Raw genomic sequence first — 55,000 nt, 5'->3', positions numbered from 1 at the left:
GCGTGAGTGGAATAACTGATTTATCAAAAACGCCTCAAGGTACAGAAAACTAGACTAAATTAAAAATCGAAACGCGCCAAAAAATCACGCAAACGCTTATCGTATTTGAAGAGCATGGTATAATGGCTCATAACCCATGATGGTTAAGCCAATGAAAACCCTCGAATTGCTTTATCCAATGATTTAGTTTTTAATAAATATTCGATAACTTATTGATATTAGTATATACCACACAAGTGAATAGTGCTTTTCGCGCGCTCTGGTTGGTTAACTCGGAGGTGGTTAGGAAGTACTGTTCACGTCCGAGCAGCCGGCGCGAGAGATTTTAAAATTTCCGACCGCTTGCCACACATAAAATAACGTTTTGGTCCGCTAATTATTCAGCTTGTGTGGTATATACTAAAACAATTATTCACCTCAGTGTCGGTGAAAGTAAATATCCACCTATTCACCTCCACTTCGATTTATAATTGTTAACTATTGTTTGAAATGTCTCCTCTACAATTATGGCTAGCTCCGCGAGAGGGCAATATCAACCAAATCCTGTGTTGTGATCGGCCACCCGAACCGGCAAAATGGGGCTCTTTTGTTTGCTCGGGATTGCCCTCAATTTCTGCTAGAATTTGTTGTCCTGTATACCATATGATAAACCCTTATCGACCAAATCTGTTCGGTCTAGATGGCTGGATATTGATCATGGTAGTTTTTTTCTTGTTTATGGACCTCCACTGCGTGTCGGTCCGTAAGCACGCAACAAATGTTCTTGGGTAATATCCCGCAGCAATCTTTCAATCACGCTTGGTCGATAAACCGCGCATATATTATTTTTTATTTTCGTGATCTTAAATTCCTTGACGATCTCTTGCTACTGTGTTGGCTATGCAAGCTTTGCTGATGATCTTCACCGAAACTGTAGATGGAGACTTAGAGACTGTCTACTAAGGTAACTACATGCTTTACTATCAACTTAGTGGATTAAGAAATAAGGGAGAATTACGAAACAATTTCCATATCGATGAAACGATTGGGACACTAAAATGTGCACAGATGAGTAATTATGTCAGAGAAACTTGAAAGACAAATCAGAAGCTAGTATGGCAGCCTTTAATCTGCCGTAAAACACTGAACCCAGCTAACCAATCAGTGTACAACTTAGACGTATACTGCCTCAAAGCGCGTGTGTCCAACTTTCCTCGGGGGACGGGGAGAAAATAGAGTAAAGAAGCAAAGAGTGAAGGGAATTCAGTTAGCATCCGCGTGGATTCGTGCCCTTACATCTACTCTAAAGTTAACATGAGTTAACATGAGTAATTTCAAAACACGCCTGCAGAATAGAGGTTACCCAGCTAGAATTGTAGAAAAACACCTTTCAGAGATTAAATTCTCTGATAGAAAAATGTCACTAGCACAGAAAGACAAAACCGCACAAAAGAAAATACTGCCCTTTGTTAAGCAATACCACCCGGCGTTGCCTAACCTAAAAGACACATCGATCCCCGTACACTACTGGGGAAATGGCACCTTATAGATAATCACCCGCTACTGAGAGAAATCTTTAAGGAGCCCCCCATCATCTCGTATCGCAAGGGAAAGTCCCTAAAAGACATCCTAGTTAAAGCTAAACTATGAAGGCTTCATAACTTATTCATCCGCGAACGGCAGGAGTCGTGCAGGCTTGTCAACACTTTTATCGCGCAGGCAAGAAATTGAGCAGAAATTGAGCAGCTCAAGACACGACACCGAATATATGAACATCACTTGAGGAAACTTGTCGAAATGATCTTAAAATGAAAAGAATTAATTTTCACTGCGCGAAAAGCCAAATATTCGGCCCCGAATTCGCTCGAATACGGATCGGCGCACGCCGCGTATGCCGCAATGTTCTGACGTATTCGATTACGGCTGACTCGAAATACAGCTGGAATATTCTGGAGGAATCCGGCCTGTTTTTCCGTATTCAAATTTAATACTCGTGAATGACTCGAAGTGTTCGATAAATCATACGGGCCACGTTTTGGTAGATTAATGTTGCATTAGATGTTCTTCGAAGATATAGCGATCATTTATGACTCGAACATTTTCGAATACTCTCAGTTGTTCGAGAGTTTGCGACTGGAACACGCGATGCACGACGCCACTTCTGACGTGAACGTCTTCGAATACTGATGAATACGTCAAGTATGCTCTAATTTTCGAGAATCGCACGCTATGAATACGAAAGTTATGTCACATTTTTCACAGCTAAAGATGTATTGCGTCGTCAAGAACGGGTTTTATGCAGGTAATATACGCTACCGCGTAGTTTATTCAGACAACACGCTAGTGTACCGAAGCGTCCGACTGGAACACGAGACTCATGCGAAGTATGAAGCGTGTTCATGTTTGAATACTGAGGCATACGTGAGGTTTTAAGGTATTATAAACGACACACTTAAAGTGTTCTGTGGTGTTCGACTGGGACACGAGACTCACGCGAAGTATGAAACGTGTTCATGTTTGAATACTGAGGCATACGTGAGGTTTTAAGGCATTCTCCACGACACACTTCAAGTGTTCTGTGGTGTTCGACTGGAACACGAGACTCATGCGAAGTATGAAACGTGTTCATGTTCGAATACTGAGGCATACGTGAGGTTTTAAGGTATTCTAAACGACACACTTCAATTCCTGTCTCCTGTTCGACTGGAACACGAGACTCATGTAAAGTATGAAACGTATTCGTGATTGAATACTGACGCCAACGTGAAGTACTGAGGACCCATACCAAAGCTTGTATATCCCCCAAACTGTGTTCAAACTGCCGAGTGTAACACACTTTTAAATTCCTTTGGATTCCTAACAAAACCCGCCCAAAAGAAAGAAAATTACAAGGACAATATGCATGTTATCCCAACAAAAAGTAAACAACTGCCGTTATGACATCTTCATTTCATTTCAAATAATACTTTATTAATACTGAAATAATAAAACTTATGTTACTTGTTCGTGTATGTTTATTTTCATCAAACTATGGAAGAATTTACATTGCCAAGACCCTATGTTATGAAAAAGTATAAGGAACCATCTGAGAAGCAAAACCTAAAAAAATACTATAACATTTTGTATGCATTTACTTTATATCTAGATGCTGCTTTGTTATGAAAAAGCATAACCATCTGAGAAGCAAAGTCTTTAAAAAACACTATAACATTTTTTTTTGCAAACTTTATAACTAGATGCTGATGTGTTATGAAAAGGCATAATGAAGCATTTGAGAAGCAAAGTCTAAAAAACCACTTCTATAACATTTTGCATGCAACTTTCTAACTAGATGCTGCTATATTACGAAAAAACAGAAGTTCGGAACCATCTGAGAAGCAGTCTAAAAAAACACTTACATTTTGTATGCAAACTTTAGAACTAGATGCTGCTATGTTACGAAAGAGAATTAGGGATGAATTAATGAATTGCTGCTTTGCATATTTAGAGCGGTTTTCAGTTGAGTGTCGAAAGTAATTAGACAATTACTTTGGTTTTGGTTTTGGTTTTACTACAGTTCGAGATTAGCTGAGAAGTCTAATTGGTAAGTAATTGGTTTAGGTTTTGGTTTTGGTTTTATGACACTCAATTGAAAACCACTCTAACATCATTATTATTTGGTTCAACAATTGGAACCCTCTTAACATTACCATATACCTTTAGAGGTGTCTCACACAAAAGGGATGTAGTGCATCCGATTTAATCTGTAGACATTGTATGTAAACCCCATATCAAATTAAAACTTATAGAGCTGGCTATCAAACTATACCAAGGACTTTCAAATAAAATGAATTGCCAAATTTTTCTAGACATTTTAGTGCTGGCGTCCAAATCATTATTATTATTATTATCACATTTTGAAAGCTACATGTACAAGTCAAAGTGAACTTTGTTTCTTGTTAATTTAATTTGTTTCTCAGTTTCTGGACACAAAACACAAAAACAAAATTGCCCGTGTGTTGCCATATTCAATCGCAGTAAAAAGTTACAGAACATTTCCAAAACAGGATTAAAGATTGGTGGAGTGATCATTCAAAAATCACTCTAAGAGAAAAAATATTTCAAAATAAAAATTAACAGACATGGATGATAAACTAGCTACTGTCCAAAATTTGAGGCAGACTCACTTTGACTTAGCTTTCAAAAGTGATTTGGATGCTCGCATAGAGAAACCCTGAAAAAATTGATAATTCATTTTATTTCCAAATTCTTGGTATACATGTACGTGTAGATTGATAGCCAGCTTTATTGGCTTTAATTAGACATGCTAAATGGCGTGGGTGCAAGACACTCTGAAAGATATAGGGTAACCTCAAGACAAAGAGCTGAAAATTCAAACCAAGACCTGAGATCAACACTAAGTGTTGACAGGATTGATGACCAAAAAGTTTTACAGTCACATTTGGAAAGCTACACTGTAAGAACCTGGGTTTCTAGTGCATGCAAAAACATACTTAAGATGCCTTTGAGAGAAGAGAGAGTTTTCAGCTCTTAACCTGAAATGAGTGGCTAATAGTCACTCTGAACAAACAGAATGAACTGATTAGATAACTTCATGTAGACATGCAAACAAATTCCTCCTTAGGCTAATAACCTAAATGAGTAATAAAACTCAATTTTCAATATTTACCTTTGGAAGGAATATGGTTAGTACAGTGGAACCTCGATTTAACGAGCCTCTATATAACGAGGTCCTCAGTATAACGAATGATTTTCATGGCTCCAGTAATAGTAGACTATACGGAAAAGAACCTTGATACAAAACCCTGTTATAGTGAACATACTTTACCAATTCCTTGGCACTTCATTATATCAAAGTTTCACTGTAGTTTGACATTACTATAGCAAATTGTCTTGAAATTTGTAGTGGTCATCAATGAAACAGGGTTTACATGTACCTTAATATAATGTATATATAAAATAACAGATGACGAACTGATCAAATGTAGATTTGACTTGACATTTTATTACTATTTAGTTTCGTACTACACAACTTGTGTGCATTACTCATCAGATAAAATTGCCAAATGGGAATTTACATCATTACACTGATTTGAAATACACAAGCAACCATTGGAAATGTGATAGCTACAATAAGCGAATGCTTTTACAAAACAAAGGAAAGTTGGAAATTAGGAATAAACTCTGTTATTATTGAAATACAAGAGAAGATTTAAAATTTAACATTTAACATTTAACATTTTTCAGGAGGAATTTGTTTGCATGTCTACATGAAGTTATCTAATCAGTTCATTCTGTTTGTTCAGAGAGGCTAACTCAGGTTTACAAATAATAAAGTACTTCTCCCAGAGGCGTAGGTTACATCGATTTGAAGCGGGGTTACATGGGGCAGCCTCCAAGTGACTTTGACAATAAATCAAAGTTCAAAGTCACTTGAAAGATTTTAAAGCAAGCTGCCCCATATAACCCAATTCAAATCAATGTAACCTATGCCTCTGGGAGAAGTACCTTTGTAAACCTGAGTTAGCCTCTCTGAATAAATGGAATGAACTGATAACTTCATGTAGACATGCAAACAAATTCTTCCAGAAAAATGCTAAATTTTAACTTTTAAAGCTTCTGTTGTTACACAATAGTAACAGTGTTTATCTATAATTTCCAATTTTCCTTTTTTTTGTAAAAGTGTTCAGTTATTGTAGCTATCATATTTCCAACGGTTGCATGTGTATTTCAAATCAGTGTAATGATGTAAATTTGCATTTGGCAATTTTATCTCATGAGTGCTGCACACAAGTTGTGTACTACGAAACTAAATAGTAATAAAATGTCAAGTCAGATCTACAGTTGCTCAGTTTGTCATCTGTTATAATCACGCTCTAGTTTACTACTGAGCACTCTGAAAACAGATATGCAAATCACCTTGTTTATATATAAAATATACAGAGACTGACTAGTGAAATGCCAAAATTTACCTGCCAATATAATTTTTCAAAAGCTCTTACAAAAATAAATCTTAAAAAGTCTCCATGGCCCCCTAAATAGTCATTAACACATACATGTATCTTGTAAGCCAGGGTTCTTCCTCACAGGTTTTCTTTTTTTTCTTCAAATAAGGAGGCCAGGGATTATACATACATGTAAGGCATTACCAATTTTACTTCATCCTATGATTAAAATACAATACGCAAAAAAGGTTAGTTAAGTTTATGTGTAAATCCACACTGGGAAACCTCAAATCAAGCTTGCAGTACTAAGGAAAATATCGTAATAAATCAATCAGTAAATTTTACACAGTAGTTTGATTTAATGGTTTAATTCACCATCATTCCCATTGCTGTCCCTCTTGAAATCAAGGTTACATTTACTTCCAATGTATAACTTCTGCTTGATAAAGAAACATTTACAACCAGAGGCAATTCCATACATCTTAAGCAAACATTACAACTGAACTTTACCCTGAAAACTTAAGCTTAACTTACTCGTACGTACAAGACAACCCGGGAAGACAACAATGGCTTACGTTTTACCTGTTGTTGTTGACTCGTACCTCCGTATGTATCGATGTTTTCATCAGCTGTATGCCACCAAAAACTGCTTGAAATCGTGCACAGAGAAGAAGTGAAGATAAACTGAATTTTGTCCGCCAAAGTAGAGTTTTTAAACAGTGAAAAAGGACCAAGAGATCGGTGTAAGCTTCAACATTTCACACCTTTCAAAAAGGACGCCAAAAAAATGGCGCCGGAACCGAGAGAACCTGGTATCTAATGTGGAAAACCGCTGATCCGTGCTTGTTGAAGGTCGGACACTCAGAATGCTGATGTAGGTCGTTTCTCTCATTTCGTTACAAGTCGTTTCGAAACACATTCAAGGTCAATTTCGTTTCAAAAGTAACCTCGAGGAAAAAATCTGATTAAAGTGTTTTCCGTAATACATTTTGTGATTTCTTGTTCAAGCGTAATGCAATGTTGATATGATGGCAGGGAGTCGACTGAGGAAGCTATTGGGCCGTTATTTAGGAGTTTCGTTGCCCTGCGGGCTCCGGAGTTAAACTCATCCCACAGAGAAAAGATATTCGTCTGAAGGTCTCGGGACTTTCTCCACTGAATACACCAAAACTTCTCCGAAACGAACTTGATTCCTCTTACTAACCAAACTTTGCGCAGCTTTACGTGTCTCTAGTCAGTTTAACTTTGCGGAACTTTACGTATCCCGTAGTGTCCAATTTGTGGCTTCGTGCTGTGTTAACCATTTCAGACGAGACGGGTCACACAAAGAGAAATCGCTTTGTAGTGATTATCCCGAAAGCGTCGGTCAAAACCGAATGAGTGGAATTCGAAGTTACAACAAAGCGTGTCAATTTCTTGACTCAAGCAAAACACATGCGCTGCGCCGACAACATGAACCAAAAACGTACAATAGTTCTGGTCAACGAACGAATACACGGTCGTGCTCCTGCGTATGCCCATATTCGATAAGAATTTTCCAGGTCCACGTCACGGTTGTACACGCCATGAATACTCTAGAATTCTATAGCTTTGGCGTCAAGATCACGTATTCCAGGATAAACGTATACACGCGCAGATCGCATATACTTTGAATTCATAGTCTAAATTTTGCTTTCAGGAGAATGCTATGCACCCGAACTGTTACCTTCTTTTATAAAGTTCTTTTTACAAAGGATTCGCCATCATACTCTAGGATTACGACAGATGTGTGGTATACTTTAACGAAAATCCTCGAACGATTATGAACGGAGCGTATTCCACCATATTCGACACGAATATTCCAGGTGTACGTCACGTGTTGTGTGCGGCTTGAATACTCTAGGATTCTATTGCGTCACAATCACATTTTCGAGTCTAGAATACTCTAGAATATTTTGGCTTTCACGCAGTGTTTGTTACAATGAATGTCTGCAGAGAAGCCTCTGATTTTGTCTCAGGTAACATCGTATAAAATTGAGAGTTTTCATCCATGTAGACTAAACAGGGGGCACAGATAAATGTAGGATCATTGTCTTCTTTGGTGCTCTACATACAAAGCTTATTTTGTATGTCGTTAGTAACCAAATCCAAGCAGTTCCGTGTTACGGCGCAACAGCCTTGTCGCGTTACATGTTTTTAAGCCAAACTTGGTTTCTTGTCCTTTTTCGGCTTTTCTCCATCCATTTCCTTACACATCCCCATACCACTTTATGACGTTACGTTTTGTATTCCCTCCCCCATCCTAACATGCGCCCGCCTTCTTCCATCTTGACTATGACGCCACTTAGCCGCCATCTTGACTATTCAATTCGTTAGCCGCCTTCTTGAATTTGTCTCAGGATGAAAAAACCGCCATCTTGATATTCAATTCGTCCCAGGGTGACAAAGCCGCCATCTTAAATGCTTATTGCACCCTAGGGTAAATACCGTCTTACTAACCGAGTTCGAGGTCTGTACCGTAAGTTACGAAACGAGTTTTTTCCCCTTCGATTTATGGCCCAAGCGCGAAGCGCGCGGGTCATAAATCGTAGGAGGAAAAACGAGAATCCGTAACTTACGGTTTGGACCAAGAAGATGTGGTTAGTAAGATATTTATTATATCTTTACTGTGTGCCTAACGGGTTCGGAAACGATTTCTATTCACGCGGACTCCGAAAGGCTTCAAATTTCTGACGCACTTTGAAAGCAAAGCGAGTCAGTTTGAAACGGTTTTTTAAGTCGTTAGCACGCTTTATTACATAATTTAGAGCGTAAGAAAGTTTCAAACTTTCACTTGTTATAAAAGTCAAGAACACTTAGCGATAAATCACAAAATAGTTTGGCAACAGAACAAACTTTAAATTTTCGCGGGCCGTACAGGAGAGAACGGCCCGCTAAATTGACCAATCACAGCGCGCGTACTAACTGAGAGATATAATAACGCGCTATACTACTTGTATTTAAAATATCCCACCTACTGAAGGGCTAGACTTGCCCTAGATTGCAATCCCACCCCCATTCCCGAACTAAAGATCTAAATGTGGCCCTGTTGCCACACCCTATTGAGGTTTTAAATAACTAGTCAAGAAGAGTTTTGTTGCTGGCTGACTAGGAAGTTTTGAAAACCCTTCTGAGAAATAAAACTGTTGATAGCTTTTGCAAGGAGTGTGGAACAGTTAAAACCATCCCAGCAAAAACAGTTGACTCCTGATAACTCGAACCCTCGCAAATTCTAACCTCCTGCCAACTCGAACCTCGGGCTAACTTTAACCAAAATCGATTTTCCCTGGATTTCTGACATACATCTGCTGTAATTTCACCCTCGGTAACTCGAACCCTTAATAACTGGAACCTCCCGCTTACTCGGAGCCATTTTAGTTTCCTTTCAGGTCATTTTCTATATAATTTTACCCTAGATACCTCGAACCCTATTTGTCAATACGTGACAACTCAAAACAAACAGTGCTGTTGTCCAAAACATTGAAACTATTTCTCGAAAATGTAAGGCTGATTTGGTACAAGCATGAACTTTATTTTAACCCTTTCATGGGCTAGGATTTTGTTTCTCGAGACAGATGTAAGCATATTTGTTTCTCCGTATCAAATGCCTGGTCGTGCGTGAAAAGTTTTTTTCCACCGTGGTCGTGTGCATAATTTTTTTTGGTACAAGTATGCTTGAAGGCGTTTTTTGAAAATCAAACCCCCCTCAAAAATCAAATAGTCCACCTCTAAACACCGATGTTTTCCTTATTTCTGGTCATTTGCACTCAACTCCTGGTAACTCGAATCTTTTTCAATTTCCCTTGAATATTCGAGTTATCGTGAGCCGACTGTAGTTTAGTTTGAAAAGGGCTAATTTCTTGTTTACGCCTTAGAAATTTCGTTCCCTAAGCATTTTGGGTTTACGAGCTTATTCCACTTTCACGAGGGCTGATAGTACAGTCAACTATTCCATAAAATTGCAGCATTTGCATTAATTTGAGAACTGTGAATCAGCGAACTTCCAAAAGACAAAGTTTGCTGTTAACCTTCAATTTGATCTCTATATGTTTATCTTTATCAGTTTTCAGTGTTATGGCAAGGAATGGATACAAGAGGATCTCCACCAAAGAAGATAAAGAAATAGTCAGCTTTGTGTCTCTTCTATTCTTTCAATGGATGAATAGTATCTTCAAGATAGGCAGTAAACGACCATTGGATGAGAATGATTTTTTACCGCTTTCAAAAGAGAATTCCGCCTCTTTTCTGACCGATCAGCTTCAAGCAAACTGGAACAAAGAAAGAGCAAATCAAACCAGGCCTAAACTTTGGAAAAGCGTCATAAAGCTGATCTCGGTAAAGGATGCCATGATTATTGGATTTACGAATGCTTTGTATTCAATTTCTCTCCTTCTTCAACCATTGTTATTGGGATATCTTATTTCCATACTGATGTCAGCAGAGCCAAAGAAAAATAATCTTCTGTACGGTTGTATACTTGCTTTGTGTATAAATTCCTTCATCGGAGCTCTTGGTATGCACCATAGTGCCTACAGATGTGAGCTGTTGGGTATCCAAATTAGCTGCGCCTTGAAAGGTCTAGTTTACCATAAGGTAAGTACGAATAGTCTAGATCAAAGGCTCCGTTGTCACTTGTTTAGTACGAAGAAATCCACTGCCAATCCAAACAAGTGCAATGCAAACGTAACGCAGTCTAACGCTAGATCAAGTAGCTACAATCCTGGTCACAAATGTTGGGACAGTTTATGGCAGATGACTTCCCAGGCAGCCTCTATTAAGACCAAGACCGCGTAGGCCCGCCTACCCCCCTCCTGCCTATCAATGTTCCTAACAATCTTGAAAACAAAAAAACAGACCTTGATAATACCTTCAGAATAGCCACGTTTCAAGAATTGTTTGCCTCCTAGAACAATCTTCTCCAACTAAAGTGACGATAACATAGATATTCACGTCTAATAATAAGGATTTTCGAACAATCACGTTCGCTTCCAACACAGCTGTCTAACCACTTTCTATTGTCCCTTTTTCCTTTTTAACACCATCCGATCTACTCTTCAGAATAGCTTTATTTTCTTTCAGCATTGCTCGGGGGGAGGGAGGTCTTTTATACTTACTTCTATTCATCTTTTCCTAAAACGTCAAGGACGTAGTTGAAATCGTGGGTTTTTGCGCGCAAAAGGGAAGGTGTCCCAACAACTTATGGCCAGGATTGTAGGATACATTTTTACTTCCGTTGATTTTACGAACATAATTCGATCTGCTTCAATCTGGGCCGATTCGGCCATTATTGAAAATAAATTTTTGCAATCTATGCCTGTTTGCTTACTCTCGGAAAGTTTGCTCATTGTGATCCCTAAATTTTTTTTGTAATAGTTCCATTAAGTTTTTTTTGGACTTCAATAGTTACAACCCTTTATCAAAAGGGTTTCCTAAAACAGATTGTCACAGAGTTTCGAATTACCAGTCGTTTACGCGGCTCGGTGGTAAGACAACTTAAGCCTAAAACTGTTGTTTGTTGCTTTATTTCATGGAATGACATAATACTGATATCAGAAGAATCGAAAACCAGTCAGTGAAAATAAGTTCCGGGTAATTCGCGAATTGCTTCAACGTTTAGACTATGCTCTCATGCTAGCCTGTACACTGGCTACTCTCATGCTAAAAATAAACGGCACGCAATGCATGCAGAAGCGAGGACGTTTAATTAACTAATTAACGATGTTAAGTTCCAAACCCATGAAATCAAACAAGACAACAACAACTTTTGATGGAAGAAAAGGGGCAGGGGATGAAGTGCTCGAGTTGTCAATAGGAATCTTACAGGATGACACGGGTCAGGTGGTTGGCAACGAGAGGACCGAAGCAATAAGAACATTATTTAAGAAATAGAAAACATGTACCGTGTTTCTATCGAGTTATGAAACATGAGTGGAAGTTTGGGAGAACGAGAAATGCTGTGGGAACACGAGCCACAGGCGAGTGTCTCCACAGCTTTTTCGAGTTCTCCCAAACTTTCACGAGTGTTTCTATTAAACAATTAGCTTATGAGCTCGAGATATCTATCGCGTGATAGCTGACGAGGGCGCAGCCCGAGTCAACTATCGCGCGATAGAAATCGAGAGCGAATAATCTAATTGTTTTAGTATAAAACACACATCTTAACTTCACAAATTTGATGCGGCGAAAGATGAAAACGTATTTTCTTTATTTGTGCTGCTTCTCTTCGCAACATGCGACAGCGATTGTGCCAATTCAATCCTTGTTTCGTGATTTACCTAAGACTTAGCATTTCTTGTTTTGCAGACGCTACATCTCAGCAAAGGTGCATTGTTAAAGTTTACAACAGGCCACGTGATCGACCTTATATCAAACGATGTTCAGCGTATAGAGGAAGACACAGTCCTGTTTCTAATTTTTTCGATTTCTTCGTGCTTTGTCCTGGTGGTGATAGCAGTGTTACTCGTGTATTTGATTGGCTGGCAATCTCTTATAGGAGTCTTTTTCCTGTGTTTTCTTGTGCCGTATTTCGCTGGGTTGTCCAATATTAGTGCTGCACTGCGCTTGCGCACAGCAGCGGTGACCGACCGACGCATCTCCTTGATGAACCAGGTGGTTTCTGGGATTCGTGCCATCAAAACGCGCGCGTGGGAGGACGAATATCGAAAAAAAGTCAAGCACACGCGAAGGTAGGTGGAAAACAAATGTGGTGATTAACATTGACTCAGAGCGTCTGGGTGGGGTTTAATTGATAGCTGAGAATAGGGTCAGCCAGCTAAGAAATGATACGTTTTAACTGATAGCCGAGATTATATTAGAGATCTACATAAACTAGCGATAGGGAGAGGATGGACCGAAATTGTAAAATTTAACCTATAACTGAGATTACAGCACCCCAGACCCATCCACATCCTCGACTCACTGAACCCATCTGCAAGTAATTTCATTCACTGTAATTGTAAGTTCAGTCACAAATTCATTGTCTTCTATTGACAACCCTCGAGTTTGGCCAGTTTACATCATCGTTTATTTTTTCGCTTAAAGAACGCGGTCACGCGTGTTGTCTTTAGAGAGATTAGTGTTCTTAGTTTTTGACTCAAAAATATTGGGACTGTTACTCTTCGTAATGTCTATCAAAACGGTTGTACTGTCCACCCTTACTACAACGCCTCGTTTACCATTCGCACATGTAACTTTCAACTAGAACGCTCCTGGGCTAATTAATAACACCTGCCACTTTTAGTGTTGTTAAGTGATATGTCCTTATAGCTTTTTTTTGGTTTGTTTTCAGAAATGAAACAAACGTCATCCGTAAAAAAAGTGCCATTCTGTCAGGTTTTCTTGCCTTGTGGGACAGTTCAGTATCAGCAGCGACCCTGTTGTCTGTAATTACTCTTGTGCTAACTGGTCAACCCATCACACCTGTTAATGTCTTTATGCTGATTGGTTTAATGGATATCGCAAAAGTAGCAGCATGCCAGTACCTTTCCACTGCTCTACTACAAACATACGACGCGTATGCATCGCTGGGACGAATAGAAAATTTCCTTGTTTTAGAAAATATCCCCGCCATCTCACGTGGTCGAAGTAGAGATGACACCAGTAACACAGAAAACAATTTAATCAAAGCTTCGAACGGTCTCTCAGATCCGGAGAAGAAAATGGAAGCACTATTCAATTCTCACCAAGTAAAAGTGCAGGACAAACACAGTGCTTTATGCGTGTCGAGACTAACGCACAAACAAATCGAACGAGAAGATGAATTCATTTTGCAGGATATTGAATTTTCCACAGCGTCGCAAAGTCTAACAGTCATCACCGGACCAGTGGGTAGTGGAAAATCTACTCTTCTCTCAGCCATCGCTGGAGAGATCTCTGACGTTAGCGGGACAATAACTTTCCTAGGAACTTTAGTTTATGTTCCTCAGACAGCTTGGATCTTCTCAGGAACCATAAGAGAAAACATTTTGTTTGGTCAACCATACGATGCACCAAAGTACAACAGAGTAATCGAAGCATGCGCCCTCACAGAAGACATCCAGCGGTTTCCTGACTATGACCAAACAGTTGTTGGAGAACGCGGTGAAGTTCTCAGTGGAGGTCAGAAGGCGAGAATTAGTTTAGCACGCGCAGGTTATGCTGATGCAGACCTTTACTTGTTAGACGATCCTCTAAGTGCTGTGGACTTAAAAGTTGGCCAACATATCTTTAAAGCATGTGTCAACGACCTACTGGGCGATAAAACGCGAGTGTTAACATCACATCAAGAACATTACATGAAAGAGGCTGATCAAGTGATTATGTTGTACAAAGGCCGCGTGTTGGAAAAGGGAAGTTTCACTGAACTACAAGAAAAAGGTGTTCTAACCACAACTGTTGACCCGCTCTATCAGGCAGTTGGGAAAAATAGCAAACTTACTAAAAGCTTTTCTCGGGAGATTGAACAGAAAAAAGGTGGTGTTGATGGCCATGAAACAGTGGTCCCAAAGACCAACGACGATAGGGGTCTGGAAATATCACAAGAAGATCGTTCCATCGGAGTGATTTCATCAAAGCTTTACTGGAACTACTTCAGAAGCGGAGTACATTGGTCAACAATCTGTGCAGTAATTTGCTTGTTCATCATAGCGCAAGGTAAGTTTGTTCTGTAATTGGTCATACATGACTTATAACTGTACGCAATTTTCTTTTGTATTTCTCATAACATTATATTTGCTGATCAATGGCTACTTTCCGATCATACTATTTTTTTCGCCTCTTTCTTTTCTCAGCAATGATAGTTGCTCCTGACGTCTGGCTCTCAATACTTACAAAGAAACTTCCAGATGAGCAGAAAGACAACACAAACCTCACTATCTATGCTTGTCTCGTCGGTGCGTCTCTTATCTTTGCCGTCATTCGATCTTATGGATTCCTTCTGGTTTCGCTCAGATGTTCTGAGCGCCTTCATGACAAAATGGTTGTAGCTATTTTACAAGCACCAGTTCTATTCTTCGATTCAAATCCCGTGGGAAGAATACTGAATCGATTTTCTAAAGATATGGGCTGCGTTGACGAGTTGTTACCCAAGACTTTTCTAGTATCTATCCAGTGTGTCTTGTTGGTGTTTGCATCAATAATTGTACCAACTGTGACAAATCCTTGGCTTCTGTTTCTTGTTGTTCCACTGATTGTGTTACTCGTGTGTATATCCAAGTATTACTTGAAGACGTCAAGAGAGCTGAAAAGGTTAGAGTCAATATGCCGCAGTCCAGTTTTCTCTCACTTTTCCGAGACCCTGAATGGACTGGACACGATTCGAACAAGAGGCAGACAAAGGGATTTCGTGGATCAGTTTTACAGGTGCATTGGTTTAGTCTTGACAATCTTTATCTCTTAAATAAGTGTCGCAGTATTAAGAATGGAATAGTGCGCTACTAAGCAAAAATAGAATCCCAATCCCAGACGGCAGTAAAGCTGAATCACGTATCCTTCATCTCCCTAAATCAATGTTGGAACATGTGACGTTTATCACAACTAAAAGGGAAAAAAATGACTGATTTTCAACATCGTAGGTGGGTGGGGTGAGGGAACAGCTTTTTTGTTGGTGTAACATTTTCCTCGGTGATTGCAGCTTCATTATCAGCAATCTAACTACAAAGTGTGCAATTTCTCCAAGTCTGCCGGAAAGACACCTTCATCAGTCCATCATACCTGATCAAAACCTGATCACCTTGTCTACATTTCAATTTCAGGATAGGACATGTTGCAAGCACATTTAAAATAGTTACATGCGCATTTACATAGAGTATTGCTTAGAGGATGTACCAAAACTTTGATGAGTATCGCTTTAAAGCTTTTTGCCCGATCTGATTTAAGAGAAACGTTTTCAAGTAATATATCAAACACGATACCACATATCCAAACACTAAAAAGAGAGTTGAAAATACGACGCGTAGCGGAGTATTTTTAAAGAACTTCGAGTTGTTTGGAAATGTGATCAAACAATGCCTTGACCAGTTGAGTGTATATCTTCTCAACCGAAACTAGAACTAAGGAGAAAATGGAGAAATAAAATCGTAATTTCTATGCTAATTAAGATCAGATATGCAAACACCGTCACGGTCATGATTTCCTTTGCTTAAAATTGATGAATTATTAATGAGTTCTAGAGGTTGGTACACTAGTTCATTTACTTAGTGCGGTTTTATTCCGTTAGATACCAAGATGTTCACAATCAGGCGTATATTATGGTGATGGCCAGTGGGCGATGGCTTGGTGTACGCATGAACTTTCTCGTATCCATTTTAATTGGTGCAGTGTCTTTAGGGGCTGTTTTGGTGTCACAAGATGCCGGTAGGTGCATTTATCTGCGACGTGTGCTTTCCGCCAATGTCTATAAATGTTTGGAATGTAGTTTAATTTTGTATAAAATGTTCTTAAATCTTTAAAGAAGATGAAGATACGCCGTTTAGGAAATCAGGACGAAGTGTGGCTTGGTGCGAAGGCTGCTTTTATAAAAGACCGGAAAAGTGATGGTCATGTCATTGGTTCAAAGTCATATTGGCAACATAGACGTCAAATTTAAAACGGGGACTGGGAATGAGCCCCACGTTTAACTAAACGAAATAAGATTCGGCACATGTAAAATGCGACGTTTAAACCGGACCTTTCTTACAGGTGACATAGAAAAGAAAGAGGGAGAACAAATCGAATGATAATTTCGCAAAATAGTCTATTTAGCAGAAAATGTATCATGCAGTAGGGCATTCAATGCCCCAATACAGCAAACTAGCCGCGTCATACAACTCCTCGCTGAAATATCTCATTTCTTTTTTTCCTTTTATTTTAATCAGCTTGGGCCGGACTTGCGCTTGTTTATGTCATCAATGCCTCGACGTTTACTCAATACGCTGTCAGAAAAACCTCGGATGTCGAGAATTTCATGACCTCAGTTGAACGAGTGATGACGTACACCAAACTTGAATCTGAGCCTGGATACAAAGTCCATAGACTTCCCCCGGAACAGTGGCCACACAAAGGAAATATCACATATCAAGATGTGTCATTGACGTACTATCCGGGTGGACCTCAAGTATTGAAGAAAATCAATCTTAATATCAAAGGAGGAACAAAGATTGGTGTTGCAGGCCGCACAGGTGCAGGGAAGTCATCTTTTATGGCAGCTTTGCTGCGCATGCCAGATGCTGCTGGAGACATATTGGTCGATGATATTCCTATCAAACAGATCAATCTCCAAGAGGCTCGACGATGTATATCTGTTCTCGGCCAAAGCCCCGTTCTGTTTAGTGGATCGCTGCGAAAAAATCTTGATCTCTTGGAGCAGTTACAAGACGTAGATGTGTGGCAAGTCTTAGAGGATGTGCAACTGAAAGAGTTTGTGGAAAGTCTAAACGGAAAGCTAGATCACGAGCTGTTAGAAAATGGAGCAAATGTCAGTGTAGGAGAGCGGCAGTTAATTTGTTTGGCTCGTGTGCTGTTACAGCAAAACAAGATCGTCATCTTGGACGAGCCTACTGCACACGTCGATCCAGAAACGGAACAAACAATCTGGAACGTAGTGCGTGAGAAACTAAAGGACTCCACAGTTATCACTATAGCTCATCGTTTAAGCACCATCAAAGACTGTGACATGATTTTAGTTTTGAAAGATGGGAAAGTTGACGAATTTGACAAATTTGATACTTTAATGAATAAGAAAGGAGGTTCTTTGAGTGAAATGTCTCGAGTTGAAGATATCTAGATAGGCAAGTGCCTTCTTTGTTGACGAAACAGCCTAATTTACAGACCCCTTTCAATATGATTGGATTTTGTGGACTGATTTCTTCTTGCTCATCGAAAATAAACAGTAGCATGGATCATTTAAAATTAGAATTAAGAAACTGAGCCTTAAATGCAAACCAGAATAATCTCATCGAGGAATATTGTACAAAGGGGCGAACACACTCTTGACTATTGTGTTTGTATAACCTTCTCTATGATTGGTGCGTGATATATTAGGGACTTCAGGGAAGAGAGGATGACATAGGTCATACTCTATTGCTTCATGTCGTATCTACTCACTTTTCTTTGTTTTTTATAGTCACTTATCTTTTACACGTTTAGAATTATGATTTGAAGAGTTCTTGAATGTAGGAGCAGGAATATTCTTAAACGCAGTCTGAACGTTTTTTTATAGTCCACCTTACAAAAATATAACTTGTTTATTATGAAGTGGCCATTAAGTTGTCTGATCAACCCGGGTGTAAGGTGTACATGAACTTATGGTCTTTAAATTTTTATAGCCGTTATTTAAGTCGTCGCCAAACGTTTCTCTTAAAGAACAAAACAAATTTAGGTTTGTTGTATCTAAGTGAATATACCGTGATTTTTACGTTGGGACCAAATGGGGGTGCCTTATAGCTTAGGCTATTTTACAGTTGTCTGCTTAGTGACCTGGCCTTTGAATGGCAGCGAGGCTGGAGTTGACCTTGTTTTGATAAAGACCTCACTGTTTTTGTTGTGTAAATAAAGTTGTTCTAATGCTAACTAGGTGTATTTACATGACAAAAGTAGAGAGGTCTCTATCAAAGCAAGGTCACCTCCAGCCTCGCTGCCATTCAAAGGCCAGGTGGCCAAGCAGACAACTGTGAAATGGTCTATTATCAGGTCTGCTTCGGTTAAATGTATGATACTGTTTAGTTAACTTTTTAAAATATTATGAAGATAAGTTCAAGAACGATTTTTTTGCTGTTCTAACAGCTTGATTATAGCATAGTTTATACATCCATGGTTATAAAAGACGCACTCTGATTGGTTGACGATTTGTTTGCAACTCAGGGTTACAGCATCACCAGCATTTACTAATGTTGCGTCTTGATTTATGTCACATATCAAACATAGGAGATAGTCTGTTATCAGTTTTCGATACACCGCCATACATGCACCGGTATATATTCGAGACTTCGAGGGAAATCTGATGAAACACTCTTTCTTTCACTTTTTTTTTTCATCCAGTACAGAACCCAACGAGTAAACGGACAGATAAGAACTACCTATTAACCGAGAGTGAGGTCTCTACGGGAAAATCTCAAACCGAGACCTTGTCGTATTACCAATACGGCAAGGTCGAGGTTTGAGATTTTCCCGTAGAGATCGAACGTTAAAGTTAATAAGCTCTTTATTATATGGCTTTTTGCTTTGCCTTTGAAGGCCCGTAATCGGCCGGTGGGCATTACGGGAGAATGATGCTCTAGAGTTGGCCAATCAGACCGCGCGTTATTTCAGCTACAAACATAAGCCATATATTAAGATGGTAAATTCTATGGTTAATCTGAAAATCATATATCCAGAGCCCTCTCACTACCTTTTTTTTTCATTGATGAATCTTTGTTTAAAAATGGTACCTAAAAGTGCAAGTGTAAACCTTTACATTTAACTAGAGCTGATAGCACTTGAACAAACTTTTTGGGAAACATAACTTTGGATAATAAAAGGCGTGCAAAAGTTTTTAACTATATGTAGTCACGTAGTATCGAGTAATAAATTGTTGCCGATATTTTACAATGTGTTCCTCTCTTCAGTGAATAAGAGAGGTTTTCTGTGGCTTTTTTTTCAGTTTTAAATATTTGATCTTTGCCGTGCATCTACTTGAACTCGCCTAGTAGAAGCAAAGTTATACCCAATCATAGACCCAATCGAACGTTAATTGACAACAAAGGATGTACACGGACCGATGGATGGACGTAATATTTGAGTTATGGGTGTGAGGGTTGTCCAATACTCACCACTTGTTCAAGTGGTGAAGGTTAAGATTCAAGTGGTTCAAGTAGTACCACTCGTACGAGTCGTAAAATAAGGCTTACCAGTTGCACGACTTGTACGACTCGTACGGATACTACGAGTTGACAAAGTCCCTTGCTTAATGAGATGGAGTTTCACCAACTAGACGACTTGTACCACTCGTACGGATACTACGAGTTGACAAAGTTCCTTCCTTAATGAGATGGAGTTTCACCAGTTAGACGACTTGTACCACTCGTACGGATACTACGAGTTGACAAAGTCCCTTGCTTAATGAGATGGAGTTTCACCAGTTAGACGACTTGTACCACTCGTACGGATACTACGAGTTGACAAAGTCCCTTGCTTAATGAGATGGAGTTTCACCAGTTAGACGACTTGTACCACTCGTACGGATACTACGAGTTGACAAAGTCCCTTGCTTAATGAGATGGAGTTTCACCAGTTAGACGACTTGTAGCAGTCGTACGGATACTACGAGTTGACAAAGTTCCTTCCTTAATGAGACGGAGTTTCACCAGTTAGACGACTTGTACCACTCGTACGGATACTACGAGTTGACAAAGTTCCTTCCTTAATGAGACGGAGTTTCACCAGTTAGACGACTTGTACCACTCGTACGGATACTACGAGTTGACAAAGTTCCTTCCTTAATGAGATGGAGTTTCACCAACTAGACGACTTGTACCACTCGTACGGATACTACGAGTTGACAAAGTTCCTTCCTTAATGAGATGGAGTTTCACCAACTAGACGACTTGTACCACTCGTACGGATACTACGAGTTGACAAAGTTCCTTCCTTAATGAGATGGAGTTTCACCAGTTAGACGACTTGTACCACTCGTACGGATACTACGAGTTGACAAAGTTCCTTCCTTAATGAGACGGAGTTTCACCAGTTAGACGACTTGTACCACTCGTACGGATACTACGAGTTGACAAAGTCCCTTGCTTAATGAGATGGAGTTTCACCAGTTAGACGACTTGTACCACTCGTACGGATACTACGAGTTGACAAAGTCCCTTGCTTAATGAGATGGAGTTTCACCAGTTAGACGACTTGTACCACTCGTACGGATACTACGAGTTGACAAAGTCCCTTCCTTAATGAGATGGAGTTTCAACAGTTAGACGACTTGTACCACTCGTACGGATACTACGAGTTGACAAAGTTCCTTCCTTAATGAGATGGAGTTTCACCAGTTAGACGACTTGTACCACTCGTACGGATACTACGAGTTGACAAAGTCCCTTGCTTAATGAGATGGAGTTTCACCAGTTAGACGACTTGTACCACTCGTACGGATACTACGAGTTGACAAAGTCCCTTGCTTAATGAGATGGAGTTTCACCAGTTAGACGACTTGTACCACTCGTACGGATACTACGAGTTGACAAAGTCCCTTGCTTAATGAGATGGAGTTTCACCAGTTAGACGACTTGTACCACTCGTACGGATACTACGAGTTGACAAAGTCCCTTGCTTAATGAGATGGAGTTTCACCAGTTAGACGACTTGTACCACTCGTACGGATACTACGAGTTGACAAAGTCCCTTGCTTAATGAGATGGAGTTTCACCAGTTAGACGACTTGTACCACTCGTACGGATACTACGAGTTGACAAAGTCCCTTGCTTAATGAGATGGAGTTTCACCAGTTAGACGACTTGTACCACTCGTACGGATACTACGAGTTGACAAAGTCCCTTCCTTAATGAGATGGAGTTTCACCAGTTAGACGACTTGTACCACTCGTACGGATACTACGAGTTGACAAAGTTCCTTCCTTAATGAGATGGAGTTTCACCAGTTAGACGACTTGTACTACTCGTACGGATACTACGAGTTGACAAAGTTCCTTCCTTAATGAGACGGAGTTTCACCAGTTAGACGACTTGTAGCAGTCGTACGGATACTACGAGTTGACAAAGTTCCTTCCTTAATGAGACGGAGTTTCACCAGTTAGACGACTTGTAGCAGTCGTACGGATACTACGAGTTGACAAAGTTCCTTCCTTAATGAGATGGAGTTTCACCAGTTAGACGACTTGTAGCAGTCGTACGGATACTACGAGTTGACAAAGTTCCTTCCTTAATGAGATGGAGTTTCACCAGTTAGACGACTTGTACCACTCGTACGGATACTACGAGTTGACAAAGTTCCTTCCTTAATGAGACGGAGTTTCACCAGTTAGACGACTTGTAGCAGTCGTACGGATACTACGACTTGACAAAGTTCCTTCCTTAATGAGATGGAGTTTCACCAGTTAGACGACTTGTACTACTCGTACGGATACTACGAGTTGACAAAGTTCCTTCCTTAATGAGACGGAGTTTCACCAGTTAGACGACTTGTACTACTCGTACGGATACTACGAGTTGACAAAGTTCCTTCCTTAATGAGACGGAGTTTCACCAGTTAGACGACTTGTACTACTCGTACGGATACTACGAGTTGACAAAGTTCCTTCCTTAATGAGACGGAGTTTCACCAGTTAGACGACTTGTACTACTCGTACGGATACTACGAGTTGACAAAGTTCCTTCCTTAATGAGATGGAGTTTCACCAGTTAGACGACTTGTAGCAGTCGTACGGATACTACGAGTTGACAAAGTTCCTTCCTTAATGAGATGGAGTTTCACCAGTTAGACGACTTGTACCACTCGTACGGATACTACGAGTTGACAAAGTTCCTTCCTTAATGAGACGGAGTTTCACCAGCTAGACGACTTGTACCACTCGTACGGATACTACGAGTTGACAAAGTTCCTTCCTTAATGAGATGGAGTTTCACCAGTTAGACGAGTTGTAGCAGTCGTACGGATACTACGAGTTGACAAAGTTCCTTCCTTAATGAGACGGAGTTTCACCAGTTAGACGACTTGTAGCAGTCGTACGGATACTACGAGTTGACAAAGTTCCTTCCTTAATGAGATGGAGTTTCACCAGTTAGACGACTTGTAGCAGTCGTACGGATACTACGAGTTGACAAAGTTCCTTCCTTAATGAGACGGAGTTTCACCAGTTAGACGACTTGTAGCAGTCGTACGGATACTACGAGTTGACAAAGTTCCTTCCTTAATGAGATGGAGTTTCACCAGCTAGACGACTTGTAGCAGTCGTACGGATACTACGAGTTGACAAAGTTCCTTCCTTAATGAGATGGAGTTTCACCAACTAGACGACTTGTACCACTCGTACGGATACTACGAGTTGACAAAGTTCCTTCCTTAATGAGATGGAGTTTCACCAGCTAGACGACTTGTAGCAGTCGTACGGATACTACGAGTTGACAAAGTTCCTTCCTTAATGAGATGGAGTTTCACCAGTTAGACGACTTGTAGCAGTCGTACGGATACTACGAGTTGACAAAGTTCCTTCCTTAATGAGATGGAGTATCACCAGTTAGACGACTTGTAGCAGTCGTACGGATACTACGAGTTGACAAAGTTCCTTCCTTAATGAGAGGGAGTTTCACCAGTTAGACGACTTGTACCACTCGTACGGATACTACGAGTTGACAAAGTTCCTTCCTTAATGAGACGGAGTTTCACCAGTTAGACGACTTGTACCACTCGTACGGATACTACGAGTTGACAAAGTTCCTTCCTTAATGAGACGGAGTTTCACCAGTTAGACGACTTGTAGCAGTCGTACGGATACTACGAGTTGACAAAGTTCCTTCCTTAATGAGAGGGAGTTTCACCAGTTAGACGACTTGTACCACTCGTACGGATACTACGAGTTGACAAAGTTCCTTCCTTAATGAGACGGAGTTTCACCAACTAGACGACTTGTACCACTCGTACGGATACTAGGAGTTGACAAAGTTCCTTCCTTAATGAGATGGAGTTTCACCAACTAGACGACTTGTAGCAGTCGTACGGATACTAGGAGTTGACAAAGTTCCTTCCTTAATGAGACGGAGTTTCACCAGTTAGACGACTTGTAGCAGTCGTACGGATACTAGGAGTTGACAAAGTTCCTTCCTTAATGAGAGGGAGTTTCACCAGTTAGACGACTTGTACCACTCGTACGGATACTACGAGTTGACAAAGTTCCTTCCTTAATGAGACGGAGTTTCACCAACTAGACGACTTGTACCACTCGTACGGATACTAGGAGTTGACAAAGTTCCTTCCTTAATGAGAGGGAGTTTCACCAGTTAGACGACTTGTACCACTCGTACGGATACTACGAGTTGACAAAGTTCCTTCCTTAATGAGATGGAGTTTCACCAACTAGACGACTTGTACCACTCGTACGGATACTAGGAGTTGACAAAGTTCCTTCCTTAATGAGATGGAGTTTCACCAACTAGACGACTTGTAGCACTCGTACGGATACTACGAGTTGACAAAGTTCCTTCCTTAATGAGACGGAGTTTCACCAGCTAGACGACTTGTAGCAGTCGTACGGATACTACGAGTTGACAAAGTTCCTTCCTTAATGAGACGGAGTTTCACCAGCTAGACGACTTGTACCACTCGTACGGATACTACGAGTTGACAAAGTTCCTTCCTTAATGAGATGGAGTTTCACCAACTAGACGACTTGTACCACTCGTACGGATACTACGAGTTGACAAAGTTCCTTCCTTAATGACATGGAGTTTCATCAGTTAGACGACTTGTAGCACTCGTACGGATACTACGAGTTGACAAAGTTCCTTCCTTAATGAGATGGAGTTTCACCAACTAGACGACTTGTACCACTCGTACGGATACTACGAGTTGACAAAGTTCCTTCCTTAATGACATGGAGTTTCATCAGTTAGACGACTTGTAGCACTCGTACGGATACTACGAGTTGACAAAGTTCCTTCCTTAATGAGATGGAGTTTCACCAACTAGACGACTTGTACCACTCGTACGGATACTACGAGTTGACAAAGTCCCTTCCTTAATGAGATGGAGTTTCACCAACTAGACGACTTGTACCACTCGTACGGATACTACGAGTTGACAAAGTTCCTTCCTTAATGAGACGGAGTTTCACCAGCTAGACGACTTGTACCACTCCTACGGATACTACGAGTTGACAAAGTTCCTTCCTTAATGAGATGGAGTTTCACCAGTTAGACGACTTGTACCACTCGTACGGATACTACGAGTTGACAAAGTTCCTTCCTTAATGAGATGGAGTTTCACCAACTAGACGACTTGTACCACTCGTACGGATACTACGAGTTGACAAAGTTCCTTCCTTAATGAGACGGAGTTTCACCAGCTAGACGACTTGTACCACTCCTACGGATACTACGAGTTGACAAAGTTCCTTCCTTAATGAGATGGAGTTTCACCAGTTAGACGACTTGTACCACTCGTACGGATACTACGAGTTGACAAAGTTCCTTCCTTAATGACATGGAGTTTCATCAGTTAGAAGACTTGTAGCAGTCGTACGGATACTACGAGTTGACAAAGTTCCTTCCTTAATGAGATGGAGTTTCACCAGCTAGACGACTTGTAGCAGTCGTACGTATACTACGAGTTGACAAAGTTCCTTCCTTAATGAGATGGAGTTTCACCAACTAGACGACTTGTACCACTCGTACGGATACTACGAGTTGACAAAGTTCCTTCCTTAATGAGACGGAGTTTCACCAGCTAGACGACTTGTAGCAGTCGTACGGATACTACGAGTTGACAAAGTTCCTTCCTTAATGAGATGGAGTTTCACCAGTTAGACGACTTGTACCACTCGTACGGATACTACGAGTTGACAAAGTTCCTTCCTTAATGAGATGGAGTTTCACCAGTTAGACGACTTGTACCACTCGTACGGATACTACGAGTTGACAAAGTTCCTTCCTTAATGAGACGGAGTTTCACCAGCTAGACGACTTGTACCACTCGTACGGATACTACGAGTTGACAAAGTTCCTTCCTTAATGAGACGGAGTTTCACCAGTTAGACGACTTGTACCACTCGTACGGATACTACGAGTTGACAAAGTTCCTTCCTTAATGAGATGGAGTTTCACCAACTAGACGACTTGTAGCAGTCGTACGGATACTACGAGTTGACAAAGTTCCTTCCTTAATGAGATGGAGTTTCACCAGTTAGACGACTTGTACCACTCGTACGGATACTACGAGTTGACAAAGTTCCTTCCTTAATGACATGGAGTTTCACCAACTAGACGACTTGTAGCAGTCGTACGGATACTACGAGTTGACAAAGTTCCTTCCTTAATGAGATGGAGTTTCACCAGTTAGACGACTTGTACCACTCGTACGGATACTACGAGTTGACAAAGTTCCTTCCTTAATGACATGGAGTTTCACCAACTAGACGACTTGTAGCAGTCGTACGGATACTACGAGTTGACAAAGTTCCTTCCTTAATGAGATGGAGTTTCACCAGTTAGACGACTTGTACCACTCGTACGGATACTACGAGTTGACAAAGTTCCTTCCTTAATGACATGGAGTTTCACCAACTAGACGACTTGTACCACTCGTACGGATACTACGAGTTGACAAAGTTCCTTCCTTAATGAGATGGAGTTTCACCAGTTAGACGACTTGTACCACTCGTACGGATACTACGAGTTGACAAAGTTCCTTCCTTAATGACATGGAGTTTCACCAACTAGACGACTTGTAGCAGTCGTACGGATACTACGAGTTGACAAAGTTCCTTCCTTAATGAGATGGAGTTTCACCAACTAGACGACTTGAACCACTCGTACGGATACTACGAGTTGACAAAGTTCCTTCCTTAATGAGATGGAGTTTCACCAACTAGACGACTTGTACCACTCGTACGGATACTACGAGTTGACAAAGTTCCTTCCTTAATGAGACGGAGTTTCACCAGTTAGACGACTTGTACCACTCGTACGGATACTACGAGTTGACAAAGTTCCTTCCTTAATGACATGGAGTTTCATCAGTTAGACGACTTGTAGCACTCGTACGGATACTACGAGTTGACAAAGTTCCTTCCTTAATGAGATGGAGTTTCACCAACTAGACGACTTGTACCACTCGTACGGATACTACGAGTTGACAAAGTTCCTTCCTTAATGACATGGAGTTTCATCAGTTAGACGACTTGTAGCACTCGTACGGATACTACGAGTTGACAAAGTTCCTTCCTTAATGAGATGGAGTTTCACCAACTAGACGACTTGTACCACTCGTACGGATACTACGAGTTGACAAAGTCCCTTCCTTAATGAGATGGAGTTTCACCAACTAGACGACTTGTACCACTCGTACGGATACTACGAGTTGACAAAGTTCCTTCCTTAATGAGACGGAGTTTCACCAGCTAGACGACTTGTACCACTCCTACGGATACTACGAGTTGACAAAGTTCCTTCCTTAATGAGATGGAGTTTCACCAGTTAGACGACTTGTACCACTCGTACGGATACTACGAGTTGACAAAGTTCCTTCCTTAATGAGATGGAGTTTCACCAACTAGACGACTTGTACCACTCGTACGGATACTACGAGTTGACAAAGTTCCTTCCTTAATGAGACGGAGTTTCACCAGCTAGACGACTTGTACCACTCCTACGGATACTACGAGTTGACAAAGTTCCTTCCTTAATGAGATGGAGTTTCACCAGTTAGACGACTTGTACCACTCGTACGGATACTACGAGTTGACAAAGTTCCTTCCTTAATGACATGGAGTTTCATCAGTTAGAAGACTTGTAGCAGTCGTACGGATACTACGAGTTGACAAAGTTCCTTCCTTAATGAGATGGAGTTTCACCAGCTAGACGACTTGTAGCAGTCGTACGTATACTACGAGTTGACAAAGTTCCTTCCTTAATGAGATGGAGTTTCACCAACTAGACGACTTGTACCACTCGTACGGATACTACGAGTTGACAAAGTTCCTTCCTTAATGAGACGGAGTTTCACCAGCTAGACGACTTGTAGCAGTCGTACGGATACTACGAGTTGACAAAGTTCCTTCCTTAATGAGATGGAGTTTCACCAGTTAGACGACTTGTACCACTCGTACGGATACTACGAGTTGACAAAGTTCCTTCCTTAATGAGATGGAGTTTCACCAGTTAGACGACTTGTACCACTCGTACGGATACTAGGAGTTGACAAAGTTCCTTCCTTAATGAGACGGAGTTTCACCAGCTAGACGACTTGTACCACTCGTACGGATACTACGAGTTGACAAAGTTCCTTCCTTAATGAGACGGAGTTTCACCAGTTAGACGACTTGTACCACTCGTACGGATACTACGAGTTGACAAAGTTCCTTCCTTAATGAGATGGAGTTTCACCAACTAGACGACTTGTAGCAGTCGTACGGATACTACGAGTTGACAAAGTTCCTTCCTTAATGAGATGGAGTTTCACCAGTTAGACGACTTGTACCACTCGTACGGATACTACGAGTTGACAAAGTTCCTTCCTTAATGACATGGAGTTTCACCAACTAGACGACTTGTACCACTCGTACGGATACTACGAGTTGACAAAGTTCCTTCCTTAATGAGATGGAGTTTCACCAGTTAGACGACTTGTACCACTCGTACGGATACTACGAGTTGACAAAGTTCCTTCCTTAATGACATGGAGTTTCACCAACTAGACGACTTGTAGCAGTCGTACGGATACTACGAGTTGACAAAGTTCCTTCCTTAATGAGATGGAGTTTCACCAGTTAGACGACTTGTACCACTCGTACGGATACTACGAGTTGACAAAGTTCCTTCCTTAATGACATGGAGTTTCACCAACTAGACGACTTGTACCACTCGTACGGATACTACGAGTTGACAAAGTTCCTTCCTTAATGAGATGGAGTTTCACCAGTTAGACGACTTGTACCACTCGTACGGATACTACGAGTTGACAAAGTTCCTTCCTTAATGACATGGAGTTTCACCAACTAGACGACTTGTAGCAGTCGTACGGATACTACGAGTTGACAAAGTTCCTTCCTTAATGAGATGGAGTTTCACCAACTAGACGACTTGAACCACTCGTACGGATACTACGAGTTGACAAAGTTCCTTCCTTAATGAGATGGAGTTTCACCAGTTAGACGACTTGTACCACTCGTACGGATACTACGAGTTGACAAAGTCCCTTGCTTAATGAGATGGAGTTTCACCAGTTAGACGACTTGTACCACTCGTACGGATACTACGAGTTGACAAAGTTCCTTCCTTAATGAGATGGAGTTTCACCAGTTAGACGACTTGTACCACTCGTACGGATACTACGAGTTGACAAAGTCCCTTGCTTAATGAGATGGAGTTTCACCAGTTAGACGACTTGTACCACTCGTACGGATACTACGAGTTGACAAAGTCCCTTGCTTAATGAGATGGAGTTTCACCAGTTAGACGACTTGTACCACTCGTACGGATACTACGAGTTGACAAAGTCCCTTGCTTAATGAGATGGAGTTTCACCAGTTAGACGACTTGTACCACTCGTACGGATACTACGAGTTGACAAAGTCCCTTGCTTAATGAGATGGAGTTTCACCAGTTAGACGACTTGTACCACTCGTACGGATACTACGAGTTGACAAAGTTCCTTCCTTAATGAGATGGAGTTTCACCAGTTAGACGACTTGTACCACTCGTACGGATACTACGAGTTGACAAAGTCCCTTGCTTAATGAGATGGAGTTTCACCAGTTAGACGACTTGTACCACTCGTACGGATACTACGAGTTGACAAAGTCCCTTGCTTAATGAGATGGAGTTTCACCAGTTAGACGACTTGTACCACTCGTACGGATACTACGAGTTGACAAAGTCCCTTGCTTAATGAGATGGAGTTTCACCAGTTAGACGACTTGTACCACTCGTACGGATACTACGAGTTGACAAAGTCCCTTGCTTAATGAGATGGAGTTTCACCAGTTAGACGACTTGTACCACTCGTACGGATACTACGAGTTGACAAAGTTCCTTCCTTAATGAGATGGAGTTTCACCAGTTAGACGACTTGTACCACTCGTACGGATACTACGAGTTGACAAAGTTCCTTCCTTAATGACATGGAGTTTCACCAACTAGACGACTTGTAGCAGTCGTACGGATACTACGAGTTGACAAAGTTCCTTCCTTAATGAGATGGAGTTTCACCAGTTAGACGACTTGTACCACTCGTACGGATACTACGAGTTGACAAAGTTCCTTCCTTAATGACATGGAGTTTCACCAACTAGACGACTTGTAGCAGTCGTACGGATACTACGAGTTGACAAAGTTCCTTCCTTAATGAGATGGAGTTTCACCAGTTAGACGACTTGTACCACTCGTACGGATACTACGAGTTGACAAAGTTCCTTCCTTAATGACATGGAGTTTCACCAACTAGACGACTTGTACCACTCGTACGGATACTACGAGTTGACAAAGTTCCTTCCTTAATGAGATGGAGTTTCACCAGTTAGACGACTTGTACCACTCGTACGGATACTACGAGTTGACAAAGTTCCTTCCTTAATGACATGGAGTTTCACCAACTAGACGACTTGTAGCAGTCGTACGGATACTACGAGTTGACAAAGTTCCTTCCTTAATGAGATGGAGTTTCACCAACTAGACGACTTGAACCACTCGTACGGATACTACGAGTTGACAAAGTTCCTTCCTTAATGAGATGGAGTTTCACCAACTAGACGACTTGTACCACTCGTACGGATACTACGAGTTGACAAAGTTCCTTCCTTAATGAGACGGAGTTTCACCAGTTAGACGACTTGTACCACTCGTACGGATACTACGAGTTGACAAAGTTCCTTCCTTAATGAGACGGAGTTTCACCAGTTAGACGACTTGTACCACTCGTACGGATACTACGAGTTGACAAAGTTCCTTCCTTAATGAGATGGAGTTTCACCAGTTAGACGACTTGTACCACTCGTACGGATACTACGAGTTGACAAAGTTCCTTCCTTAATGAGATGGAGTTTCACCAGTTAGACGACTTGTACCACTCGTACGGATACTACGAGTTGACAAAGTTCCTTCCTTAATGAGACGGAGTTTCACCAGCTAGACGACTTGTAGCAGTCGTACGGATACTACGAGTTGACAAAGTTCCTTCCTTAATGAGATGGAGTTTCACCAGTTAGACGACTTGTAGCAGTCGTACGGATACTACGAGTTGACAAAGTTCCTTCCTTAATGAGACGGAGTTTCACCAGCTAGACGACTTGTAGCAGTCGTACGGATACTACGAGTTGACAAAGTTCCTTCCTTAATGAGACGGAGTTTCACCAGCTAGACGACTTGTAGCAGTCGTACGGATACTACGAGTTGACAAAGTTCCTTCCTTAATGAGATGGAGTTTCACCAGTTAGACGACTTGTACCACTCGTACGGATACTACGAGTTGACAAAGTTCCTTCCTTAATGAGATGGAGTTTCACCAGTTAGACGACTTGTACCACTCGTACGGATACTACGAGTTGACAAAGTTCCTTCCTTAATGAGACGGAGTTTCACCAGCTAGACGACTTGTAGCAGTCGTACGGATACTACGAGTTGACAAAGTTCCTTCCTTAATGAGATGGAGTTTCACCAGTTAGACGACTTGTAGCAGTCGTACGGATACTACGAGTTGACAAAGTTCCTTCCTTAATGAGACGGAGTTTCACCAGCTAGACGACTTGTAGCAGTCGTACGGATACTACGAGTTGACAAAGTTCCTTCCTTAATGACATGGAGTTTCACCAGTTAGACGACTTGTACCACTCGTACGGATACTACGAGTTGACAAAGTTCCTTCCTTAATGACATGGAGTTTCACCAACTAGACGACTTGTAGCAGTCGTACGGATACTACGAGTTGACAAAGTTCCTTCCTTAATGAGATGGAGTTTCACCAGCTAGACGACTTGTAGCAGTCGTACGGATACTACGAGTTGACAAAGTTCCTTCCTTAATGAGACGGAGTTTCACCAGTTAGACGACTTGTACCACTCGTACGGATACTACGAGTTGACAAAGTTCCTTCCTTAATGAGACGGAGTTTCACCAGCTAGACGACTTGTAGCAGTCGTACGGATACTACGAGTTGACAAAGTTCCTTCCTTAATGAGACGGAGTTTCACCAGTTAGACGACTTGTACCACTCGTACGGATACTACGAGTTGACAAAGTTCCTTCCTTAATGAGATGGAGTTTCACCAGTTAGACGACTTGTAGCAGTCGTACGGATACTACGAGTTGACAAAGTTCCTTCCTTAATGAGATGGAGTTTCACCAGTTAGACGAGTTGTACCACTCGTACGGATGCTACGAGTTGACAAAGTCCCTTCCTTAATGACATGGAGTTTCACCAGTTACACGACTTGTACGACTTGTACGACTTGTAATGAGATGGAGTTTCACCAGTTGCGCGACTTCTACGACTTTTACGACTTATACGAATACTACGAGTTGACAAAGGCTCTTCCTTAATGAGGTGGAGTTTCACCAGCTTCGCGACTTATACGACTTGTAGGACTTGTAGGACTTGTACGACTTGTAATGAGATGGAGTTTCACCAGTTTCACGACTTGTGCGACTCGTACAGGTTGACGAGGTGTCCTACTTAGTGACATGCACTTTCATCACTTGCAGAGGAATGACATCATTTCATTTCACTGACAAATACCACATTCATTATTTAAACTAACAGTAGAAAATGTAAGTCTTCTTTTACGAAGGCAAACAATAGACTGCAAGGCTAATACTACGTGAAAAACGTTTCGAGACACCAACAAGACCAGAACTGATAAAGTAGGATCGCAACAGTGGACAGCTGTTTCGCCCTTCTTAGGGTTCGTCAGCACTGTGTAGCGAAGATATGTAACGCCAGCCTAACAGCCAACGCACATAAATTGCAAAATGACCCGTTCATTATATCAAGTTCCGTATTTTGAACTCACTTGCGCCCCGAAACACGCGTTGCCACAGCACGTGTTTCGGGGCGCACGGAGACAAAGTGTCACGATTGGTGTCTCGAAAAGCAAAAAAATAAATGTGGCTGGACAAGGCCAGCCTAAACATTTAAACATTCAACCGCATGGCCACTACCATGCGGTTGAATGCGTTCATGCGTTCGCGCTAATTTTTTCTGCGCATCCTTACTGCGCACGCAAATTCACACGCCACGTCATCCATGAGAGCTCGCGCTATGTCTTAAAATGAACAATGATAGGGCAGAAGGCCATTGCTATAGCTTTGCCTGGATTTAACGATCTTGGACGTTCGGTGCCCCCTATTTTTCTTTTGGTGAAGCATTTTCTTTACCGGTTTTCTACGCGCTACGTTTAGCAGAAAAATGAAGAAAATTTATCGATAAGAAGTTTGAATTTTTTTGCAAAATGCACCATCGAATTCCTTTCTGTTTAGCTCTTTGTTTATCTGTGCGACGGTTTCAAATGCCTCTTGAAGGGTTAAGTTTTGCTAAAACGTTGGTAACATCCGGAATTATTGACGCAACAGACCCGCTTCTACAAAATATGACTAAGATCGTTTTCCTCCGTTGACTCACCTTCGATATTTTTAGCCATAAACCCCTGTAGACCATGTTGAATTACGTGCGCTAATTTTTCAAAACCAGGGTAGTTTTCCACGCGCTTTATCTTTAAAACGAAGTCAGCATCAACATCGCGCCATCGGACGCATAAGGCCTTCACAGTCTCTCTCCAGCGCGAATGATCGTGTGCCGCCTTCCGGATTTCACTCCAGGTCAAGTGTATAGTCTTGAGTTCTTTTTCCGTTGACCTCCTCCAAGTTGTTCTAGGCCTTCCCCGTTGTCTTTTCCCTTCTGGTGTCCAGAATAGACCTTCTTTAGCAATGTCGCTGGGGTCTTTTCTCAGTACGTGTCCAATCCAAGTCCATTTCCTCCTTAAGCTTGCCATGATGTCTTCTTGGTTACAAATCTTGCGCACTTCCAAGTTCGTCACTTTCTGTGGCCATCTTATGCCCAATATAATGTAATGTGGGTATTTATAGGCAAAAAGCCTCAGCTTTCTAACTATTTCCTGAGTTGTTTTCCAGGTTTTCGAGCCGTAGAGAAGCACTGTCTTAACATTTGAGATGTAAAGCTTTCATTTGTTTAGCTTCTAACACGAGAAAATAAAAGTTATCTTTTCAAGCTACCATGTAATTTTCTTTTTATATAGACAACCTGATTGCTCGCACAAACAACCACAAAAAAGGGAAATGATGTCAGTGATATCTTCAGTAGTGAGGATATGGAACACATGCCACTTGGGTCCTGGATGGCTACAGTGGAACCTCTATTTAACGAACCTCTATTTAACAAAGTCGTCGATATAACGAACGATATTCTGTCCCGACCAGAGTTACAGTAAAATGTATGGAATAGAACCTCAATGTAACGAACCTCGATATAACGAATTCTTCGATTTAACGAACATAATTCGGAAGCCCAAACGTAAAATCTACCTCGATATAACGAATTACAATGTTTCCTTGTTTACATAGACAATTTTCTGTATGACCTCTATGCTGCAACATTTTTAAATCGCTACTCTGAAAGTGTCGTTCTTTTGTAAGCAAAAGCTGCGCGTCTGCTCAAAAGTGAAAATAACTGATACTGAAAGCCACTATGCTTAATGAATTGCATCTCAAAACGCGGCACTTCTGGGTGACGAAAATTGCATTGAATTGAGTGACATAAGTCACCTGTGTTACAAATCAATCATTAACTATGACAATGATACAACGAACATTTTGGTCGTTTCCCCTCAAATTCGTTACATCGAGGTTTTCGATATAACGAACCCTCGATTTAACGAACAAATTTGGCCGGTCCCCAGCGACATCGTTAAATTGAGGTTCTACTGTAGTTTCATATTAATTTTACAAGTGACGTATTTTCCAGTAGAACACTGTGTCTAATCTCTTCAATAGCTGGACAAATTGTATGGATTCAGTCAGATCGATAAAAATATGCCATGCTGCTTACAACCAATTACAGGCATATTTTTTTTATATAAAAATCAAAATTGATTGATTCAATTAATATCAATCACCGATTGATATCTGCAATCGATAACAATCAAACTCACAGAAATGTTTTTTTATTATGATTATAGATGATTGTAAAAGATACACAGGCTATGGAGATACAATGACTCAATAAAACTATGACATACAAAATTAATTTTGTCAAACAATTTGGGATAACAATCGATACACACACACCAATCGATGAATCAATCCTTATCGATTACTATCGGCGATTGATAACAATCGAACACAACTTTTTTTCTTTATCGATTTTCATTGATTGCTATCGGCAATCGATTATCATTGATTGACATCGATTATCGGTTTATCGATTTGACTACACCTGAGATACACAACGTCGTTAGCACAGGGACAAATCCCGGGGAGAACTACAATATAAAAAGGACGGGGGTGCTCGTCACACCTTTCAAGGGTTTAAAAAGCGGTTTTCGTACCTCTTCAGGTATTCATCCTGAAAAGGTCCACAGCGGGATCTTTAGCGGTATCTCTGAAGGTATTGAGCCTAAAAAATGAAGTGCAGGAGATGAAGTGTTGTTTTCGAATTGGTACTTCTTAGTGGTGAAAAACATTTCAAGCCACGCCCACAAAACAGGATCTTGGTACCTCTTAGGGGTTCTTTTCAAAATCTGCGACGAGCACCACCGTTCTTTTTGTATGGTAGGCCCCCCTACCCCCAGGGTGGCAAATATTTGCAAAAATCTGGCTTTTCTTGTACCGGCTATGGGCTGTGTAATATTCGCATGGTATTCACTCAGTGATAAAATTTGCAGCTGGGCAAGCTGCCATAAAAAGCGGCTATTTATAATGTGCATCTTTGCAAGTGGACACTTATAAGAACCATTCTTGTAAGCGTCCAGCTCCAGTTACGGAGCTTCCACTGTATAACTTACTCCAACTAAAGGACTGTTCAAGAGATTGTACGGTGGTACCTACGTTTTTATAGCCAAATTCCTAAGTTTGCAGGAACAAGAGATTTTTCCAGTCGAATTAACATATGTCAAACGGTTTGCCAAACGTATTACCCCAGCTATTTTGATCATTTATGGACTAGAAAACAACTTGTTTTAATTTAAAGGTGTCGTTTCGCGCGAGAGTCACTTACCCACCAGATGCCACCTCGTTTGAATTGAAAGTTCAAACAAAGACGTCGCCCTAAAAATTCTCTTTCTCGAAAGTAATTGAGCGAAAAAGACAACACTGTGGGCACAATGAAACATAATTACAAAAAAACATGTTTATTTCTCGTATATTAATTCGCTGAACACAGAGCCATAAACAGTCCGGGCGAACCGACAGTGGAACCGACTGTACTACCAATCAAGGCAACGGAACTGACATCGGACGACCTATAGCTTTCGAGCGAAACAACCACAATTCATCGATTCAATTTAAAAAATAACCTACCTTGAGTAAAAGATGGCTATCCTTCGCCCTAAAGATACATTTTTGAAAGACCCTTAGCCTCTAGAGATTACAAAGACCGAACAAAGCTCACTCGCTCAGGATTGTTTGCAAACTCAAGAGTGAAACATGGGGGTGATGCGGCAGTCGCCCTTGACATGCCGCGTTACTGATAACTTTTGGCGGGAAAGTTCGTATCCTCGCCCCAGGGTAATCCGGATAATTTTTTCGAACCACAGGGTTACCCGAGTCAAGTCTTCTACACCAAGAAGGTGGCCAATGATCACCTTTTGAAGTCGAAATTTTTTTTCAAAGCATCTCATAGCTCTCGCTGGATATTTCAGGATTCTGTGGGGTTCCACTGGATGGGATACTGGTTAATCCACAGAATTTTGTCAGATTCATTACCCTAACAATTCACTGGTACACCTTTATGCTCCTGTTTTAAGAGAGGCACTGTGTAGCAGTAGCTGAGCGAGTGAAGTTCCTCGCCATAGAACAAAACACAGTGACCCATTTTATTGTTGAAGAAAATATCCATAATTGTCATAATTCTCCCACATAGGGTTTTTTGGTTTGAATGTCCCCCCGGCCCCCACCACTAATCCTTCTGGAAATTCCCGTTTTGGTTCATACTTTCCTTTTAAAATTTTGGCTTTTGAGACCCCCCTCCCCCCCCCCCCCCCCCCACACACACACACTTCTTTCCATACCCTCCTTGGAGTGGGTATGTAAATGCTTTGGAACCACACATTCACCCAGGGCTTGAACCTTAGTTATCCTGATATACAAAATCCATGCCTGATGGGATGACAAAATGTACATAATAGTTGAAGCTAAATAAAAAGGTGCTCTTGGTTGAACTTAGATGTGGCAGATCCAGCCCTTGAGCTAAGGGGGGGGGGGGGGTTGCTTGCCCTGCTGGCTTTTCTTCCTTCTGCGATTTTTTTTTTACCCAAAACAAGAGGGGCCAGGCCCCCCAGGCCCCTCCACTAGGTCTGCCACTGCTTAAATACATCACTTACATTCACTAAACTACAAAACAGGAGTTACTGGGGCTGAGGACAGCTTCCACTTGGGGTCAGGGTTGATCTCCACAAAATTTACATTGAGACCCTAAATGAGACCAATTTTGGCATTGTCCAAGCTTTATTTGACCCCTTAAAGGAACTATTGCAAAACAGACCTATTCAAATAGTATGGACTTATGCGACTAAACAACATAAATTTGTCATCGTTGTAGTTTCATCAAGAAAAAATGTGAAAGATCTCACACCATCTAAAACAGCATTTTTTTCAAATACAACCCTTTAAGATACCTTGATAGCCTGCCAAACCCTCTAATAAATACATACACCCCTAAGTAAAACAACAAGCCCCCTGCCTCTTAACATGAGAGTCCTTTTCTGGGAAGTGGTCACATTAATGAGGGTTCACTATGCAACTAACTGTCTTATTACAACTATTTGGCATGGGCTGTAGTGCAAAACAGACTCACACAAAAGAACAAACTGACATAATGACGGGAATGTGGCTTTAGGGGCTTATTATTGGAATGCTTAGCTGGAGTGTACTCTGCACAACATCATCAGGCCTTGCTGAACCATGTGATAAATACGGCTTTACTGCACAATGCAACAGGCGTGTTTAAAACACAAACTGGCAAAATGATGAGATGGTACTACTGGTAAGAGTCAACGTTGGATATGTGTGTCTGTAAGGGTTAACCCTTACAATTATCGAGACCTAACCACTGTGAAGTAAATAAAATTTAGGGCTACGGCTAAACTGGATGCTATCAAGGCTATAACCCAATGATCACATGGGTGAAATATACAGCTGTCCAATAATTTTACAACTCTTGGAAATTGGGCAGGTGTGCTGGGCATGACATGTTACTCATACGACAACCTTCACTTAAAAACTAAGGCTTTTCTTGCTGTTTCCCATGGACATTCACAACATCACTAATGGTAACCATAAATTATATGATTGAGTTAACCAAGCATGAGATCAAGATGACAGAATATATTCCAAGTTACTTTTTAGTTTGTAAAGACTGATCAAGGTCCCCAATCATGCAAAAAAAAAAAGGACAAGGCCAATATCCAGTCATCTTCAGGACTGATTAATTGGTATCTTCTTGAATTTGGAATTTTCCTGAGTTAAAACTGAGTCTGCATCAAATTCAAGCTGGTGAGTCAAATGCCAGAGTTATGCTGTCTGTCATGGACACATTTGCTAGTTCGAAGAAATTAGCAGCAATGCTACTAAGTAAATTCAAGGGTAAATAAGGTTTATGATGATGATGATGATGATGATGATGATCACTTCTTGGGAATTATAGCATATTACAACTCCTCATGGTTTCAAACATGATAGATGGTGGGCACGAGACAAGTGACTAAACTACAGGAATTTCTGCAAGCTAAACAGTTAGCCTCATTATCACACTTAGCTTGTAAGCCTATACTAAAAAGCATTCTGCTTAGCCTGTAGTGCCAACTCAGTTGAAAATGGCTGGCTCTCAAATAACCATTAGGTAATACAAAGTGTTACATGTGATTAAACTTGGACATATGACTTGGACTCTGACTTGAACTGGGGTCTGATTTGAAAAGTGGGCAAAATTCATTCAAGTCTTCACTCCATGACCTCTCACAAGCAGGGGCGTGAGACTCCTACAGTGGAGTATTCATGAAAATATTCTTCCAATTCAATAAAGCCAGTCTCTGTTTATTAAATGAAGTGCAGGAAAGTCTTTTGTAAATGTTCTAATGTCATCAGGTAACAGATGATTATAACATAATGACAGTGTTTTAAGCAATGGCAGCTGGCTGACCATCTGACCAAGCAAAGTGACACTCGATGAGTCAAACATGTTGTCCTCTAATGATAAATACTCCAGTGTAGCTGCTGATTTAAGGACAAATGTGCACAAGAGTTCAATACAGCTGACAAATCCACTGCCATCCAGTTTCAAAGACTGCAAATTGTGAACAGTGTCCATAGCACACATTTCACGGAGATCATAATCTCGGGCACCACATCCTCCAAGAGCCAGATGTGTCAGTGGTGACTGCAGGTGTCGCAGAATACTACACACTCCTGACCTGATGTAGTTACCAGTTAGATCTAGTTTCCTTAGTTTTGGTAGTTTGCCACAGATATTTGCTATTTGCTGAATGGCTGTAGTGTTGTGGCGTGTAATACCATTGTAAGATAGGTTAAGTGCTGTGAGGTTTGACAGGGTTAAAAGAACTGGTGAAATGAGATTGATTCCTTCTTCTTGCAGGCCATTCATTGTCAGGTTCAAGCCAGTGACAATCGCAGGCTGAATGGAATATGAAATCACAAATATTATTATCTTAAACTAATTAACATTTTATTATCCATTTCACAGTCTCACAACACTATGAAATATATACTAGTCCTCTCACTAACCAAGTTTGAAAGCTGTACTATCAGTTATGGACCAAGTTTTTTCCCCATCAATTTATGGTCCAGGCACAAAGTGTGTGGGCCATTAATGGAAGGGGAAAAGCAAGAATCCGTAACTTACAGCATGGACCGAAAAAACAAGGTCAGTAAGATATGTTTTATATCTCTACAGGGTGTCTGATGGATTCGGGAATGATTTCTATTCATGCAAAATGGCTTCAAATTTCTGATGTACCTTGAAATCAAAACACGTCAATAATTTGAAATTGTTTATAAATGACTCTCAAGTCATTAGCAGGTTTAAATACACAATCTCAAAAGTAAAAGAAAGTTTTAAGCTTTTACTTGCTAACAAAGTTAACAACACTTGGCGATAAATCACGAAACATTTTGGTTACAAAAACAGCTTTAAATTTTAGCGGGCCATATTCTTTACGGCCCCCTAAACTGACCAATCACAGCGTGCCTACTAACTGAGAGATGTAATAAGTAACTACTACTGAACCCACTGATTTTGTCACGTTGTTATCCACTGTACTTCCTGTTGTTAGCGTCTCCATTCAAGTAAACAAATCAAGAGTAGCCAACAAAAGTTTAGAACAAGGTAAGTTTCTTCAGAAATAAGACTTGCTATGAGCTTTTAGAGTGTCTTAAGTTATTGAAAGAATTAGACTACTTCCCTGTATTTCCGATAAGCATACCGGTAAGTCAATTTGGCTCTGATATGCCTTGATGACTAATAACTCACACAGTAGAAACCTATTACTTGTAACTTATTAATTGTTGCTAATTATTTGATTCATGGTTCACTCATCATCTCACCTCTAAAGAGGATAACAGGCAGTGGACTTTTTGTCTTCCAATAGGATGTATGGTCACATGTGACATCTTAAGGTCAAGAATTGAATGGTTGATGCATGCCTGAATTGCAAGGCCACAATTATCTGCATCAACGACACAATCAAGCATCACTACCAATGGAGGAATTTTTTTCCATGGAAAATCTGTTGAGAAATTTTCTTTGAAAGAATCATATTCAATAGGACGTGTGTCCAAAATTTTCATTCCTGACACATCATTTTCTGACACTGGAATATTTCCAGCCAGCTTGCAAAATGCTTTGGTCCCCTGAAGGCCTGTAAAAACAGTGGAACAAAGAAAAACTATTTAATAATGGCCATCTTCCATATCCCTTTACAAGATAACATGACAGAGATGCCAATCTAAGGCATAACATTGCTAGCAACAAATTATGACATCAGTGGCCATTTCAAGACATCAGAGACGAAAGGTCCTCGCACCAAGAGTAGATGATATGCAGTGGCGGATCCAAACTTTGAGCTAAGGGGGTGGGGGGGTGGGGCGGGGGGGCAGTTTTGTTTTACTTGCCCTGCTGGCTTTTCTTCCTGCAGTCACTTCTTCTTTTTTCACCCAAAATAAGGGGTGTGTGTGTGGGGGGGGGGGAGGGGGGGGGCTGGGCCCCTCCCCTAGATCTGCCACTGTTATGTGCAGAGAAAGCATAATTAATTTGTAATAGACTCACTTTCCGGAACCCATGAACATCAACAGGAATATTGCATGACTATCATCAACAGGAATATTGCATGACTAGCAATATTGCAAGACTATCCTGTATTGGATACTGCATTATGCAATACCTCTCAGGATTACATAATCTACTTATCAGTACTTTACTTGTTTCACATGATTATCCATAGTTTTAACTTCATTTTTTTGCCATTGTTTGTTTGAATTCTGTCAGTTAAGTTTTGTTTCCTGCTTTCTATTGCATTGCTAGTTTTGGCTAACATTTGAGTGTCTGAGTTATTTTTCTGAAGGGTTGAGTTCAGCTGGACTCGCTGCAGATTGTAAGTTTGTTTTATTCTGCTATCAGTTCTGTGGTTATATTTTTGTACTTAAATATTTTGTCTTTGTTTATTTTCAGTTGAATCGCATCCACTCACTCACACATGCTTATGTTCACACTGATTAAACTACTGTGTATTCGAATTGTGGCATTCCTTTATCTGTAGCATCTACCTACAACACCAACCAACATCAGCCATCATTCTCTCACTTGAAACCCCTAACGAAAGAAGTTCTGAAAGAGAACACCAAAGAAACAGCTGGTGATACGACACTGCTGCCTAAACATAGTTGATGGAATCCACCTTGAAGGAAACAGAATGGAAAGTTCAAGCTCAGGGTTGCTGATAAGCTGCTGTTAATTGCCTCTGTAGCAAAGGGCCAAAAGCTAAGTAACAACCTTACACCAGTACCGGTCAGCAGTACTTGGTTAGTTTGATTATCCATGTGACTCATTATGTGGCCTTGTGTGTTGTTGTCGGCCATTCTGTTGTATGTGTGTTAGATTTATCCATTAAATAAACTAGCTACTACTAGCACTATGTACAGGAAATGAAGCTGAGAGAACCCTAAGGTACTCCAAGGTGCCCAAGGCACCCCTTGTCAACCACCCACCCCTGTCCCCCAAAACAAGCAAAATGGACTTTTCATTTTCAATTCCTTAATTACACTCCTCACCCCCACCCCTCCAGGTTTATTGGTAGGTGAAAAAGGATTTAAAGGAACTCAAAGTTTGACTCACCAATATTACATCCTCTCATGTCCACAAGCTTCAAATCGTAGTTTGTCCTCTGTAAATAGTAAGCAAGAAGAACTGCTTTCGGTTCATCAAAACTTGAGACATTCTGCAGAACAAGATGTTTCATTGGCCAGTTTGTGATCAGACTTCTTAAACAGAGCATCCTCGACTTGGAAATTGAGGTTAAGAGAAGTTCTTGCAGGACAGTTCTAGGTAATGTACTCAAGCCGCATCCGTCCACGATGCATCCGTCCTGAATAACGGCAGAGGCAGATAGTTTTACCAGCGAACTGGCCGACATCTTGGATTTGGCAACTGAACGGAGGACTGAGAACAAATTTTCGTTTTGTCCTCAGGGCCTTCTCTTCGACGATTTTCAAAACAGCGGCTTGTCGTTTTGAAAAGTGGAGAAGGCCCTGGGGACGAGGTTGGTCAAAAGGGGTCAAAGGTTGGTCACGAGACTATGTCGTGACCAAGAAAAAAAATAAGGCTCGAAAACCAGAGATCGATTTGTTTTCATATTTGACAGTATAGCAAAAATTGTTTCCTGCTGAAAATAGCAAAGGTGACAATCCATACGTTGAATCCATACATCATCTGTAAAGTATCTTTTCATGTGTTTGTCGGACTTTCCCGACGGGTGTCTGGAAAACCCTAATAGCAAATAGCGAATAGTCGCGAATAGCGAATAGCGAATTAATAGTCCCGAATAGTGCGAATAGTCTCGAATAGTGCTAATACTGGCGAACAGTCGCGAAAAGTGACGACTAGTGACGAATAGTCGTCAATAGTCACCGCTTTAGATCTAATATCCAGCAATAAGCAACAGAATTTGAGTGAATTTATTACTTTTTCTTCTACGGACTCAGGCTAGCAGGCTGTCCATCGCCGACATTACGAAAATAGAAAACACAAGGATGACCTAATAAAGACGTATTTACGCTTTTGCAGCGGTTAAAAAGAATAAATTACGTTTAGAAACATCTTTTGTCCTGATAAGCGTCTGTGCTTTTTAGCCCGAAAATCCCATCCTAAGTTGCTACGAGGTTGACTGCGAGATACTGGGTACCTTATTTGCTACTATTTGCCACTATTTGCCACTATTTGCCACTATTCGCCACTATTCGAGACTGTTCGCCACTATTCGCACTATTCGTACTATTCGCCATTCGCTATTCGGGACTATTCGCTGTTCGCTATTCGCGACTATTCGCTATTCTCTATTCGGGTTTTCCAGACACCCCTTTCCCGACCGTGTTAAATTTCGCCCTGGGGAATTGCTTGGCTGCTAAGTACACAGTTTGAAGAATCTCTCAAAGTCCAAGTTTGGGAGAAGGCTGTTACGCAAAGGGTAACAGTATATGTGGCGACATTACATTACATTAGCAAAATTTTAAGGTAGGACTCCATCTGGGCTACAGATTTTGCAGCAGATATTCCACTCACACAAGAATTTCATTTTCGATCGAGCGTTCGAAAGTGATATACGACATGTCCGAGCCGCAAGCACTCTTCTATTTTGTCGCTTCAGCACTTCTTTTACTTCCATCACAAATACACTCACTTCATTCTGGAGACTTCAAAGTGCTGATCTCAAGCAGTGGCTCAACAAAACTAGGAGAAATAACAGCGTTTGACGCTGAAGTTGTACTGAATTCGAAGCCTAAAACGCGAACAAGACATGCTTCAAATGAAAATATAACCTACAAATTCTTCTGGAAAGTACCTTCCGGGCCGTGGATAAAGCACAGTCAGTCTACGCATAGATGGGATAGCTTTTGCTGGCGATGGAGCAGTGGTGGACAGAAAACAGTTTCTGTTTATGTGCGGATTCTTGTTTGGAGTTATCCAGATTCCACGGATGAACGAAGATACCACAATGGCTACAACTCCTACTACGCAATGAACCGTACAGATGTTACAGTTACTGGATATGACGGTATAAAATTTATAAAATTTTAAAGTTTGTGTTAAAATTTCTTCCTGTTTACGGTGGTATAATTCATGTAATTGCATTAATTTGCATGCTTTGACTTATTCAGTGGTGTACTGTAGCTAAACGGAAGTCTTTGCATGTTTACAATATTTGCCATTAGCATGAGCGATTCAGTTTCGAAAATATAAATATCATCTAGCAGTGTAGTCAGGAGGCAGCTCGCCAAAAAACGATTTTCACTAAACATTTTGAGTAGAAGCAGGCAACATAGCTTAAAATCTTCGTCTTGCCATCCTGATTAAGAATTGTGCTGTTGCCCACTCCAAATGTTATGATATTTGATATTTTTAACCGCGCGGCCATGGGCCGAGCGCGGTTCTAGGTTTACCCGTGGTTTATTATTTTTTTAACCGCGTGGCCATGGGCCGAGCGCGGTTCATGGTTTACGCGTGGTTTTTTTTTTTTCGACTTCTGTGCGAGCAGACCCAAGCTTCCACTTGGCCAAATTTTGAGTCATGCAACCTCGCCAAAAGCTGTTGAAACATTAAAAAATCTCATCTTTCGCGGGAAAAAATTAAAAACCCAGCGCTCGTCAAAAATTATATTTTTTCAGCAGAAATTTAGCTCAGAACATATACATATTTATATTCGTTTGAATCGTCGATGAAATGACCTTATCCGAATATTTTTTCCTTCGGGGTCAACCGAAACCTCCGATTACAAAATCACGCCGAACTCACACGTTGCAAAAAAATCTCTTCAAAACCCTGACTTCGAAGCGATATAACACTTCAGCGTTAATAGCTACCACACATCGGCAGACGGTAAATCTATTCCTTAACAATCCAGCTTTATCGTGTTAAAATTTCAGCGAAATCGAACAAAACCAGAATTAATTCGAATTTTTTTGTGACCTCACTCCCCAGACTTGACCTAACAAAGGAAGCAACGGTCGCCCATAGCAACCGAAAAACACGAACATAACAAAGCCGACGTTTCGGCCAAAAAACTCCAGAATTATCGCCTGAGAGCTTAAACTTGACTGGGAACATCTTTTTCGAACTTTTTTCAACTGATTTAGACGAAAGACTGGCCTCGGCGGGCTACAAAAAAGACCAAGAGAAAAACAGAAGAAGACAGGAGAACAAGGCGATAATATTTCATTGCATGGCTTTCGGCACGAAAACGAAAATACAGCTTACTTCTGGATAAATTCAGCCTTAGAAGCCAGCAACCAGCCCCAAATTACTTTCTGTATCCTTACAAATGTCTTGATTTCCATCTCCGAAAGATTTTGCCCCAATTTTAAGCAAATAAACATTTCGTCGACGGTGACCGCCATTACGGTGGCTTGCATACTAAATTAGCTAACTTGACAAAATTCTCCCGTGGGGGGGATATGACGAAAAGAGCTGAAAGATGGCCTATAATTGGCTAATGATGAGATCATCCCACTGTCCAAATTTGGTGAGAATCGAAAGTAACGCCAATTTTCTGTCACGTTTTCAATCTGTGGTCACTGGAGTGACCAAAATCGATACATCGGTCGGGATAGAGTTTTATTATTAAATTATATGACTTGTGTGACTACTTTACTAGCCCTTTACTCGTGGAAAACACCAATTAAATTTAATCATGACTTTTAAGAAAGAAAGCTGTTGTTAATAGTGTTATTATCGTGTCATTTATATCGTTCATGCCCATACATATCCCGAAGAAAGTTCTACAAAGATTAAGACCATTACGTCATCGGAGATTTGTCAATGGCTACCACTGATGGTGCAATAATACAGTTTCTGTTGATCAAGTGATGTGATGTCTACAGTAAGAAAATAATCATCAATGACTACTTTGGATTGTGCACTCCGTTCCGACGGTAGTGCTAAGCAAACAGTTAAATTTTAAAAGCGCGGTTATAAGATCTAACAGATCTTCTTGTTTTTTTTTGTCGGTGACCAGACGCAGACCTCCGCTCGGTCAAACTTTGAGTCACGCAACGTGTGATGTTTTTCCGCCAGAAGCTGTTAAAACATAAATACACGGACAATTTTATGGATATTGTTTTCTTTTTGTGGGTAAAATATATTTTCTTTTCGTTTTATCAAAGCGTTGGATTTAAAGGGAATAATAAATACGCTGAAAAAAGGTATTACGTCAGCCATGGAATGCGCTGACGTTGCAGCTTTCACTTTTGCTACGTGACAAATAAGATCGTGTTTACTTTACAAGTTTATTTCGGCAGAAGCGACGGTCATTAATTTATTTGTAATTTTGCGAGTATTTCTTGTGGTTTTAGGCAAATGAAGTAAATCCTTTGACTGTTACATCGCCGCGAGTTCATAGATCGGAAGGAAAATTGAATATTTGCAAGCCAAGCAAAGAACGTGTCAGAACGTGCAAAGATTACGTCATTGATAGGGAAATAACCACCGTACTAAAGATAGCCGTAGATAACGCAATTCTTGAATTATGTGACTCGTGTGACTTCTTTGCTAACCCTTAACTCAAGGGAAAAAAACAATTAAATTTAATCATGACTTTAAAGAAAGAAAGCGGTTTGTAATAGTGTTCGTATCTTCATGGCCATACATATCCCGAAGAAAGTTCCAGATTAAGACTATTACGTCATCAGAGATGTCACAACGGCTACGACTGATGGTGCGATAATAGAGTTTGTGTTGATTAAGTGCTGTGATGTCTACAGTAATCAATGAATCATCAAAGATTGCTTTGGAATATGCACTGCGTTGCGACTGTAGTACTAAGAAAACAGTTAAATTTTAAAAGCGCGGTTATAAGATCTAACAGATCTTCTTGTTTGTCTAGGTCCTCGCTCCTGCAGCATGAAAGCGAGGCTGAACTGTAACATTTATGTAAACCCAATAAAAAGTGTACAATACGATGGGGAAATAGCTGAATCTTTGCTACTTGACGATTTGAGTTTGATAGACAGTAGTGTAGGAGATAAAATGCATCACGTGATCAGTTATGAAGAGTAGCGTGACTTTCCAATAAAATCGATTTTAAAGCATAAAAGACGCTCTATTCACAATTTCCTTTAATATAGTTTTCAACGTACTGGCGTTTTTCATTTTGATTTGCACATCCAACAATAAAAACACAAAAATGCAATAGGTGATCAGCTTTGATGGGTCACATGATGTAATGAAATCATTCCATTTTCAGTCATTCTATAGCGTTTCCAACCTATGTAACATTTCCCATGAGATAGGATTTTTCATGTAAAAAGACTGAACTTTCTTCTACTTGGACACACGGTTTAAGCCAGAAATACAAGCTTATAAACCATAAGCAAAGTATCTTATATTACAGAAGACCACCATGTGACTTCCACCTTATCAAAGTCATAGGTCATGCTTCATTCGCCTCTGCTACAGTGTTGCTGTTGTTTCTGCACCTGTCGCCACATTTGCATGCCTTGGAACAGCAAAGAGATAGTCGAACCCAAGTGCAGCGTTGGTTTACACAGCATCCGCCTTCTCAGGAGCACCCATAGTATGCTTAGTAACTGTAAACATGCCGCTGACACTTCTTCTCGCGTCATTAACTTTGGCTACTTCCTGATGTCATCTACGTGTGAAAACCTTCAAGCACAATGATGACATCCTTAAGCACTTGCATCTTTCCCCATTGCAACATCTTTGCTTTGTTGTATAGGCCCTCATCCATGGTAATAACAGTGAACTTGCCATTTCTCAGGTGCGTCATTGCCTTGCACCTTAAGATCACCGTCCAAAGAGTCTCAAATTCATGTGTTGGAGCATTCACAATGGGAAGTGGACCCACCACTGTGACTTGTGGTTTTTCAGTCAACAAAAGCTGGTTGAAACCAGTCAACCCTGGTGTTGACTGGAGTTCAGGTTGTTGCTCATGCAAACGACCAAGGATCCAAGCTAGGTCCTTCTTGTGAGACTCATCAATTAGACTGCTGTCAGGTGTGTACCACTCAGAAACTACTGTCTTCTGTAGTTCAGGTTCTGGTTTCTTGTTGTCCAATGACAAATTGGTTAGCTCATGAAGTTCCAATGGCACTTATAGATCCAGCCGCCTTTCTGACGTAGGAGACAGCTCGATATCCATGGCTGGTTCTCCTTCCTCTTTGCGACGAAAGGCGGCAACCTGCGTTGCATGGAATGTGCCCATGCCACTGAGTGTCTCTTCATTTATGTCTATGTTATCTACAGGAAAGTGAGTGTAGCCTGCAGGTTTTGTGGTTCCAGTGAAGTTACGAGGAACAAACACCTTACCGCTTTCCTTGTACCTTTCAAGGACAACATTTACAATGATATTGTCCATTCTGAGGACAGTGTCATAATTAACTGAAAGGCCGGCAGCATGTAAAAGCTGTACCAGTTGTTTTGATCTAGTTGCCTGGTGAATGGTAAGGCCTATTCCAATATGCTTAGGAGTTAACTTATGCCCTCTAGAAGAAAGAAATATTATATCTTGACATATATTCAGAATACGGGTTTTCACATCATCTTGTGATTCTTGAAATAGCCAGTGCACAACAGTGATATCAACATGAAGAGACTCTGGAACAATTTCCTCTGCACTTGCCTTGCTTATTTTTCCAATACAATCATGGTTCGGCGAGACCTTGATGCATAGCACTATTGACTGCCCTAAGGAACTTGAGACCAATGGATGCAACTCGTGATGTGATGTGAAGTGGGTTTGAAAACTCAAACATTTACAAAGAATGTAAGGGCTCATTAGCACTTTTGACACCCAGAGATCTTGCATTTTTTGAAAGCTAATATCTCCTTCAATATCAAACCTAAAAAGCTAAGAATCTCACCAGCTATTAAGTTTCAAAAGCTCTTGAACAGTTTGGAGTCAATTCATATCCAGCAGGATGCCTCCTCCACACAAAATCATATAGTTCTAATAAGGCAAAAACTATGTAAACTGTGACTTCAGCAACGATCAACCCATTCATTGGTTACATTTGATGAAGGAGAATGGACACTGATTTTGCCAGTCAACAAATGTGTGTATGCTGTCAGTGAGTGACCACCCAAGGGCTTATTGACTTTTTGTAGCTCAGTAGAAGGGGTGCTAACTACAGCAGTAACATGGTTCTCATAGTTACACTTCAAATTTTCTAACATGTTCAGTGTTATGTTCAGATGGGAAAGCAGTAAGACTAGATATAATTTTCCCAGCTAATCGGTCTATCTATATCATTTCCTGAACTGTCACTTTTCCAGGGGGGCCTCTTATTGGAATAGGTACAGTTAGTAAAAAGAGGACTGTTAGAAAAGGGGCGTATCCCCACGGTAGGCTTGGTAGGAAAGGTAACAGTTAGAATTAAATCATGTGCTTTGAACACTTTATACAGTAAGTGTACCAGGCATCTAGTGTCAGCTAAGACTCAAGCATTTGCCTATCATGCAACTATGGTCATTTTGTTTAAAGCATTTCAGACTGTCTGTGATTAGCCAGTGGACTAGCATCACATCCAGGAAGAGTAGCAATCACTTATGCTATGGAAACCAATACAAGCTCTGGCAGTGTATGCCTTTTTTGCTTCTTCTTTTTGACTTGTGAAGAAGAATGAAATAAGTAATGGTTTGAACATGTGTTTCTGTGCTTTACTTGCCTATTTGCCTTCCCTATCTATCTACAGATGACATTATAATTGCAGTTTTGGATGCCCACCAGGATTCTCCAGAAAACAAAAATGGAAGCAACACAGACCATGAGACTTTTGTCGCAGGAATGGTGCACTTGAAAATTATCATTAAGAAACCTCAAGATTTAGATCTTGAAGGGATAACATTCGACTGGCGTTTTGGAGATGGCTCACAGTTGCATAATTCACAACTTCAAAATGTGACTCATAATTTTACTACTGTCAGATCTTGTACCATCAATGTTACTATCCATGGAATGAGCCTAGGCAGATTCTATTTTGGAACTGCCAATAAAACATTAGAATTTACAGGTAGGATATACTTACTATGAATGTCTCTTTTTATACTATGATATTGTGAGTTCTTTCTTGGAAATAACTCCCTCTAAGGTGGATATTCGCACGACCAGTTCTTGCTGTCCTCCTTAGAGAGATGTCTATCTTAGAGAGAGGTCCCTCTTAAAGAGGCAAACAGGTGAAATCCAGGCAGGACCAGCCAGCCAACTATTAATACCTACCAACTTTTTCCGAATCACAGTCCTGAAATTTCTATCCTGGGAGTGTCAGCCGTACAGCCCAAACTAAATGCAAGCTCCTCTTTCCAACCTTGAAATAAGCCAATCACAGGTTCGCACCAAAAATGTCAACCAATCAATGGCCAGTCAGGGTTTCTCTGGGAAGGAAATATCACGACAGCTATAACTAGGCACTGATTGGTCCAAGTAAAAATATGGGAAACAGTGAGAAAGGAATGTATGTCAGAAGCAGCCACATGGGGACAGTGAGAATTGTATGAGTTTGGCTAGAGTGACAAATGAGACTAAGGGGGCCCCAAGAAATACTCCTTTATGCAGTCCCATTATGCGAGAGAAACCAGGTATAAGCTCCAGCAATATGGACTACTTGGCCCCTGTGTACAGCGACTTTACCTTATCACTCAGATGTGAAAAGAGAAAACACATTTTGCTATCTAATTGTATTTTGTTTTATTAGCTAAGAGCAGGTTTCAGTAATTCGAGACTTAGTGTAGTAAAACCAAAACCAAAACCAAAGTAATTGCCCGCTTACTTTCAACACTGAATTAAAAACCGCTGTATCATGGTAAAACAGAGGCTTATAGCCAATGACAGTGCTCAGAGATGAGGACGGTGGGCTCATGGTTGCCGTGCTCATCTCCAGATCAAGCGGCTGGGGAAGTTGTGTTACATTCCTAGACAAGACACTTTGCCTCTCTCCACCCAGGTGTATAAATGGGTACTGGCAAACTTAATACTGTGGGTAACATCCCATCCAGGGGGGAGTAGAAATACTCCTAGTCACTTCATGCTACAGAAACTGGGAAGAGCTCCAGCGTAGAGACCCACTTGACTTGTATGCAGACTTTATCATTTACTTTTTATCTTCAGAGAGTCCATAATATCATCATTCTCATCCTTTTATTTCACTCACACTTGTAAATACTAAAATTATGATGTTTGATGTGAAATCTCAAAATAATGTGTTTTGTTCATTTTAGCCAATATTACACCCTATTTGGAAATTAAGAGTTCTACTGGACCTAAGCTTCCATCTGGTCATGCAAATGCAATAGCCAAGAACAGTCCAGTTACATTTGAGGTGAAATTTAAGGATCCATTTGAGGTGATAACTGGGGTATCTATTGACTGGAAATTTGGCGATGGTACTTTGGTGAGACGCAGGAAAAACACAACAATTGTCCATGCATATGATAAAGAAGGAAGCCATAAGTTGTGGGTGACTATCAGGGTAGATACCAAATATTTTGAAAAAACGCCCAAGTTAGACCCAATTATCAAGACTCTGTATGTAAAAGGTCAGTCTATATTCTTCACTGTTCACTATTAATAGTAATGTCTAATAAAACGCTTATTAGTATGAGGTATGTGCAAATCTGACAAGAGTGAAGACTTTGAATTCACATTGACCTGTTAAAGAAATCAATACCATGTTGGGACCAATCAGATGGTAGATAGAACCACACAGTTAATTAGGGTTCAGGTTTGTGTTTTTTTCATGTCACATCTGGGATGGATTATCTCGGAACACAACAACATGCCACTAGTAATTCTAGCATTCACGTTTTACTGGTTCACATTGTAAGCATCAGAATGGCAACCAAGAACATGTCTGATGATTTACATGTGCTCTGAGGAATTGCAAAAGATTATGTTGCAAATACTTAGTGTGAAAGTTTTGGTTAGAGTAGAGTTACTTTATCAAGTTATTCTCACTACTGCTGCTGCTGCTGCTACATATCCTTGTCATGCCCTGCAGGACACCTAAGGCCATAGTCATTCTCATTAGCCCCAAAATATTATTAATTTTTCTAGCGTCATTAATTTAAGTCATTTACTCACCAAAAAAACTTTACTTCAACTAAGCCCGTCAGGCAAGCGACCAATATGCCATAATGTAATATATTTTTTTTGTTGCAGAGCGCGTATTTCTTGCGGTGCAGCACAAACATTTGCCGCAAGGTAAAATGGTTGTATTCAACATCTCCTGTAATGGAAGGTAAATAATGTTTAGCTTTTTGCATGTTTTTTTCTTTGTTCATCTGAAACTGTTGAAGTTTCCCCTTACATGGTCCTGCTGTTATTTGTGATCAGTTGATTGGGACTTGGTTAGGTTGTCCATAAAAGCTTCCAATGCACTAGCTAATATTTCTTCAACATTCATGTACCATTTGTACCTTTTTTAAAACTGTTCTCTGCTCACTCTCCACCCAGGTGTATAAATGAGTACCAGCAAACTTAATGCTGGGGGAGGTAACCCTGTGATGGACTAGCATCCCATCCAGGGGGAGTAGAAATACTCCTAGTCATTTCATGGTACAGAAACGAGGATAAGCTCTGGCCTCATCGGCCACTTGGCTCTTATTCAGACCTTTTTTACGTTCACCCACATAAGTTTATTTTGAGATATCTTTCCTTCCCGGTTTGAATTTTCACTCAAACTATGGAAATTTTAAGAACTTTTCAGGATCTGCCACTTGAAATAATATTCAGGATTTCAGAAACCTTGTGAGCACAACTGTTGATTTCGCCATAACGATTCTTTTCTTTTCTCAACCAGCCTTCCTGTATCCTTTCAATGGTGTGTTTCAAAACAGTGCAATCTGCCACCTGGAGATATTTGCAGTCCTACCGTGGAGCACAAAAACTCTTGTAGCTTGATAGTAAATCACACGTTTCACAATTCTGGCAAGTTTTGTGTCCACGTTGGGGTAATGAATGACGTCAGTGGCACAAACACATCTCTCATGGTAAAAATCCCAGGTAAGCTATACATATACACCAATGTGGACACGGATTTGATTACAGCCAGGCGCCATACACATATGGGTGGGTGGTGAATTTTGTTGGTTCTTACCTTGATCCAAGGGTTTTCTTCCAGCCACTCCAGTTTTCCTCCCTCCTGAAAAACCAACACTTTGGGTGCCGGATGTAGTTTCGTGTGAATTTTACAAGTGGTATATTTTCCAGTGAAATACTGCTGTCCATTTAACAACATACTATGAAACTCACACCAGTGTTAGGTTTTTGTCACGTAAACACCCCCCTTAGTCAAGTTCACTGACATTGTTAACTGAATAGGGTTAAGTAAACTTATTTTGTGCACATCATTAATAGCATTATGGGACACTAGCATAATACAAGGTTTGTAGGACTAAGTAAAATAAATAAATAAATAAATAAATACATAGTTGTTATGAGAAATCTATTACATGAGAAAGCTTAACAATCGTTTTATTAAAAAATGAGGTTGTGCTTAGGTTATATTTTTGCTCTTTTTTAGGTGATCCGAGATCTAAGCACAGCACTGGCAAAATTTCAGCTGGAACGCTTGTTTCCCTCTTCGTTGCCATCCTCTTGCTAATAACTGTTGTGGTAATAGTTGTGCGGAAATGGATTTATACTGGGAGAGAAAAGACAGAAAGGGCTGACTTTGATTTCAGAGATGAAGATACCGCAAGTTTGTCCTCTGTTGATTTGTATGGCAAACACTCTTGTTTTCCAAGGTGTGGGGTGTGGGGCTCTTGTACAAGGCAAGAATGTGTTCCACTTCGAAATCAAGCTGGAGATTACAAACCGTATACACTATAACCTCTTCACTGGTTTTAAAGTGCCTTTACTGTGGATAGTTAGCAGTGAAAGGTCTTTTTTTAAAAGTCTTTTTTAAAAAGTTATTTTAAATCATGATTGAATGTTGCAATCCCTCAAGGATACCAAGTAACTGCTAAGTCTTGAATTTAGAACATCTATACAGTTTTGTTAGTACATGTCAATCATAAAAGTGACAAAAATGATCATGAACTTTGCAAGAATGCATAAAAGTACAATGTAGAAGATAAATTAGTCTATTTATTAATATATTTTGTGCCATATATTCTACAGAGTTAACATCAATATTAGAGTCAGAGCATTGAAAGTTTTATAAATATTTGTAAAAAAAAAATAAGGTAAATAAAGAGGGCAAGTAATAAACAAAACTAGTTGTGTAAGCTGTTTGAGAATGCTTGTAATAATGTTATCACTTGTCACCTTCCTCATCATCACTGGTCCTTGTTACAGCATGTGAAAAGGATGAACCATGCGCTTCTTTTTGGGCCCCTCTCCAACATTGGAGTGATCATCTTCACAGGATAAAGAGACCAAATTCCTTAATCTGATTGTAATCATCATCTCTCTTTTGACACTTCATTGAAGCATAGGAATTCTGGAGGAGACCCCTTTTGTTGAAATTCAGGCTAAATATCTTGGAACTTAGAAAGAAATTCCTGTCTTTTGAAGTAGCTATATTTGTTTGTTGTTAGTTCTTATCATGGTTTTTCTCTGAGTTCAGCTTGGAAGAGTCCATGCCACAGTCTCCGTTCTTGTGTCGTTTATGAATTCTCATGTGCTGGCTGTAATGCCTGGTACATTGGTGAGACCACTCGCCACATTTGTACATGTGTCCACAAGCACCTTGTGTCAGACAAGGCTTCACATGCTTACAAGCACTTGCAGTCATCAGGGACTTGTCGTGACTCATGCTCTGCAGAATCTTTCACGATTCTAGATTCTGCTGCCTCGAGTTTCAAGTTAAGATAAAAGAGGCGCTGTTTGTTAAGTGGGAAATTCCAACTCTAAACCAACAGCTGAGGCACTTAGATTTGTCTCTTGCTTTTCAAGTCTTTTTCATTTTTTATTTTATTTTTTATTCTGTTTC

The 55,000-nt window shown here is 40.6% G+C and overlaps 3 protein-coding genes and 1 pseudogene across 3 annotated transcripts; 2 read left to right on the top strand and 2 right to left on the bottom strand.

The window, feature by feature from the left end:
- Window positions 1-10,016: 10,016 nt before the first annotated feature.
- Window positions 10,017-19,615, top strand: LOC145490088 (ATP-binding cassette sub-family C member 4-like). Its single transcript, XM_081469194.1, has 6 exons — window positions 10,017-10,535; window positions 12,246-12,628; window positions 13,231-14,573; window positions 14,711-15,281; window positions 16,138-16,274; window positions 16,775-19,615. Exons 1-6 carry the CDS (start codon window positions 10,017-10,019, stop codon window positions 17,680-17,682), a joined length of 3,861 nt encoding a protein of 1,286 aa, XP_081325320.1. The 3' UTR covers window positions 17,683-19,615.
- A 17,422-nt stretch (window positions 19,616-37,037) lies between these two features.
- LOC145491024 (uncharacterized) lies at window positions 37,038-42,481 on the bottom strand. Its single transcript, XM_081470160.1, has 3 exons — window positions 42,177-42,481; window positions 40,391-40,704; window positions 37,038-39,461 (listed from the first exon to the last, which is right to left on the bottom strand). The coding sequence occupies exons 1-3, from the start codon at window positions 42,472-42,474 to the stop codon at window positions 38,844-38,846; spliced, it is 1,230 nt and encodes a 409-aa protein (XP_081326286.1). The 5' UTR covers window positions 42,475-42,481; the 3' UTR covers window positions 37,038-38,843.
- Window positions 42,482-43,664: 1,183 nt separating this feature from the next.
- On the top strand, window positions 43,665-54,291 carry LOC145491005 (uncharacterized). The gene is made up of 6 exons (XM_081470136.1): window positions 43,665-44,112; window positions 49,763-50,080; window positions 51,285-51,602; window positions 52,225-52,303; window positions 52,865-53,067; window positions 53,588-54,291. The coding sequence occupies exons 1-6, from the start codon at window positions 43,665-43,667 to the stop codon at window positions 53,893-53,895; spliced, it is 1,674 nt and encodes a 557-aa protein (XP_081326262.1). The 3' UTR covers window positions 53,896-54,291.
- On the bottom strand, window positions 48,156-49,768 carry LOC145491043 (uncharacterized; annotated as a pseudogene).
- Window positions 54,292-55,000: the final 709 nt, after the last annotated feature.

Source organism: Orbicella franksi, chromosome 6 (assembly GCF_964199315.1).
Source record: "Orbicella franksi chromosome 6, jaOrbFran1.1, whole genome shotgun sequence".
Classification (NCBI taxonomy): domain Eukaryota; kingdom Metazoa; phylum Cnidaria; class Anthozoa; order Scleractinia; family Merulinidae; genus Orbicella; species Orbicella franksi.
Note: the sequence above shows the minus strand (reverse complement) of the source record. Positions and strands in the feature narration are given on the sequence as shown.

Coding starts and splice junctions, on each gene's coding strand:
- LOC145490088 (XM_081469194.1), top strand. CDS start 10,017: ATGGCAAGGAATGGATACAAGAGGATCTCCACCAAAGAAGATAAAGAA. Junction 12,629..13,230: donor AAAGTCAAGCACACGCGAAG/GTAGGTGGAAAA, acceptor GTTTGTTTTCAG/AAATGAAACAAACGTCATCC. Junction 14,574..14,710: donor CTTGTTCATCATAGCGCAAG/GTAAGTTTGTTC, acceptor TTCTTTTCTCAG/CAATGATAGTTGCTCCTGAC.
- LOC145491024 (XM_081470160.1), bottom strand. CDS start 42,474: ATGTCGGCCAGTTCGCTGGTAAAACTATCTGCCTCTGCCGTTATTCAG. Junction 40,705..42,176: donor CATGAGAGGATGTAATATTG/GTGAGTCAAACT, acceptor CTGTTTTTACAG/GCCTTCAGGGGACCAAAGCA. Junction 39,462..40,390: donor GCCTGTTATCCTCTTTAGAG/GTGAGATGATGA, acceptor TATTCCATTCAG/CCTGCGATTGTCACTGGCTT.
- LOC145491005 (XM_081470136.1), top strand. CDS start 43,665: ATGTCCGAGCCGCAAGCACTCTTCTATTTTGTCGCTTCAGCACTTCTT. Junction 44,113..49,762: donor TACAGTTACTGGATATGACG/GTATAAAATTTA, acceptor ATCTATCTACAG/ATGACATTATAATTGCAGTT. Junction 53,068..53,587: donor TCTCATGGTAAAAATCCCAG/GTAAGCTATACA, acceptor GCTCTTTTTTAG/GTGATCCGAGATCTAAGCAC.